This window comes from Rousettus aegyptiacus, unplaced genomic scaffold (genome assembly GCF_014176215.1).
Source record: "Rousettus aegyptiacus isolate mRouAeg1 unplaced genomic scaffold, mRouAeg1.p scaffold_m13_p_4, whole genome shotgun sequence".
NCBI lineage: Eukaryota > Metazoa > Chordata > Mammalia > Chiroptera > Pteropodidae > Rousettus > Rousettus aegyptiacus.
Genome location: NW_023416307.1, coordinates 39149946 through 39222034, shown reverse-complemented (window position 1 = coordinate 39222034; position 72089 = coordinate 39149946). Strand labels below are relative to the sequence as shown.

Here is a 72089-nt window from a genome sequence, read left to right as displayed (position 1 = left end):
AGGAAGATGGCCTATGGAGCCTCCTCTGTGGGTGTGGTTCCAGCTCAGCCATGTACCAGACATGAGAACTTAACAAGTCACTTTGTTTGTCTGGGTCCCAGTTTCCTCATTTGTAAAATACAGGTCTTGAACAAAAGTACTGCAAGGTCACTTTCAGCTCTAACATGCTAGGATTCCATGATTACAACAGCCCTTCTGAGTAGACTGCATTAGCATACGAACTTAAGAGAGGTTGCAGGCTTGCTACAGTACCATAAAGGACTTCTCGGTAAATCCAGAAAGCCTCAACTCTGCCCTAGTCACCTCCCTGCCCTTCAACAGACCTTCCTCTCTCATCCTTATGGTTGAGAACATGGCTCAAAAATTTTACCTCCAGTTCCACACATATGTTGATCAATTGCTTTACTCATCATACGATTATTCCATTTGTTCTCAGTTTCATATGTACAAAACTAAACTCTACACTAATGATGGGTAATATTCTTTTAACATGAAAAGCTGGTCATGCTGACTCCTGCTCAATCATCTACAACAGTTTTTCATCACTTACTGTAGCAAACACTATTGGATCCTAACTTGTCAAACATTTTTTCCCTTTCCTCTACTTTCTATCTGAAGCCCAGATCTGTTCCAGTATCTTCTACCTGGCCATATACTTCAGAAGAAGTGGGTCCACCCCACTCAGGGGATGAGTCAAGACTGGTCTGAGCCACTCATGGTGGTTGCATTCCCCTTGCCAGTGAATGATTTAAGATTGGGCATGTAATGCAGTTTTGGTCACTGAGGCATGAGGATGTCTGATGAGGGTGCTTATAAAAAAAAGTTTTCCTGGCTGATTAAAAAGACAAAAGTCAAGGCAGAAAAAAATATATATTTTTTCTTCCATCATCTTGAAATGACAAGAAGAGCAAGCTGAGGATAAACCATCATACCAAGGATGGCAGAGCAGAAAAGTGGAAAGAGCCTTGGTCCTTAATGACAGAATTGAGCCACTGAATTCAGTCATCTCAGACTTTCCCTATTATTATATTATAATTATATATGCTAATAAATTTTCTTAGTGTTTAAGCCAGTAGTGTTGAGGTTGAACACATACTACTAATACATCTACAGTGTAAAACTAACATATATATTTTTTTGACACGCAAAGCTCTTCATGTTCTAACTGCCTCATCTCGATCACCACACACCAGGCTCTAGCCACCCTAGCCTTTACTCAGACTTCAATTGGTAACCACCACTATTTAACCTTCAATTTCCAACTAAAGTATCTCATTCCTTTTAAAACTTTGCCCAATCCTTCTCTGGCAGACTTCACTGCCATAAATTTCTACATGACACCATTATGTTGTAACCATTTGCATGCCTGTCAACTGCACTAGACTGTGAATTTCTTGAGAGCAGGGGCCACAAGGGCCTGTTTCTCTTATATCACCAGAGCCTGGGTGCATATGCCTGATTCATGGGCACACAATCAATATCTGCTGAATGAATGTAACACCTGACTTTATCACTTTAGGAATACTTTGGAAAATTTAATTCATTTTTATCTCAGTGTGGGCTTATGACTCAAATTCACAGAGTCTGAATAATTGAAGTGTCTGAGACAACATAACTAACTGAGACCTTCACAAACTTTGAGAGGTAGCTTTGGAGTTAATAAATAACTTGACGGTCTGACAATCAATCATGTTCTCATCGTTAAAAGAAATGAACAGTGAAGGGAAATGTGTCCCATCCATTCGGGCATTGTGACAATCTTGTTCTATAGCTCAGTTCCAAGTTGAAAAAATACTAAAGCGTACCTTGGCCACCCGGGTTGAGAATATCAATATAGGCTTAGTATCTAGAGCTACCAAAACTGTCAAAAAGGAAATGTGAAACAAGAGATTTCAGACCACAGATCCAAAATCTAAATCTGTTCAGTTCCAGCTCTCCTACACATTGAGAAACTGCTTAGCCAAACTCAGACATTATCTTCTGCACTTCGCTGCACTCTGCTGCTTCTCCCTGCCTCATCCAGAAAATGGGTTCAACTTCTATCTGTAAATATATGGAGCTTGTTCGGGTAGCTCTAGTGAGTGACCATTTAAAAGTCCACATCTGCCCAGGTGTGAAAGAAAAGACACACCCTTTGATGCAAACAATAGGCTGAGAAGAACAGAAACCCAGCAATTTTAGCAATTGACTATTCAGCCCCACACCCCCCCCCCAAAAAAAAAAACTCTTTTGGAAATGTAAATCATATTTAGTGCTTTAGTGTGACAGGGGGTGAACAATTACTCTAGGGTTGAGATGACTAGTTTAAATGGCACAATTCAAATATCTTATTCCTCTTGCAATATAATCAAGCTCCTGAGGGGTTGCTACACTCCCTGCAGGAAAGAAAAAAAAAAGTGACAAAAGGGGAAAAATGCAGAGAAATTACATGGCCCAGTCGGCAAGTACCAGAGGCTGAAGGAAATTAGGGTGAGCCGAGTACTTGTCTTCTACAACAGCGAACAGCCCCCATCAGCCTTCACAAAGCAAATAGGGAAATTCCCCTCTACTCTTCCCAGAGTCATGGGTTCCCACTGACTGCTTATTCTGTCTGCCTGAAAAACACATGAATGCTAGACTGGAGTTATTCCATCATCGAAATGTGCTGAGTACCTACTATATGCTAGAATTGGGAACGCAAAGGGATGGCAAAATTCCTCCCCCCCCCCCCCCAAAAAAAAAAGTATTCACAGTAGTAGGGAAGACACACAAAACAGTGTGACCAGTGCTAAAACAGAGATATATAAGAAAAGACACTTCCGTGGATACAGTGAATTCTATCTGAGAGTGTCAACACAGAACTGGTAGGACACATGTCTAAAATGCCTTGAAAGATGAATAGAATTCCCCAGATAAGTAAGGAAGGGAACCTTGGGCATACACAAGGCTCGGAAACAAGGCAACATGTCAAATGGTAGAGAGTTAAGAGTAGTCTTGGATGGTAGGTTGGAGGAATATGAGTTGGAGGATCAGCTTTTATATGTATGCCCAGCCTCGAGCTGCCTGTCCAGCCTTATTCCTCCCACTCTTTGCACTTGACTTAAACTCTGGACACATCCGTAAACACTCCTCCCACGGCTTTTCAGGCTAATTCCCTGAACATCTGCCCTGCCCTCTTCCCTGTTCCTCATCTCTACCTGGACATTTCATCTCTTTATCAAGCCCCCCACATCCTCAGGCAGACTGAAGAGCTTGCCTCTCTGTGCCTCCTATGTAGCCTTTTGATAGGATGGACTGTGCCTCTACTTCAAAAAGGCGTAGACACAATCCCTGCCTTCAAGGAGCTTGGGAACCCAAAGCCTAAAACACAAAGCAAGATGTACAAGCCATGAGTGTGATCCTTGGTGCCCAGATGATCACTGCAAGCTGAGCTTCCTCATACAACAAAGGGTCCAGGGACCGAGGGACACAGCCTTAAAAGAGCTTCTCTCCAGCTATGGCCCTCACTCTTCTCTTCCATTTCCAGTATCTCTCACGGCATTGTCTCAGTCTGTGACCCCAATTTTCTTTCATCTCTTTAATCTTTCATTGTGAGGATTGCTCCATTCTTTCCTTGCCCCACAACCAGTTGTCTTGGGAGACAACACGACAAGAGAGAGCACAAGCTTTGACATCAGGAAGAATCAGGCTTGGGTCCCAGCTGCAGCAACCTGATGAGTCGCTGCGAGGATTTAAGGGGATGACAACGTTGTTCTGTTCCAGGACACAGTAAGCACTCAATAAGCCACAATTCTTGTGGCTATTGGGTAGCCTTGGGGTCATCCACCCATCTCTGCACCTCTCTCCAAGCTTCATATCTATTGTCTGAGTTCCACCCATTTCCTCCCTTCCTTTTTCTTCCCACTCTGTCCCTTATCTCTCAGCATGAGTAACGGATCCTACGTAACCCTGGGACCTCACAAGCTTCATGAAGGAGGTGGCATTTGTGATAGATCTATAGATCTGGCAAGAAGAGGGCAAACCAACAAGTGAGAAATGGTGAGTAAAGGCGGAGGCAGGAAAGTATGTATTTTGTTCATGTAGGGGACTATTGGGTCTAATCCATTTGGCTGGATTTGGGGCCCATGCCAGAGATGTTAGAGGTCAGGATGAATAGAGTCTGCAACCATCTGTAGTTTTGGGGAAACCATAAGCATGGATTTGTGTGTATGGGGGCGGGGGAAGCACATTCTAAGGTAACTATATGCTAGATGCTTTAGGAAGGGAGGAGACCAAAGGCAGAGACCAGTCCTCAGAGGTGACTTTCTTGTCATACAAAGCACACTGATCACAAATTTAGAAGCCCTAGCCACCAATATCCGCAACCAATGAGGCAAGTGACCTTAGGACCTCAGCTAGCTTATCTGTAAAATGAGAGGCTTGACTTTCATGTGGAGTCACCCAAATTCAAATGCCAGCCAGACCATTTATCAGAACAATAAGACCTTAGGTAGGATACAGAGTCGTTTAGTGTCTTCATGTTCCTCATCTGTAGAATGGTGACGGGAACAAAAATACTTCCCTTGCAGTGCTGCTGCAAAGACACAGTGCCGACAAACACACTTGGCACGAGGTAGGAATTTAGAAAGAAAGAAGGAGAAAAATGATGCCCGTCAAAAGTCCTTTCAGATTTAAATAAATAAATACGTACATACATAAACACATAGATAGATAGATAGATAGATAGATAGATAGATAGATAGATAGATGATAGATAGATAGATGAATGAATGAATGAATGAGTAAAGATCAGTCTTTCCTACTGCAGAAATGAGCATTCAGGGAAAAAAAAAATCTGGAATCCAACTCGGGCTAGTCTGAGATACAACATAAAATTCTATCTGATCCATTTTTAAAAATAATTGATTTGAGTACATAATGATCTTTTCTAGGTACAAGTCTTCAGAAAATGTGATAGAAAAGCAATTGTGAAAGTCCTGAAAGCAATAAAACTCAAGGAAGCCTTTGATTGCTAACTCAGACTTCACCTGCTTTTCGAAGAGGAGGGGCTACCAGACAGATATGCAGGTGCACCCCGTGTTTCCTCGTGAGACTCATGGAGACTCCTGAAAGCAAACAGACCACAGAACAATAAATAAATGTTTGCCAAAGTCAACCCTTTCAATACACCTCACATTTACCTACCATTAGAAAAGTATTCATTGTGTTGCACTTGGGTTTCTGCATGTCTGTCTACTCCCAAGACTAAACATAAGGACATGTCTCCTTCACCTTTCTCTCCCCACGACCTCCTGTATGACAAACCTACTTCATGTTATCCTGCCATCCAGGGTAGCCTGATGCCAAAGTGTGTGTATTCTTGGGATTATACCTACTGTTTTATGAAGGAATGAAGAAATAATATCTGGAATAAATGGATGAATGAGTATTCACATCCCATGCCATTCTTTCTGCCCAGAATACCCTTTTCTCTCATTTGAGACTTCTCGAGTCTCCTCTGGAAGGCATTTCTTTGTCGGTCCCCACTTAATTCTGACTGTATCTTGCCACTGTGTCTTTCTTAGCTCTTATGAACTCAGCGTGTATTAGAGGAGTCATCACCTCTAACTGGGCAGCTTCTCTCTGGGCTCTGTCCTTTGGCTGTCCTGTCTGCTTGTCTACCCAGAAAGCTCCTGTTTCCCATGCCTCTGTCTCCCTTTCTCTGCAGCCAGCTAGATATCAAGTGTGCCTAAGAGAATGCATAAAAAACTAAACTTTAGCTTTTGACTATCTCTTTTGAAACCTTGAGTAGGGACACACACACACACACACACACACACACACACACACACTCTTCTATACTTCTCCCCTTCCATAATTAATTAGTTGCTACTTGTTCCATTTTCTGAGTAGAAAATACAGATATTTCATTCCATATGGTTTGGCTGGGCATCTCTTTCTTCCAGAAAAACATCCTTGACCCAGCCATGCATCTCCTCTCCTTTTCCTCCATGGACTCATGGCACTCACCTCCTTTGTAGCATCTCAGCATTTCTTAGGCAGAAATTTTCTCTCTCCTCTCAGATGACAGCTCCTTAGCAATTAGTCTCTTCTCGTAACATGCCCAGATTTCAGTGCATTTGTTGGCACACAGAAGTACAAGAAAAGTCTGTTGAGGCAGATTCCTGTCCCCACCTGACTGTAGCTGACATTCGTAGAGACCCCTACAGAAAGCAAAAGGGGGTGTATGTTAACTTGGTGCATAGTTTCCATATGGATGGCTGTGGGTTGGGGTGAGGTGGGGTGGGGTGAGGTGGGGTGGGGTGAGGTGGCGTTGAAGGCAGACTTTTCTCTAAAAGACACAATTTTTAGTAAAGAGTCTGCAGATACTTGAAAGAAATATGTTGTGCCCTAGTTCTAGAATCCTAGATAACTCATTTCGTCAGCAGCATGGCCCTTTGTTCTTTATTAACACTGCACAGGAAAAACCTTGCCATGCTATTGCTACTATTAAAAATGTGTAGGCCTTATCATCTTACAAATTGTATTATGAAGATTGAGTGCCAACACATGGGAAAACTGATAGTACAAAGCTCCCTCACTCTGTTGTTGATAAGGGAGCAGACTTCCTTCAACCTAAGCTAGCTTTCTTCTGGGCGTGTGAATAAACCTCCACCTCCTCAGCCCCTATCCCCTCAGCATACGCACCAATCAGAGGAATCAGTGAGGACCCTCTGCCAAGAGCTGCCTGGCCGTCCTGAAGAACTGGCTTCAGTCTGCACCATGGCTAGCAGTTTGCACTCAGAACACCGAGCGGGCCTTTCAGAAGACAGGGACACTTTCCAATCCATAGTTTTTTAGTTTTTATAAGGATATCTTCCCATAGTTTCCACTTCAGTCTTCCGAGCCACACTCGTAAATAGGGTGTTGTTTGTCCTCACTTCTGTGATCTTATCCTCATTCTGTGTGAACTATGAGTTTGTCTAAACAAAGAATGGACAGGGGGTGGTGATGGTGAGCTTCTCACTAGATTGGCCCGTCTTCAACCCTGGGGATGCCCAGGAACCTCCCCATACCCGCCCCCCCCCAAGGATTTAGCTCCCCTCTTCTGATTGCAGTTCTCCATGAGGGTGCAACATGCATTTGTGAGAAGGAGAAGGTTTCCATCTACAGTTCATGAAACCCAGTTTTATTTGTGCGCCCCAACCACTAGGAATTCGAGCATCGAATCCTGCAATCCATAGAAAGACCCTGAAGGGAATACCTCCTGAAGGCTTTCTTTTGCTCACAAAAATCAAATGAGGGCTGAAACCAATAAGGATCTGGTTTAACTTTCTAAAACAGCCTCTTATTCTTTCTGGGAAAACCCTGCCTGACGACCCAAGCCAGTTTTCCTCATTTCAAATGCAAATTGCACACACACACTCACACACACACACACACACACACACACACACACACACACACACGGTGTGGAGTTTTGTGAGGTAAACGGTGGCGTCGCAAACGTTCAAGTTCAGCACCACTTTTTAACTTTCCATCACCAGCCCTTATCTTTCCAGAAAACAGATGAAAAGGTTTGAGGGAGGGAGGTGATCACAGAGATGGGAAAGGCTTTTATTAAAAGAGTGTTTTCCCAGACCTTAACTAAACCTCATCCACTTTTGTCAGTCAGGGCCGACAGTTGAGAGCAATATTAGAGGAGGTAATTGCATGTATCAGTCAACAGCTTTTGTCCCACAGCCGCTGAGAATTACAGTAAAACGGGCACAGGAAAACAGCATACTGGATTAAAGGCAAAAAAGATCTTTCTCTAGTTTCTCCCTACTCACCAGCTGTTATGTTCAGCTGTAGAGACAGAAGCAGCAATAATATCTGAGGGAAATCTAGCCTACCACAGTCTGGGGTTTTTTTCCCCTTGTTTTCTCTCCTCCTTGAAGGTGATTAATCTTTGACTTTAAAGAGAAACTTTTTCAAAAAGCATTCTATCTCACCATAGCAACTAAGCTATTAACCATATAGGAATTTTTCTCTCATTAAAGTACATGAACACATATAAACCTGAAACTTCTACCATTTCTTAAACTGTCTATAAAACAACCACCTCAGAGCCTTTGATGTCACTTGGTAACAGGTCAGAGTAGTTGCTTAAGTAAACAGCTGGCACAACACAGATACACCTTATGTACATTTGATTGTAAATCATGCCAGCCAAACTCATGCTGATGAAGAGCTAGCACAGAGCTCTGAAATTCGCTCCAGGTAAGTGGGAGCTGGAGGAGGAAAAAGACGAGAGAAGGCCAGCCTTTCCCTGAGCACCTGGAACAAATTCCCACAAGGATAATTGTCCAGACACCAGACACTGGCCCCACAACCCCAATATTAAAGGAACTCCCTTTCTCTCTCATCTGTGAGGATATAAGTAAGACTGCCCAAAAGGCCTCCGGAGACTTTAGACACAAAAGAGGTCAAGGGCTGCAATCTTAAGGCTAAGTCAAATGTACCTTAGAGGGAGACACGGCCAAGCCAGAAGGGAGAGAGACCAACTCCAGAGAGATAGTGGGGACCAGAAAACAGGGCCTGAGTCACTTCTGAGTGAGTTAGTGAAACAAGGCACAGAGGTGAGCTTGGCCAGCTTGACTGTGTCTCCAGCAGATGCCAGAGGGGACATCAACGTGGTGGGCCACAAGAATGCTATTGTTATAAGTGAGTCTGATCTTTAAATACTTGAAATCCTATGGCCAAGGTCAACTTCATGAAGCAACAATAAACAGTTATTACTTCCATTTTACAGATCAAGAAACCAAGGTTTAGAAAGGTAAGGCAACTCAACCAAGTTAATATAGCCAATGAATAACATGGGCAGAACTCAAACTCAGCTCTGTCTCCTCCAAAGCCTTGCTCATGCTGCTACGGCCGTCTCACCCTGGGGCAGGTGCATTGATTGTGGACGCCAGGGATGGAGGGAGCTATAGGATGAACCTGTGGTATCTTCTGAGGATCAAATTTATTCACATATTAGTAGGTATCAAAAAAGAACAGGAGTAGGGTGGTATAGGATTAAGTAATTGCACTGATCACTGTTTCATAACATACTTTTTCACATGATGTTCAATGGCTATATTAGAGAGCAAGATGGAGTATTCACATTTTTAAATATGTTAAATAGGCAATGAATTAATGATTCAAAAGTCAAACACTACAAAAAGGTACAACTTAGAAAATTTCTTTCTCATTTACCTCCCAAACCCCAATTTTCAGTCCCCTCTCAATAGGCAAATTATTATCTATTTTATGCATTTGCCTACATGCAGTAGTATGAATATAGCCCTTTTTTCTTTTTTAAACACAATGAGTAGCCCATTAGACATGCTTTTCTGCACTTTGCGCTTTTTCATTAAACACGAAATCTTGGAGTTCATATCTGTAAACAAAGTACTCCCTCATTCTTCTTTGCAGCTGCTAGTATTTTATTAAATTGATGCATCATTATTTATTTAACCAATCCTATTAGTGGACTTTCAGGATGGTCTGAAAACTTTGCTACTACAAGCAATGCCTCAATAATAATCTTTTACATGGATCATTTCACACATTCGAGAGTATATATATGGAATACATTGCTACAAGGAGAGCTGCTAGGTCAAAGGCATATGCATTTTAAATTTTGATAGATATTAACAAATTTCTCTGTATAGAAGTTGTAACAATTGGCAGAGAGCCATTTCTCAGTGTTATTAAACTCTTTTACGTTTGCCAATCTGAGAGGTGAGAAATGAAATTTCGCTGTCATGGTAATTTGCATATCCCTTCTTATGAGTGGGGCTGAGTAGCTTTTCATGTGCTTATAAGAGCAATTTCTTTTTTTTTTTCCTGTGAACTGTCCATACCCTCCCCTCACTTTTTATAGGGTTTCAGGCTTTTTAAATGGGCTTTACAGAGTATAGAAACTACTTTGTCTGAGATGTGAGTTGCATGGTTTCTCCAGGCCTGAGAATCTGCCTTCTCTTTCCATGGAGAACGCCAGCCCCACAGTGTTGGCACTGGCTCTGGCAGCCTCACCATGTTTATCCATCCACACCTGCACTCTCCTGAAATCAAACTCCCTTCTACAGCCTGGGTTCATACTCCAGGGTCTGCTCTTCTCCACAGTATGGCTGAGGCCCCCCAATCTAACTATATCATCTCCAGGCTCCCCTGAGGAGGTGAAGTGGTGAGGGGAGAGGTGAGAAATTGAACATATTCTCAACAGCAAACCCCAACCCAGGATTCATACATGCCACACTTTTTCTCATTCGCTAAGCTCTCTCAATATTATGTAGCATGGCTTGATAATAATAATCAGTATTGTGAATTGAACATTTACTATGTGCTAAGCATCAGTCAAAGCACTTCATGCATAATAACTTATTTCATCTTCAAAATATCTCATGAGGATATTATTATCATCATCAACCCATTCCACAGGTGACAGCACAACTGACAGAGATATTAGATAATTTGCTAAGTGTTATAAAGGACAGGATTGAAAGTCAGGCAGTCTGGACTACATATCAGCCTAACCTGACCTTGACATTGCTGTAAACTTCAGCAGGTATCCTGGCCACCACTCAAGTCACATATATCTTACACATGTACACACACATACACACGCTACAATGAGAGCAATTTCACAAATATTTTATAAGATTCATAAAAACTTATTATTCTAGCACCAAAATGAGATGAGGTCCTATGGGGCTTATTAAACCATGATACTGTAAACAGAAGATGTTTTGAAACTTTACTTACCTAATTTTAACTGAAAGCCAAAAAAAGTAGCACGTAAGTCTGGAGAACAATCCATCAACTTTCAAAGAATCAAGGAAATAGTATCTAGGAAAAGATTGCTAGAGAAATGTGACAAGGGCTGGTCCCATGGGCCAGAAGTGAAACTCTATTACCTAAACTTACAGCACTCTCATATCCAAGGCAGAAATTCATTCCAAGCCTCAACACATACATACGATAAATCTTACTGCAATAAATAACCTAGGGATACCTACTTGTGCACTTATCTCAAAAGCCTAGGTCTATAAAAACAAACTTCCTTAATTCAAGGGGATATGGGTACATCTCGAAGCCAAATATCCTGAGCTGGAGACCAAAGTGACTCATTCAGCCGTGTTTCTGCCATGCCAGATGAGGCAAGTTCATATCTGTCCTCCATTCCTTTCTTGTTCTCTAGATGACCACAAAGCGGGTGGGGGGAGGTCAGCCTGCCTCTTCCTGTTCATCAACATCAACATAAGCCTAAACAGATGGCTTCTCTTCTGCACCATCTACCTTGGACAGCTGTGGCAAAAGAGGTTCGAAAGCCAGAATCAGTCTCTGCGGCTGAATGATTCTGTGCAGGGACTAGTAAAATGCAACTCTTGCACAAGTTTTTTTAAGGGATTCCAGCCAGCATATATTTTTAAGTATACAGTAAAATTTGGAATGGTCTGATAATCCAGATGTTGACACATCTCTATTTTTAGCTCCTTCCGTGCAATATTCCTTTCTGATACTGTTAGTTCTTCCCTTGGGCTGAAGGACAATCTATTAATTTATTACTCCAAAACATGTTCTGTGTCCCTATTGTACTATGGGCATTAAAAATAAAAAGACAAAGAGAGAGAGAGAAAGAGAGAGAGAGAGAGAGAGAGAGAGAGACTTTCTACCTAAATGAGATTATAGTCTATTAAGATATAAGAATCAAAAACAAAACAAGACTTTTAAGGGGAGTTGCAATGCTGAGGAACTTCTGCTTGGGTACTGAAAGTAGGCAAGATGGCAAAGGATACCGGGGAAATGGTGACTGATCTAAGGCATTGCCAGGTCTAGAGGCTGTGAGGAAAGTAATCCAAGTAGAGATGCACCATGAGCAGAGGTCTGAGGTGAGAAAGGATCACCCTTCTCTGAAGAGGCTGCAATTTTAAAAACTAAGGCTGAAAGAGAAGAAGTTCTAAAGATGAGCAGAGGCCAGGTTGTAAAAGCCTTTGCATGTGTCTTTGATGCTGAGAGTGGTAAGGACCACAACAATATATTATGCAAGAGAATGACATGACTAAATTTAGACTTTAGAGCGGTCTCCCTTATAACATCGTAGAGGTAGCTAAAATGATTAAATAGCTGACATTTGAATACTGTGCTCTCATCTCCCGTTTCAGTCTTTAACTTTCCATCTTCTCCCTAACTTCTTCTTCAGCAAAGCTACTTAGGGGAGTTAATAATTTATAACAGAGTGCAAACGATTGATAAGACTTAATTGATGCTTTGATAAGAGACAAAATCTGAAGTAAAGAAATGAATCCAAATTCAGAATTTGGAGAAATCAAATTAAATTGATGGAGTAAGAATCAGGGTGGGAGAAACACCAATGGCATTCCCAAAATCACACTAAATGATATCTACCACATGTCTCATTAACACGACCTTCCCCGCTTGCCCCGCCCCCCACCCCCGCCACACACACACACACACACACACACACACACACACACACACACACACACACTACTGCCTCAAGTAGGAAGTAGGTGGCAGGCACTTCGGACAATGCCATGGAACAAACAAACAAAAAAAAGGGGATAGATTTGGCTGATCTTCCCAACCAAGGAACATAAGCCCTTGAAAAAGTTCAGGCTCCCATCAAGGTACATATTTGTGTGTTGGAGGCATGGAGAAATAAACATTCAATTATTACGGTGAGAGCGTCAACTGATAAAACCTCTATAGAAGGCAATTTGACAATATCTATCAAAACTATAAATGCATATATGCCTTAACCCAAAAATTCTACTACTGAGAATTTTACACACACATACCCTACAAAATCATTTACACATAAGGTTCTTTATTAGAATATTCTTTATAACAACATAAGATTGAAAGCAACCTAAATATTTATCAATGAGGAACTGTTTAAATTATGGCATATACTCAAAATAGAATACCATGTAGCTATAAAAAGGCTGAGGAAACCCATTATATACAATGTAAAAAGAACTTCGAGATACAGTATGAAAAAATGCAGAGCCATGCATGTACTCCACTACTACTTTTCCACATAAGATATTGGGAGCAGGGAGCAAAAATATATGTGTATTTGTTTGTGTGTGCATAAAACTCTGAGGAGACACCAAAAAATGATATTTGGTTGCCAACAGAAAGGGGAACTGGGTGGCTGGGGAATTAGGTTTCACTATATTTCCTCTTGCACCTTTTGAATCGTGTAAGTTCATTACCTATTCAAAACTATTTCTGTCCCAGAATAGCTCAGAGCCATTAAAAATATCTAATAGGCTATAATACGAAGGAAAAAAAAGGGTTAAACAAATATTTTGTCCAGGGCCAGAGAAAATACAATTGAAACTTACTGTATTCTTCCTATTTCTGTGAACCAATGACTCTCCAGGCCCACCATACTGCAGGCATGTTTGGATCAGGACTTAGCACCCAGGGGTTCTTGATTTAGTCCCCTCCTTTTACAGATGCGGAAACTGAAGTGCAACAATGTGAAGGGACTTGCCTTAGACCTCATGGGTGGTTGGGTGTATCCCATGTCTGAACCCACCACAGTGTCCCTTCCGTTGGCAAATGTCAACACCACCACAAATGCGGTGACTTCAGCGGTGCTCTGGACTGGCTGCAACATAACTTTTGTCTACGGCGACTCATTCCCTCTTTGGGGGTCCTGAGCAACCTGCGCCTCCACACACCAGTTAGATGCCACCTCCTCCCACTGCAGCTGAGGCAAAGTCATCAAACTTGCCAGGGGAAGACAAAAATCAGCCTCTCCCCTCTGTGGAAGTGTTCAGCAGTAACTGAGTTCATTTGCCTTGCCACCACGTCAGACCAGGATCCAAATCTTGAAAATTTCAGTTTGGGTCTTGTGTATAAGAAAGAGCGTGGCCCTTCTGCACAGTTGACAAACTGAAATCTCAACATTTAGCTATTAATCTTACTTTAAAAGAAACAAAATAATGGTCAATCAACCTATCGTCCCGAAGCTTACTTTAGCCTTTAATTTCTCTTAAGCAATAAGAATGTTTTGTTCTCATTTGCAAATCTCCACATCTCCTGGCTCGCAGGAGTGAACATGGCCTTCAGTACCTCCTGGCTTCAGCAATAGAACAGGGCTTAGCCTGAAGCAGCTAAATTCCTTAGGGATTTTAGAGTTTTGACTTCCTCACATTTCTTTAGTTTTTCCACTGAACTGCTCTTCCTGTCCAGGACCTTTCATTCGCTCCCGCAACTCCACACAGTTAACCGTTGATCTCCCCTCTGCCCTCCTCATCAGCCTCTTTATTCTTCTTGCTCCTTCCTCTGCACTTGAGAGCTGCAGCCCTGTCCTAAAAATAGCTCCCTCCTTGATCCTGTGTGCTCTTTCATCTGCGGTGCTATTCCTTTTCCCTTTCACTCCTAGGTGCCTTCGGAATATGAGAGAAAAAAAATCTCACTTCAGCAAATTTAGTAATAAACCAGTAAGAACGTAAACAGCAAAAGTGGCAAATGTTTATTGAGCACTTATTTTGTGCCAGGCACTGAGCTATATACTTAACATGCACGACCCCAGAATAAAAAAAAAAAAAAAAAATTTGTTTGGCAGGTATTTTTGTCTCAAATAATGGTCAATGTAAGCACAGACTATGATTGATTCCATCATAGTTAACTCTCTAAGATGGCAATAATCGATTGTGCAACCATAGAACTGCTTTCAAGCAGCTTTTTAAGTGTGTGACAGCCACACTCTAGAATAAACTATCTGTATGATGCTTGTGCTGCAGCCAGAAATGGGAGGATAGATGACCAGCTCCCCTCCCACCCTGGAAAGCCAGGAGACAAAGTTGTCTCAGTTTTATTTTTACGCCACCAAAACTCAAATTTCAACGTCTCTCATCACAACCACATCCTGCTTGAAAATGCTACCTACACTTGAAGCTATTCAATACAACACAGTAGCAAGAGCAATACGTCTGAGGGTGAACTCTAAAACTCTTCCATTTCTACCTACAAAATTCTGAGAAAATTTAATTGCCGAGGATGGAACTTTTATTAACATCATTATGAGAAAATTCTACTAGAACTGATGATCTAGATAACTCATGGAGTTGGTAATACTAAATATTCTGTGTACTTCATTGTCACTTTTTTAAATGGCTAGGTGTCAAACTATAATGTACACCTGAAAATAATATAATTGTATTAACCAATGTTACCACGATGAACTTAATAAAAAATCATTAAAATAAAATAATAAACTAGCTAGGTTGCCGAATACTTATCTTATTATTCTAGTAATATAGCATCCAAACCTGGTCTCCCTTTCTCAAGTCTTTCTCCCCTCTAATCAGTCTTCCTTCCACATGCTTCCATAGTGGTATTTCTAATAAAAATATATGAACAGAATTAGTAAATAGATATATCATCACTTACCAATTTTGCCCACTGATATACCCCCAAATTAATAGGTGTTCAATAAATGTTTCTTAACAAATTTTAATTAGCAATTAAGAAAGGCGTATTAAAATAGGAAGTTTGTGTAACACTTTTTTGGTTTCTAGTTTTTGTTTTTTATTGATGCTTTCAAGTGCTGAAAGGACTGTGATAAATTGAGGACTCATATTCTTGACAAGAGGAAATTTGACAACATAGTTTTTCAAAGAACCTTCATACTCTCTCATTCCTAGAAATTAATCTAAATATGGACAGAAAAAAGGCTTATAAAAAATGTTTCCAAATTTTGAAAATCTTTAAAGTTCACCAATAATGAAATGTGAAGTAAATGGTGGTACAGTCATGAAATAGCATGTAGTTATCAAAAATGATGATTAAATTTATGTAACATTAACAAGTGAAAAAACTAAAAAACACACACTTTATGATCATACCTACGTAAAGCATTCAGAAACTATGCAAAAAATACTAACAAGGGGAACTGGATTTGAATTCTGTCTCCTCACTTCATAAATCATATAAATTTACGTGGGTTAATCTCTGTGGCCTAATATCCTCACATTAATCATAATGCGATGATAACGATAATAATAAAACAACTAATTTCTTAGGAGTATTGTAGGGAGGTAAATGAGTGCTAGGGCTGAAAGAGGGTAAATTTAATGTCGTGATTATTGTGAGGGTGATGGAACTAGAGTGTTCTGTCTTTGTTTTCTAAATCTTCAATGGTGTGCCTATTGTACATACATCGTGACAGTGGTTTCTTCATCTTCCTCTCCCTCCTCTGAGAGAAACACCTGGATCTGGATCCTATCACCCCATTGTGCTCTTGTTCTCTTCCTCCCAGGAAATCCTATAGTGCTCTCTGCTTGAAACAATTGCTCAGCATGTTTTTATGCTACCTAGAGTTCATCATTACCTTTGATAAGTACTGGTTCCCAACTCCCCCGACAAGAAAGGGGCTGTTAGGGTTCCTCTTCATGGGTCCCTCAGTACACAATTGAATGCACCGTAATATGTTAATCTCATTTTTAAAACACGCTGATTTGGCATTCTTACAGAGAGAAGCATGTAGAATGTTTAGAATTCAATGAACATAAGCTTTTTTTCAATTTCATCCTTAATTGTATTTTATTTCTATAGTCGCCTAGGAGCTAAAAAAACAAATAAATCCTATATTGATTCTCCTTCGTTTGTATTCTACATCCATTTAATTTTTCAACTCAGCAGAGTCTGCAGATAGACACACCCTTGTTTCCAAGATTAACTAATTCTGTATCTTTCCTGACAGAAATAAATAAAGTAAGTGAGATCAGTGGTGATTGATTCCCATAACAAAAGATGTATCGGTTGGAAAGCCAGAGCACAGGCTCTGTACAATTTCTGGGAAGAACCTCTAGAAGGTAGGACTCTCTTCAAATTCAATACAAATGATGCTGCCAATCCAAAGGCCAATGGTTCTGCTCAAAGTTTTGTGCCCACCATTTCCATAGAGCAGAAGCCCTGCAAGCAAATACCTTTAACTGCGCATGCTCCTTTTGTGTTTTTCACAATTAGCTTATCTCAAATTATATAAAAACTTACATGATGACCATCTTTGGATATGGAGGTATTACAGGGAAATAAAGGTTACTTTACTTTGAGAGTTGGTTTTAGGACAAACCAGATTTAAGCCTAAATGGATATACAAAAGAATAGGCTAATGCTATTATCTGCTTCCCTTAAATGATTTTATTAGAAGGAACATATTAATTATAATGAAAGCAAACTTGGACTCTGTGGGTTGCTAAAGAAAATTCCTTTGTAGTATCACGGTAGGATTTCCCACCATTTTCTCTTTCTGATGAAATTAACTCTCCATAGTTGGTCAGTAGGATAATTTAATTTTAACCAATCAGCTTGGGAGCCACCGTTGACCTCACAAAGGGAGAGAAAGGTATCTGCAGTCATAGCAACCACCCGCTCAGCTCCGATCATCTCTGGACCTTTCCGCCTAATGACAGACACTGGCTTGCTTCTTAGATGATTAATCTTTTCCCCTGTGAACCTTCTTGAATACATTAGCCAAACAAGTCTGATAAATTTGTTTATCCCAAGACAATCATTAGAAAATTACCTGCAAAAGTAATTCTCACTAGAGCAGTTTGTGAATGGAAAGCCATATGGCAGATGAGAACAGACATAAGCAATAAAATCTCTTGCTGTATGTCACAACAGGGTAGGAAAGTTTTCCCCTTTAAACTTTATTATTCTACATTAAATCATAAAAGCACACAGCCTAAAGGCCATTTCACAAGAGCAAAAGGACTTACCAACCAGTCACTATTTATTCCTCCAAGCAACACTGCAGGCCTACTATGTGTTAGGCTCTAGGGACGAACCACTAAATACGTCCTCTCTCAACTGTCCACAATCTCATAATCCAGTGGGAGGAGACAGGTGTGTAAATGGATAATTACAGCACACCATAAGGGCCGTAACAGAGACAAAAACAGCTCTGAGAGAGCGTTGTAAGGGTGTGGATAACTGTCTATTTTCCAGAGTCAACAAAAGAATGTCATTGCAGTGACATTCTAATTCGGTAAAAAAGAATGAGCAGAACTTATGAAAAAGGAGAATATTGTAGGAAAAGAGAACAGCATTGGAAAGGCATGGACTTTGGACAATTGTGATGGACTCTTGGGAAGCTAGTGTCTGGAGTAGCTGGATCCTGGCCACATCTTTCAGGAAAGGAGACTGGAAATGTGGGTGAGGACTAGGTTCACAGAACTTTGTAGGATGGCATGAATACATATTTAGGGCTTCAAGAAGACTAGACAATGGGATTAAACGGGAAGGGCCAATTTGGAAGCTCTTTCTGAGATCGAATCAAGAGAATGGAATTGTTGATGTAACCTTGGTGATGCTCCTCATTTGAGGGAAGAATGGGAAGACAATGAACATGTGCTGCAGCCACACGGCTTATACGGACCATTTCTGTATGCAGTCACTGGATCCACTAGTAAAGGGTCAGTGAGATGACTGGGAGACAAGGCAGGATCCCTGTGTGGTTGAGAGGTTTAAAATTAGAGAATGTATTTAAAGCCACTGGTGAGACAACTGTGTGGCCATAAATATGAGTGCAGCCTTCTTGACCCTACAGGCTTTTCGAACCAACGTGAGACAAACCTCCCCTAAACTGGGGGCCAGACACTGGAAGGCTGGACCAGCAGCCATAGCAGTCTGAGTCCAGATGTGGACTGAGACATCATAGGACAGTCAGGTCCATGCCAGATGTTCCAGAGAAATACTCTGGTCCCATTAAGACAGCTTCGGAAACACAGACTGGAATGAAAGCTGTCATGTAGCTGGACCCATATGGGTAATGTTCTCTCCAAATCGATTCAGGAACCCCAGAAAGAGGAATTGTGCTCTAAGCCCAGGCCTTTCGTCTGAGGATTTCCACATCTGTATGTCTGTCTGGGGGTCTTAGTCCTGGATCTCCGATTCTCTCATGTCTTCTAAGAGTGTTGCCCACCACAAACTTGCTCCACAAGAACCTCAGAAAGGAGCCACTCACTAAACCAAGGTATTTTTCTCTTAAGTATTCTTCTCTATTTTCCAAATATTTAACAGTGAACATGTTATCACTTCTATAATATAAAGATAGTTTTATGAAAATAGAAATTACCAAATAAATTATCCCAAACACTATATCTCTGTTATAGCAAACACACAACAAATTGGACATAATCATCGCAAGCATGTGTTAAGCACCTGCTCAGTACCAGGCCCATGCCAAGCCCTCCACAGACCCAGAGTTATTTAATCCTCACAGTGACCCCATAATAAAGGGGTTCTGTGAGTGTCTTCATTATCTTGATGGGGAAACAGACTTGGAAGTGTATATCTTTAAGAAACTTATAAATGCAATTATAGTTTCAGATAGCCTCTTTAAAAAAAAAAAAAAGAAAGAAACTTTGTTAAGAATCAAGATTTTAAAAGGAATATTGCCTTGAAGCTATTACTACCAAAAATTTTAAAAAGGAAATTCTATCCCATGACCATATTCCGAGAACCTGTGTACCAGGCTCTGGAATACGAGGAGAAAAGCAGGTGATCTGATGGGGCAGGCACATGGACAACTAAGTATAAGATGGTGTGACATGTGTGGGAAGAGGGGGCCGTGCAAAGTGGTGCAGGAGCACAGAGGAGGCGGGATCAGCCCATGAGCAAGAACCACCGCAGCATCGGCCTCCCTTCACTGAGTGTCAGGCTCCACACCAGACACTTGATAAACAGTATTTCATTTACACCACATGACAACTTCAAAGGCAGAACTATTTCCCCCAGACATTTTATAGAGGAGGAAGATAGAGCTCAGAGGTTAGGGAGCTTATCCAAAGTCTCATAATTATTTAAATGATAGCTCTAGGATTTAAGCCTGGGTCCATGTGATTCCAAGGTTCGGGTGCTTTCCATCTTATGGTAAATCACAAAAATACACTCTCTGCCCATTTCACAAGTGAGAGTTCCTTACTATTAGACAATTAACCTGCATTCGGAAACAAATTTCCAGTGAAAGTGTTTTCTCTGAATTTGCTCCACTTATTCCTCACTTTCCTTGTTTTCTTCATTCCCCCACACCAAGACACAGCATTTTCCAGAGGACTAGGAAATTGTGAAGAACAGAATGCTGCTTTATGAACGAAACCGTGTTTCAATTACAAAGACACAAGCTACATGTTTAATTTTTTTTTTTTTTGACTCTCCCTGGACCCTGGAGATTTGCTGAAGACATCATTCTTTCTCTGTTTTTCTCTTTTTGAATGCCGCAAGTCTGTACCGTTGTACAAAGGATTTCTCCACCAATAATGATTAGTCCTCTGTTCTTTCTCCCCTCTAAATCCCACATGATTAGAACTATTGACCTTAATCTTGCCTCTGTAAAGGTAACGCAATGTGTCTAAAACTCAAAGAGACAGGAGGCCCTATGTGTGGATAGAAGGGATTGTCACTTAACCCAGAACTGCTTTAAACCCTGAGGAGCATAAGTTCAAAAAAAAAAAAAAATTGTACTTCTCATGCAGATATTTTTCATTCATGTTATTACATTAGTAGTCAGTGGGAGATGACCTTGAAGACAACACTATCTAGGCAGAATGCCTGTGTGTCTTACTGGCAGATGTGCATCCCCACCCTCTTATTCCTCCAGAAGTGTCCATGGGGAAAATCACAAGGCCCATGAGGATATAGATACTCTAATGGAGCAGAGTCAACAAAATAAGGATAGTTTGATTCCAAGACAAAGTCCATCAGAATTAAACAAAGGATCTAACCAGTGGTTAGGAGATTCTGGACAGAGTTCGATCCCCTGGAACAAGAAGACTGGCTGATAGCCTCTGGCAAGCATGCTGAGGTCCAGAAAGGACAACCATTTCCAGCAATGAACTAGAGGAAAAACCAGGGGCCAGGACAGAAAACCTGACAGATCACACACTAGTATCTCTAGAACTATCTCCTGTCTGCTATTCTCTCAGCCTCCAAGGTTTCTCCTAAACCATGTTGCATACTATTGACAGAATTCTTTCACACCGCTGTGCAATAATCTACAATTGCTCCCTATCGCCTCCTGTTACTGAGGTGATTATACATATTGGTTTGCTAGACAGTCCTGGCTTACACTAGTTACCCCTGTGTAATTACTAATGTCATCTCTTATCCTCAATAGTGTTACAATTTGGATAATTAATTATATGTTCACCATATGGTCTACTTCCTTCCAACTCCTCTACTCAGTTTGACATCCTCTTTTATGCTCAGTAGTTCTCAAATCATTTTGTGTTCATGGTGACCCATTTAAGAGATGACATTGAATTCACCATTATTATTTGGTTTTCCCTTCAATACTGAGTAGGGATATTTACTGCCCTGACTGTGTTGAGCCATGGTTCGTAAACATTTCTGTAAGTTGCACATTTAGTAAGTTACGTGTTCTAGTATTCTGAAGCCGGAAATTAAACACATGTGTTAGCATCCTGGTTATGTGATTTAAAAACCATGTGGTCATGAGCAAATAACATCCTCTTTTGACTTGAGTTTCTGCATCGGTAAAGATAGAGATAATCATAAAAACTTAACTGATAGGGGTTAGACGCATAAGCTTTAGGTAAGAAGATGCAGGTTAAGTGCTTAACACGTACATGCTGGCTAATGGCAGAGGTAATCACACACTCCCACTGCCCGCCTAGCACAAGTCTGTCTGACAGTTTTACAACATAGTGTCCTCACTTGCAGCAGTGATCCACTATATACGTTGATGGTAACTTGGAGGTATATCAGGAATATTTGTGTCTTAGGTACGGTTTGATTTTTTGGGGGAGTGCTCGAGAGAGAGAGAGAGAGAGAGAGAGAGAGAGAGAGAGAGAGAGAGAGAAAGATGCAGGGTAGAGTAGATCAGGAAAAGAGAGGAGAAGCAAAACAAGAATGTGACCTCAGCTTTAGGTGAGCTTCAGTTTGATCCTAAGGAGATGCTCTGAAGAACAAAGGGCATAACAAAGTGAGTCCCAGTTTGAGCAAGGGGGGTGGCCTTTTGCACCCCATGTGTAATGGTCATTGGCCAAGATCTGGAGGGGTGTATCCTCCCAGGAAATGAATGCAGCTGAGGTTTGGGTCTACCAGCTGATAAAGCGGTTGTTGCTGTGGATACCAATGGCATCTGTAAATTTGCGATACCTATGTGATCCCACTATGCCTAGACAACTTCATGAAGGCTTTGGAGGTTTGTGCATTTAATACATGTGTCTGAAGACAAATTGCATCATTTCTCTAAACTTCACTTCCTTTATCTTCAAATGAAGTTGGTAATACCTAATACTGTAAGTTATTTTCAAGATTTAGTAATAACACATTCCTAATCCTGACAGTAAATAGGATGAAATTGCACATCTTTTTCTCACAGCCAGAACTCTCTATGTGCATTATGCATAGTATCTAACTTTGACTTACATGTCTTTGCTCAACACATATATGCTCAACACACACACACCCTTCCCCTCAAACTGGATCAACCCTAAAATAACCTCCAATGTATCTTCTACTTTAAGCTTCCCATTTCCAAATCCTTCTTACCTCCTCCCTCAGCCTCATCCATTTCCTCAAACTCACAATGTCCTTATCCTCCTCTGAAATCCTTTTTACTTAATTCCATATACTTTAACATTTCATTGATTTCTAATTGTTTAGTATTTATTTGATCCTTTCCAACCAGATTTTAAATTTCTACTCCTCAATTCCCCTCCAAAACTTAGGCATCTAGTGCAAACTCGATATGTCTTTTTGGTTCAATTAAGAATTATTTCTTGATCAGAAGAGCAATAAAATATCTCAGTTGACCATTTAAATTCTCAGGCTTCTCAAAGCTAGCAAAATCCTTTTCCGTGATCCAGAAGTGCTCGGCTGCCAACCTGGACCAATAGTGCATGTAAAATGAATGATAATAGCTTCCCCTGTAATTTAGCTCACAGATGAATCTTAGGTGAGATTTTTCCATTGGGTTCTAACAGTTTCTGAAAATTGGTGCCCTAGGAGGTGCAAAGTGGAATGCCCAACACAGCTCTGATTATCAACTGCAGCGTATGCATGCATTACAATAATGGCAGGCCTAGGCCACTCTCGGCATCCCAGAATCTTTTATTAACTCAAACTTTAAGCATTTAAGAAGTATGCAATATTTATGCAATCTGTATGTTTCTGAAGAGTTGATGCAAATTAATATTTGGGGGGAGAGGAAATCAAATTATATTTAAAATTCTCTCAGAGCATTCTGTAATTGATGGCATTATGCTATTGTGAATTTTTCCTGTAAATAATTATCCATTCATAGTTAGTTTTAATGTAGCATTTTTAGTATTTCCAAATAACCATATACCTGTATTTTCTTTCTCAGGCTTTTGGAAAAATAAAATCAAAAAGCTACTATTATTTAATATTATTTCTGTCATCTCTTCCCCCAATATAACATAGGCTATTTTCCCTGTTTATTTTAAAATAGCTCCTGTTTTTAGATCATAATCTCATTTTACAGATAAGAAAACAAAAATTCAGAAAGGTTAAATACAGTATATATTTTGCTAGGGCTGCCATCGCAAAGCACCACAGGCTGGGTGGCTTAAATTACAAAAATTTATTTTCTCACAGTTCAAGAAGCTGAGAAGTCTGAGATCAAGGTGTCAACAGAGTTGGCTTCTTCTAAGGCCTTTCTCCTTGGCAATAGATGGACTTCTTCTCCCTGTGTCTTGACGTGGTCTTTCTTTGTCCCTGTTAGTGTGCTAATTTCTTCTTCTAAGGATATCAGTCATATTGGAATGGGGCCCACCCAAATGACCTAATTTAACCTTAATTATCTCTTTAAAGGCCCTATCTCCAAATACAGTCACATACTGAGTTATTAGGGGTTAGTACTAAAATTTGAGGAGACATAATTCAGCCCATAAAATATAGTAAGTAAGTGAAGAGCCCAGACCAGAACCCAGCAAACCAAAGGCCTAATCCAAGGCTCTCTTCCACTGTACCATTCTCTCTGTTTATTCCTAAGAACGTGTTGTTTGTGGAATTATTTTAAGAGTAAGGTATGAAGTAAATATAAGAGTTAATTTATATCCCTATGTTTCATCTACAGCATTGCTGCTATAAAATATGTCTAACTGAAAACACACACACAAAACAAAAACCTTGTCTTCTGCAAAATTTCACATGAAAAATAACAGAGATCGTGAGGAAGATAGTGTTCAGCAGACCACTAAAGGTCTGCAGAACTTTGTAATACAGCACTAATAAAAACATTAACAGTTCTTTTAAAATCCTTGGTTATTAAATCTCTATTGGTATTGGCACCCAGCCTGAAATCTGTCTCCATTATTTGGGCTTCAAAGCCCAGAGCTTGGGTGTCATCTTCCTTCGAGATGTATGTATTGAATAGCACTTACTTCCAATAGAGACCACATCATCAAAACTTAAAAAATCTGATTCTAAGTACAGTCTTCATGAAGATGGCGCCTTTGTACTCTCCTTAATATTGTTTATAAGTACCTTGCTCCTAGGGACCAGTGAGGTTTGAAGGAGTCCTAATCTGCATGAACTGGTAAGATGACAATTATCATACTGATAATTACTATTTAACAAACACATACTAGGTGGCAAGGCCTGAGCTAAGTCTCTTACACATCTATAATCTTCATGACAACTCTGCAAAGGAGGGATTTTTATCCTCACTTTTCAGCCAAGGAAACGAGGCTCATAGATGTTATGAGACTTTTATAAATACACACATACCCATCAGTGTGGCCAGGATTGTTCCTGGATGTTACTAATTCCAAAATCTTTGCCCGTTCCACACTTCACAGACAAGCTGACCTGCTGAATTTATGTCCACCCATTTAACCGGCCACCAGTTTTAGTTAACTAAAAATCATCGCCATCCTCACTGCTTTCCTTCCATAAGTGCTTACTATCATAAAGTGTGATGAATTTTTACTTCTCATGAGATAGGAAATAAAGCAGCTGAGATGGTCATCAAATTTTCACATAAGCTGTTGCCATGCAGAGTCCCAACTTCTCCTGTAGGCTTTAATTTTATTTTTTTTCTAAATCTAGAATTTTATAGTAATCTCTGTTAATTTTTGTCATGTTAGTTTAAACTCATGATTCCAGAAATTGGCTATCTTTTTACATTTGTCATCTGTTCTATTAACTTTCTCTCACAATCTGGACTTCTCTACAAATTTGATGAATAGTATATGTGCCCTCACTTAAGTCATTAATAAAGATACTGAACAAAACAGGATCAAAGTTAAGACCCTTCTCTCTTTTAAAGAATGTCTCTCTGTAGTCACAGAGAGATGGATGCTATTTATCTATCCAACTATCCTGCCATCCAGGTTTTTATGAGAGGCCATTGTCTTGTTGAAAATAAGACAGAGCTTGCCAATGGATTCAGTTCTTCAACCAAGCCAATAACAACTAACAACCTTGTTTTTCTTCTAGGTACTTAGAAATCATTAGATTTATAATTTGTTTTTAGGTATTACTCAGGATCAGCATTAAAATTTAGTAGTCCAGCTGTTTCTCCTTTCATTAACAGCAATAGCACATGTTCAGGTCCTGTCTACCGGCTCCACTCACAGTGTCAGCAACATCTTGTTAAGTTTTATCAGCGGTGAATTCATGGTAACATCTGCTGACTCTGTAAACGAACTGAAAGTATCTTTCAGAAATGGAGGCATTGATTTATTTGAAGGCATGGGCTTATTTAAAGTTTATATTTTATCTTAATTGAATGTATCTTGTCTATAATATTTACCCTACATTTCAGAGTCTGAAGAACATACTCCTTATTAATAAAGAAGAAAGGGGTTAAATATATGTCTTTTTTCTACCTTCTATTCATATCATACTATTTTTCCCAAGTTGTACATCTTTTTCTCTTTGCTTCGAATGTCCTTTTTGTGGTCTGGTGTTTCATGATGTTTACTGCTTTTTAAAATTAACCCTTCTTACATCGTCTAAACAAAACAGCCATTCTTTTACATTTATCCCTCATTTATGTGGTCATTCTTCCATAGCTCTTTAAAGTTTGAGCTCATCAAAGAACTCCCTGGGCAATTACTTCTCTTTCATTGGCACTTACCTTGATGCTTTAAATGACTTCATCAAGATTCTGGAGTATAATCTTGTGTTGCTGTCTCAAATCACTTTGAATACAAAAGATATATTTGCTTCACAGGTTTATGAATGTTTGGGAAATATAGTAACATCTTAGAATTTGCATGTTTTCTTAATTTATGAAATAATTTACATAAAATCTGAATATTTTTGAAAAACATAAGATTTTATCAATAACTAAATTTTGATCTTATTTTAAAACATTTTTATATTATTACCACATTGCTTTATTTATGAGATACATATAATTAATCTATGAAATACATAATTCTTTATGGATGTTTAATACATATTAATTTAGTAAATCTAAGATATTAACTTTATTACCTTTACATAAAGATAGAATAATCAATTCAATTAAAATTCAAAAATTTATATTTTGTATTGTTTTAACAAACATTATACTAGTACATTAGTAGTTTCAATTACATTTTCAGCTCAAATAAATATTTCAAGCTCTTTCAAAATTGGGGGGCTTTGCAAAAGCCAAAACATATTTTGTTGATATCTAGCCTTTATTTTTAAACCCGTGAATTCAAAAAATGATTTCATTCATCTGTTTGTTATTAATTTATCCTGAACTCATTAAAATATAACTGGAAGAACTACTTGATGTTTCCAAAATTTAAATTTCTATGTCATTTTCTTCTAATTACAGTAAGTAGGAATCAACTCCCAAACACATAAAATTTATTTCAAAATGTATAATTTATAGGTGAAAACTTAATTAAAATTGCTTACTTAGAGATACTTGGTGAAGTTAAGAACTTTCAAATAAACAATGGGTCTGCTACTCTTTACTCTAGAAGGCTGAAGCAGTATTTGCTAAGAGAAGTACATGTATATAAACAAAAGAACCAACACATGCATCTGGCCACATCTTCTCCCTATTTAGTTGACATGGATGACATGGATAATGCAGAAGGCTGAGGCAAACTGGGCCTCAGGAATACAGCCCCATTAATGATAACACTAAGTGGCAGGAGTTGGTACACTGGGAATTAAAGCTGACCTTTTGCTTGGTAGATATTCTATACTTGGTCATTCGTGTGTTGTTGCTGGTCAATATGCTGGTCAGTTCATATTAGGCCTTCAGAAATATTCATTAAATAAATGTACTAATAAATGAATGAATGACTCTATGGCCCACTAGTTAATGGACTTGAGACTATCAGTAGACTTCTTGCTAAAGTCAGGAGGGTTTCTGTACCTAGGCGAGGCTGAGCTTACAGAAGATGGGTGTCATGGATGTTGTCATGAAGTTACAAGTGTCTATCAGAAGAAAGAAAACTGGTGGTGTGCTGGTAAATGTTTAAGAACCACTTCACCAGAAAAAAAAAAAATCCCTGATTTGCAACATTAGTCAATGTTCATAGTGTAAATATTCCCACTATGGTAAAAGCGATGTCACTGAATGTGGAGTTGGGAAGAATTGTACAGTCTGCAATTCCTAAAACATTATGAGTGTCTTAAGTGCACCAATGAGCGAGTCGGGACATCCACAGTATCTAATATTTACACACAGACTATAACTCCTTTTTCTTTGCATATATATATATATATATATATAAATTTTATTCGAATAAAAAATGAGATTAAATAACAATCTCAAACTATGCAGAAACACATTTAAATCAACATAATAGATGAAGACGTAGTGACATGGAAAGATAGTTCATATCAATATTTATTGATTAGGGGGATGTCAAAACAGTTAATATAGCACAGCACTTTTTTGAAAATATAAATACATCATCAAATCTACACCCAGAACAGTTCAAAATGAAACTGTGGGATATCAAAGAAAAAGTTCAAATATCAAAAACAATCAGGGAAAATAACATTGTATCTATAAAAGACTACATAGACTTATCACCAGTAGCAAAAGAGACCAAAAAAATCAATGAATATCTTTAGAGTTGAAAGAAAATAGCTATCAACCTAGAATTCTATAACTAAGTAAACTGTCATTCCAAAATGAAAGACCAAGAATTAGAGATCATAATATGCAGAAATCATCACTGAAAGAAATGTTAAGAACTACTAGAAAAAGAAATACAGATAGAACAAGCAAGATGCAAAAAAAGAAACTAAAACCACATAAATTAGTGCTAAAATTTTAAGAGTAACTACTAAAAATTTAGAAATAAATTTTAAAACTTTTAACCCAGTTAAGAATTTAGAAAATGTGTGTGTATATACATATACGTTTGTGTGTGTGTGTGTGTGTGTGTATGTGTGTGTGTGTGTGTGTGTGTGTGTGTGTTTGTGTGTATGCATGCTGTGTATGGTAAAGCTGAGATTTTCAGATAGTCTTCTTAACACAGAGCTTTTTGCCTTCTAGTAAGGATCGCCAAGCCATGTTTTTAAATGTTCTGGTCAGAATCTTTTCTTCAAGTAAGTGACAAGCTAAACTCATTTTTAGGGTCTGGAAGAAAATATGCACACTCATAAAGACAACCTGTAGCCACAAAACATTACTACTGAAAAGACCGGTATGATCTTCTAGAAGTTCTTTCGAAAATCACATATCCTTTGGAGAATCTGAATATTAAATTATGGAACCAGGAAAAAAATAATGTCAATAACCAGAATTAAGCACCTATCCTCTTGAAGCACACTAAGAGCTATAGATGAACACCCAGTTTACAAGCCTACATTGAAAAGATAAATAAAAAGAGTCACTAGAAAAAGTCGTTAAGTGTGTCTAAGGCTGCCTGACCAGGTTGCAGCAGAAGCAGGACACAGAGACAGGGCCTGCCTCCCTCAACCCCTCATTTAGCATTCTGTCCACCAATGCTCATTATACATTTCCCCACACTGTTAGTGGTATTCCCTGAAAGAGCACTTCTAATATAAATGGAAAGACCTGACAAAATACCAGGTGACAGCTCCTTTTATTTCTGCTATCTTCAGAGCTATTTTAAATAAAATTTTTAAGCCAAATGATTAGTTAGCTCAATGAATACAGAAGGTCATCTGGCCCGAATTATGATAAAAGAATCATCATAGTACATGTTATGTTTAGAGGCCTTGGAGGTATATCATGCCTTAAAAATCAGGCATGGGCATAAAGAGAAAACTTGGGAGCAATTAGAGTAAAGTAGGTTGGTCTTTTAAATTATAATCCTTTCTAATAAGGGCTCCCCAGGTGTTAGAAAATCATGTCTCTTAAAAGCACCATGAATGATTAGAAAAAATTACTTTATAAGTATATATCATTATTAATAATTACATGTAGATTTTTAACTGAGTGGAGATGGAAATGATGTTCTACTAATTCAGGTGAAGCTGGTCAAAAGAGTCTTCTAAGATTTTTTAGGGACATAGCTAGAGAGGTGGAAACAAGAAAATCTTTGATTTCAGAAACTGCGTTATGTTTCTTATCCTGCTTAAAAATTAAATTTTCTGTACTTCACTTTCATTATCATTGAGAAATATAATTGTTTGATAAAATGACCCAAACTTTTTATGAGAGCTGAGGTAAACAGGGAAATAATTTTATGTGTTAGCTATCACAGTATCCCACATTTTATGGAGTGTGTTAAAATAGGGAAAGAAATTAACATCTATGTTCCCCATAAATATGAAGGATGCTGTCTTGAGCTACTGCCTATTGGCTATCAACACTGATATCTGGACCTCAAAGCCTGTGCAAAAAAGAGATACTACATTTGGGAACTCTATGATTGACTGCATACAGAGACAAATACAAATTCTAATATTGCTACTCCTAGCCAAATTTCTGAACTTTCTATATGAGAAGAGTGAATCTAAAACATGTAAGGTTGACTCAAATAGTTTCCTTGATAGGGCCTGGGAAAAAATAGAAATAGAAAGTTAACTCTCTCCCACCGGACTGTAGACCCTAGGAGAGTTGGCCCCTTGACTTATTCACAGCCGTGTCCTTTGTGCTTAGCATGAAATCTGAGAAAATATTTATTGAACCAATAAATTAATGTAAAAATTTTCCTGATATACCTGTATTTTTTATTTGAAGTATCAAGTCTCCAGTATCTGGAAGAATTTATTTAAAGCTCTTTTTGTAAAAAGGTAGTCCCTGAGTAAATACAAGAGGAAAAGAGGATTCACATCAAATATGCTCTGAAAATCTGTTCGACATATAGTGACTGTCTACGTAATATAATTTATCTGCGTGATGATGTTTGGTTTCAAAATGTGCATGAGAGTTTTAGGATAACCTGGTTCAATATCTACCTAATCAAGTCACAGAATGAGAGAAGAGCCATGAACACAAAGCAAATCCGACTCAAGGGAAAGTCATGACCATCAACCACCTGTATTTCCCTTCTTGCCCAGCATTACTCTTCCACTTTTCTGACCCTTCACCAGCTCCTGTTACTCTCCCCTGTCATTTACTATCACACGAAAAGTGCCACACCTTGCTTGGTTTTTGGTCTCTGCATTTCTTTTTTCACCTCCCCTAGAACTTTTTGAACTCCACATGTCGGCATGGTTCCTTCCTCCTATTCCAGGGACCTTAGATGCAAGGAATTCTAGGATGCCTCTTCTCAATGGTCTATCTACAAGCCAACAGCAAGTTTTGATTGATTTTAAGACCATACAGTAGTGTTCTCATCTTTGTCTCTTTGGCCTGGGCATGTGCATGAGCACACATGCTAAGACACACACATACATATACAAAATATACATTTTGCATAACCACATAACAAAATCTGAAAACCCATTTCTCTGGTATTGAATATCTAAAGATCTTAAATGATCATTTTTTCATTGCACAGCATTATGATCATTATTATTCATATGGGCAAGACATTGCAAGACAGTAATATACTTTATAATATAGCAAAGATTAATCAGTTCTGAATCGTTTTAGTGGTTGGCGGATTTGAACCAAATGAAAGTTGGCAGTTCCTGCCTGAAGGATGTTTGCCTGGCTAACTACCTAGGCACAGGTGTGGCAACCAAATGTTCATTGGTTCCTGAGGACTGAAGTTTCTTTTCTCAATCGCACTTAAATGGGGTCTTAACTCATGCCTGAAATGAAAATATGAAAATAACCCCTTGTAAAATTAACTTAAGTTCTCATGTCTATCTGTTCATCTATTTCTTACATATCCATGTATGATTTATTGTATGTAAAGGTTTAGAACTGCCTGTCACACACCAAATGCTATGTAAGCGTTCACTATTATAACAAAATAGTGTCATAGGCAAAACTTACAATGTTCTTTGGATAATGTAGCTTTTGCCAAGATCTGGGTTTTCTCTTCCTCTTGTCCACCTATGTATCATCCAGCATTGTCTCTTTTTTTCTTTCCTTGTTACTTGATCTGTGCTAATCTTGTCTTCTGTATCCACAATGAAACGCTAACTGTAAAATCAAAAAGCACATAGCATTCTAGGCAAATACTCAAAATTTAATTACTAGAACTCAAAGATTTTTTAACCTTAATTATAAGAATTTATTCACTGGTTTTCTTTTCACTGTTATCAATGTTATGTAAATTTCTGCTCCCAGAATGAACTCATTTGAGACCTTGCAGCAATGGTTCCCCGAACTTCTCCTGAAGACTTCCTCAACACACTTTTGCAAGCCTGTAGTGAGTTCCCCACTGACAATGGAAGACACTACTCACAGACCTTCGCAGGTTTAAAAAGGAAAGAACTTCCTGGAAAAGTGCTTTTTCTATCTCTCTTACTGTCAAATTATCCAACTCAAAGATATAGTTTGCTATTAGCAAGAGGGGAGAGAGGAGAAAATGTTATTTTAACTGTTACGTATGTGCTATAAATCAAATGACTATTAACTCTTTTGTTGATTTATTTTTGCATCTCAATATAATAATAGCTTCCCAATAAATATTTATTTTATGAATAGAAGTCAGTAAAGCAGATTTCACTCACCAACACACCTAATCTTGTATCATTCCAACACAAATGCTTATTGCATGAACTGCAATTGCTGTATATTACTTACGAAGAGACAAACAAACATCATAAGGTATTCACCACCTGAAACAAATACATCTCTTAATATGTCCCTCATAGGATCAGTTATGGAACTGATTCGGTGCAGAGAGGATAGTCACCCTGGACTCCATTCTAGCATGATTTGAATTTACTGTTAAACATCATTTTACTCACACTTAAATCAAAGCTCCTCCTCCTTCCTCTACCTCCCAGAATGAATGAAGACCTCACCTTGTGGCATTTCATCATCATTTTTAGTTAACTGCTTCTTAGATAGATACTACCAAAAATAAATGATTTCCTTTCTTTAACTAAAACAATAGGCAAAATATGACTTTTGAAATTAGCAAATAAAACTATAATATATTTTCGTTGGAAAGAAAAACCCATAGGATATGATTTCTTAAGACAAAATCTATCCAGAAGAGTTGAAATGGAGAGTTCTGAGGAAATTAAACAATGTAGTAAGTCTAATTTTAGTCCTGCCTTCATTTTCTTCAAATATGAGTTTCTTCTTATTTCTTTGAAACTTAAAAAGGCTAAGCAGATTAAATGATGAGAAGAAATGTGTTCAACCTTGTGTGACATAGACCTCTAAGAAAAGTGGTAGAGTCTGGCTTTTACCTGAAATTCAGAGCTTGGAAACCTTTCAGTCAGAAGTCACAGACCATCAGCCTCGGGGTGAATCTGGCCCAGTGCCACAGGCAAACATGTATATATTAGATACCAACATTTAGACATCTTGGATTTCCTGTGAAAAGTTTAGAATTCTAGTTTCTCAAGAAAAAAAGTGGATTCTGGGTTCCTCTGATCTGGAGGTGTCCCCACTCTAGGTGGGAGATTGAAACCAGGGAAGCCAAGGCATCCCCAGGTATCCTCATTTGTATACATTTCCTTCAAGCGTCTGTGGAAGTAACTATGCTGAGTCTGACTTGTCATTCCTGCCAATCCCGAGACTTGGACCAGGAACAGACTAAAATCCAGATGCAAACAGATATAATTCTGCCATTTTTGAACTTCTGCTTGTTTATTCATTTTACAGTTGGTAGGAGTACCTGACAAATCTCTAATGCCAACAGCTGTTCTTAACATTCATGACCACACTCGTACTTGAACAATATTCTAACTGAAACATGGTTATTGCTTGTTAGAATTTCATCCGTTAGCAAACTCTAAGAGGTTTGTAAGTTCTTTGAGAGCACTGAGATCTTATGCCAGGCCCTCTTACACCATCACAGCCTTCCAGATTAATGAATACTTGAGAGTAAGGAAGGTGGTTTGAGTCTGTGAAGGGAAGAGTCAAAGTTGGAGTAAAACCACTTGTTACCTTCACTTTTGTATATAACTGACATGTCATGGCATTATTTAGGAACATACAAAAGAAGCGCAAAGCATTGAGGTCAGCTCTTAAAATATTTCAATTATATTGCTATTTCACAAAATAGGTTTCAGAGGCCAAGTTACCTCAGTAACTGCCTGCATTCATTTCACAGCCTGCATTACATCAACCATCAATTTATGGAAGAAATATTTAAACAGTAAGAATGAAATGTTTTTTTTTTTCCCATAATTGATTTTCCTTATTCTTTAAGAGGTTAAAATCACTGATACTTTTCATTTAGGGAAACAAAAGAGCCAACTTTCAGTGAGCATAAATGTTTTTAAGAATCAAAGCCCTTTAAATGTAAAACTGAAATTGCTTTAAAGTAATTCATGAAGACAGAAACAAAAATCATAAATAATCAAAATCAAAACCAAATTCATTTGTGAAGCAAAATGCACAGAATCAAATATTTTTCCATAGCAGTGAAATATAATTTTCCTTAGGGAGTTTGGAAAATTTCCTCCAAAGATCTAATTGATAAGCTTTAGAAGAGAAAGACTGTTTTTTGAGGTAGTAAATCGCCTACTGACATATTCTCCACAAAGCTTCAGTGTTTAATACCAAGCTGCTGGGATATGAGTACAAAGACATCAATTATCCCAAAATAGATTGGGGCAGAGTCCAGTTCACTTATTAGTTCTTTAAGCTATGTCCACAGGGGACAGGGAGAAGTAGAAATTTGGCAATCAGCTGGTTAATTTGATCACTGCAGACAACTGCACTGTATAATTTAGATCGGAAACGTACCCTGACCTGGTGTTCCTAATTTGGAACATTCATCAAATTAATCAAATAATCACCAATTCTCAATTTCACTATACACTGTAAACACAGTCCCTGTATCAATGATCAAGTTTTCACTTACAATTCTAAACAAAATGCAAGATTACATTATCTGAGCATCTGCATCATTTAGGTAGTGTCCCGTTTTCTTCACAGCCCAACCAAACTACCTTCATTCTCCCCAAATTATTGGCCTTATCCTACCCTGCCCGCCTAGATGATCTTGCCTCTTGGCATAGGAAGAAAAGGGAAGCCATCAGCTATGGACTCCTTCAGCTCCACCCCCCTTCCCCCACCACCCTCGCTCCAAACACATATGTAAACAGTCTTTGTAGCTTCAACCTCCTTCACTCTTGTCACAACAGGAGAGCTTTCTGAGCTTTCCGTTTTCTTCTCCAGATCTCACCTATACTACTTCTCAGGAACCTTGTTTCATCTTCTTTTTTTTATTATTCTTCCATTATAGTTGACATTTAATATTACTTTATTAACATTGACAAGACTGTGTTCTTGTACTGTGCTTTGTTTACAAAATAGAACTTCTTAAAATGAGAAAATTTACATTTGTTTAAGAAGTGAAATGAGAAAGAAATTTCAGTCATAAGCAAAGCTATATTATTTAAAAAGTAATAAATAAAACAAGGAAAATTAAGTCATAACCTTTACCTGAACCAGTTCCTTCACTTTTTTTGTTAACTTTATTCATCTATAATGGAAGAATAATATAATAAATAATATTTCAGGTATATAGCATAGTGGTTAGACATTTATATAATTTACAAAGTGATCCCCCCAATTAGTCTAGTACCCACCTGACACTGTACATAGTTCTTATAATATTACTGACTATATTTCTTATGCTATACTTTACATTCCTGTGCCTATTTTGTTAACTACCAATTTGTACTTTTTAATCCCTTCACCTTTTTCACCCTGCCCTGCCAATTCCTCTCCCATCTGGCAATTATCAGTTTGGTCTCTATATCTATGAGTCTGTTTCTGTTTTGTTTATTTTGTTCTTTAGATTCCACATGCAATTGAAATCATATGGCATTCGTCTTTCTTTATTTGATTTATTTCACTTAGCAGAATACCCTCTATGTCCATCCATGTTGTCACAAATAGAAAGATTTCATTCTTTTTTATGGCTAAGTAATATTCCATTGTATATATGTAACACCTCTTCTTTATCCAGTTGTCTATTGATGGGCACTCAGGTTGCTTCTATATCCTGGCTATTATAAATAATGCTGGAATAAATACATAGATGCATATGTCTTTTTGAATTAGTGTTTTGGGTTTCTTCAGATAAATACCCAGAAGTGAATTAAGTCAGACAGAGAAAGACAAATATAATTTCACTTAAATGGGAATCTAAAAAATGAAATAAACAAACAAAACAGAAACAAACTAATAGATACAGAGAACATTTTGATGCTTACCAAATGGGAGGAGGTAGGTAAGATGAGTGAAGGGGAGAAGGTATTAAGAGGTACAAATTGGTAGTTACAAAATAGTAATGCAGATGTAAAGTATAGCGTAGGGAATATAGTCAATAATATTATAACTATGTATAACATCAGATGGTACTAGATTTACCAAAGTGATCACTTTGTGAGTTATATAAATATCTAATCACTATGTTGTTTACCTGAAACTAATATAAAATTGCATGTCAACTGTAATTAAAAATAAAAATATTATTTAAAAATTTTTTTAAAAAGAAAAGTTCAGATCTTTTGACCCAATAAATTTCTCTCATAGGAATCAGTTCTACGAAATAGTATGAACCAAGCTTAATTTCAAAGCTATTTGTGGCAGTGTTATTACGGGGGGTGGGGTGGGGAAGAAAAGAAAAATTATTTAACATCAGTCATTAAGAGTAACATTTCTGAAGAATTTTTAATGTTGGGAGAAATATCAAGTGAAACAGTTGCACGAATGAAATTTAAAGCTTTTCTCTAAAGTCTAGTGGATGAGTGTAATACCTGTATCCCATAAAATGAAGTAAAGTTCCCCTGCAAATGACACTATTTAAATGTCATGAGATAATGAGTGTCTGTCTACATCACTGTTTCATCCCTCAACAACTAACACAGTGCACGTGGTAGACAACTAATAAATATTTGTGGAATGAATAAAACGTTCTATCTCAAAAAAAAAAAGTTTTATCTCTGTCTAATTAAATAACTCCATATGGAGAAACACCTGGGGAGCAGTGAGGAACGAAAGGGGTCTAACCAATTAGATCAGCTCAATCCACCCTGGTAATTAAGGCAGGGATAGGTGCTAGAGCCAATCTTTTGTATGTGCAAAAGCAGAGTTTATAATCACTCATTTGGTCTCTTCTCAACTAGGTTAAAATTCATGGAAAATACTGGAATAGTGAAAAATAGAAGTATATTTGGATTTGAGTAGTAAAATTAAAGATGATCGTTTTGGCTTTTTATACCTCTTTTAGTACTTTTTAATTACTGCACCAATTTTCTATTATCTGAAAGAAAGTTAAAAAAATAAAACCCTGCATTGGTTCTACATACCCCAGTAGCTACATGTGCCTTTTCTCTTTACGAGCAAGCCTCTTGAAAGTGTCCTCTACTTACCTGGCCTCCCCTGTTTCACCCTCAATCACCTCTTGACCCATTACTGCACTAAAATTGGTATTGCCATGACCACCAAAGACCTCAGAGTTGTTAAACCCAATGGTCACTTCTCTGCCTTCATCTTGCTGGACATTCTGGTAGCAATTGACACTGTTGAGACCTACACCACCTGCTAGAAGCCCTTTCAATCTTCGGATCCCTGGACAACACTCCTATCTTTTTTCCTTCTCTCAGCTCTCTTCTCCCCTCTCTCACACATTAAATGACGGTCATCCCGGATTCTCTCTTTATCCCTCTTCTCACTATATATGATCTTCACGTGATCTTGGCACATCTTATGTGATAATGACTCTCTAAACTTACTTTTCTAGACCACTCTTAGTTTCAACTGACATATACATCCCACCAAATCATATATATAACCAAATGTATATCCCACAAAAACTTTAAGTTGCCAGGTCTAAAACAGAAAGCTTACAGTAAACAATGTGTTACTGAACATGTTACTTCACCTTCTTTGATCTCTTTCATTCTACCATCTGGCAAATATTAAATGCCTACTGTTTGCCAGACACTGTACAAGGTGCTAAAAATTTTTCAAATGAACAAGGTCAATATAATTCTTGAAAATCCCTGAAAATGCCTACAGTCTACTGAGGAAAACAGACATGAAGCCAAAATCAGCTATTTACAGATATGGTAAGCGACAGGAAGAAAAGATAGAAGGTAGTTCTGTAGCTGCTTGAGGCTAAGAACATAATGATTTTTTAACTGAATTGAACTTGAAAAATGTAAACATTTAATTGAGAAATTAAAGTGTAATCAGGTTACTATATATCTAAATAAATTTGTATTTCAGAAAATAACTCAGGACAAACAACAATTAATAAAATATGCCACATAGAGAAAAGAAAAACAGTTTTCAGTTGAAGGAAATCATGAATATCATTCACTTTTGCCAAGAGTGTCAATCCTTCTGATTGATCATTCTTCTACATTACTACATAAACTCGGCTAAAAGTTTTATTGAAGCCTGAACGTTTTTGTTAACACAGCAATACTCAGGTGCTCTGTTGCTTGGGAGCAGCTTAAGTTCTCTCAGCTCCTTCACTGGTTGAGTTAAACATTAGTGGTATATTTTCCCCCATGACTTTTGACCCTTTAAGCTAATCCAGACACACACACTTGTCCACTTACCTGCCCGGTATCCTACACACAGGTGAGTAATGCTTGGTGTCTCAGTGTTTTAGACCCCCCACAACCTGCCATTCTCTCTCCTGGCCTTTGGCTCTGACTTGCTTCTGGACCATCATGGGGTGTCCCCAACACCTTCACAGCCTCCTCAAAACCCAACCACCAGATTCAAATGTTGCTGAAATATTTTAAAGCAGAGGGTGAAACTTCTGAAGGTTTGCTGGTTTGTGAACAATCAGGGGCTCCTGTCCAAGCTAATAAGCTCAGTATGTCAGAACACAAGACTAATAAGACTGAGGTCACAGAATTTTTCCTAAACAAGTCAGTCAGCTTTGACCTTGCCTAAGGGACTAAACCTTTAAGTTTTTCTATATCTTCTCTTTGATCCCGATTTGAGGGAAATTTACATTGGGAGATATGAAATGTCCTTCCAGGAGCCAGGTGACTAGAGGAAAGGGTGGATTTTTTTTTTTTTTTACTGTGGGATCTTTTAATTGTCAAACCATGGGAATCCATTACTTATTCTTTAAAAAAAAAAATCCACTTTTAAAAATTAAAAATGTGGACTCATAGAAACAGAGACCAAAAGAATGGTTATCAGAAGGGAGAAGGTAGAGGGATGCATGAAAAGGTAAAGGGTAGTAAATAATATTGTGATAAGTTTATATGGTGACAGATGATTACTAGAATTAGTGGGGAGATCATGTTGTAAGATATGAAAATGTCAAATCACTATATTGTATACCTGAAACCAATATACTTAACATAATCTTATATACAACTATACATACATTTAAATAAAAATATAAAATAATAATAAAGTCACAATAACATCATCCTGCATTTTAAACAATTGAAAATAAATAGCCTTTCCTGGCCAACTAATCTAAAAATAAATTTTAAAAATTAAAAATTTTTTTAAAAAGCTCAAAGTGAACTTGCTCACTTCAGTGTCAACATTAGAACTTGGAACCTTGGTGGTCAGGAGTTCTGAGTCAGGCCATTATTGGCCCTGCCTCCCACTCTCTCTATTCCCCACCTCTCATGTTTCTTTCCCTCCCCGGGTTCCCTTTCTGCTTTTGCTCACATGTCTACAGCTCTCCATAATACTGATAAATTCCTAGTGGCTAACACAGTTGTTTTGCACTTAAACTGCTTGTTTTCTTAATAAATTCTGGTCAACTGTTTTGGTCACAAAGCTGACAGTATAAGCATAGGAGAGCAGGGTGGCACAAATCATGAGATCATTAATTCTGGAACATGAAAGATACCAATTGTTCATTCGCTTAATAAACATTTACTAACCTCTCCCGTAGGCGCAATCATAAAGTTTGGGGACCTCTGTTTCATCTCCCTAGATTATATTTTACCGCCCCTTTAACAATATTGATTCATTAATTCAACGATGAATTAAATGTATTAATTTAACAACATTAATTAATTCAACAAGTAAAGGTCCTTTTTTATGGCAAGTACTGAGTTGACACTAGGGATGCAAAGTCAAACAGGACATGGTGCGTGTCAGGGTCAGGTTGTTTGAGGGGAATGGTAGGCCAATTATGTTTCTGGGCATCTATTTGCCTGAGGAGATGTGCACAGTGAATGTGTTTTTCTCTAAAGGAAAGAATGGTAGAACCTAGAAGGCCCCAGAGAGAAAAAATGGGGAGAAAACAGGCAGAGACCATGAAAAGTCAGCATATCAGTCTATCCCCTTCCTCACACAGCCTAAAGCACTGACTGAGATCCACCATAGTGAGGAAGATTATGGAGTGAGAATCTTAACGTTTTCTCATGAGAGTCGCTCATTGGGGGTACCCAAGGCACAATCAGGGCAGCCCAGAGGACAAAGTGCTCATAGAGCTAGAGAGAGCACCATTCCTCCCCCAACTCTGCCACAGACTCTGAGCTTCTTTTAAACCCTAAACATTCAGCAAAGGAACCCTGTGCTAATGAAGTGGTATTGTCACAGAGAGCTATAGCTGGGCCAAAGTCAAGGTGACATGACAGTTTACCAAACTGGGAAAACTCATGAATTTGTTCCCACTCTGGAATCTGGAAAAGATGTTAAAGGTAGTTGGTTTCTAATATTCATGTAAGGGGGCATAAAGGGTCATCATAATTTGGTCCAAAATTTTAATAAGACCTCATTTATACTTGAAGGCTGATAGAGTTTGGGTACCTTTGGGTTATATTTAAACTGTGCTAAAAGCTATCTCCATGTTTCATATCCAGAATATGACCTACTCAACTATAATCTCCTTGAGGACAAGGACTCTATCTCATTTGTTTTTAGATCTATAATTCTCATCCTAACTCTTGTGTTCAACAAACGTTGAATTATCTTAAATAACATCAGGTAGCATTAACTCCATAGAAAAAATGCAGCGTATCCACGTTTAAAAGTTAGCAAATAGCCATTCTTCATATGCAAAAGGATAACCTGTGTCTTAGTTTGGTTACACCTCTACTAATTGAGCTTTATTAGTAAAATTATGAAAATAAGGCAAAGTCAATGGATTTTACAAGCTGATAAGAATATTTACACACACAAAGAAGGACCATATAATAGTAAATAGAATGAGAAAACTCTCTGCTTTAGGAATGAAATCAATAAAGAACCTCTGTCCTAAATGTCAAGGTCCCCCCACTAGTGCTAAACTAACCACTGTTGTCATTCTGCCTTTACCATCATCTTTTTTGGGGGACCAGAGAACCGCAGAGTATCAAGAGTTAAAGGAAAAAGTTGAGATCATCTTATTCAATCTCATTTTACAGTGTCCAAAGTTCTTTAGAGCTTTAAATTCTAGGGCTCCGAAAATTTTTGATTCTCTAAAAAAATTGATTCCTATAAAGGTTTTTGCAGCATTTGCCTGAAAGGAACATTTTAATCAGTTTGGGCTACTATGATAAAATACCATAAACCGGTGTCTTATAGACAACAGAAATTTATTTCTCACAGTTTGAGAGACTAGAAGTCCAAGATCAGGGTGCCAGTGTGGGTTCTGGTATGAACCCTCTTTCAGGTTGCTGGTAGCTGACTTCTCATTGTATCCTCACATGGCAGAAAGAGTGAGAGAACTCTCTGCAGTTCCATTCATGAGGACTCCACCCTCATCCTCTACTTACCCCCCAAAGTCCCCACCTCCTAGTACCCCCACGCTGTTAGTGGATTTCAATATTTGAATTTTGGGGAAACACAAACATTCACTCCATTCCAGGAACTATTTAAATAAAAAGATTCTTGAGCTACTGAAACGCATATCTGAGCAAAATCTTTCAGGTCTCAAAATAATGTTAATTCCATAGTATCATGTAGCAGTAGAATTGCAGAATCAAAAGGTATAAACATTTAAATTTTAGTATAAATTGTCAAGAGCTCTCCAAAAGTGTTATAACAATTTACAAAATGGAAGACAAGCTTTTTTTATCTAACTTCTCCTATATATGACATTAAGTTAATAGCTAGCAAGCAAAATCAAAAGTATCAAATGGTAGAAGTATAAGCAACCCTCCTACTCTTTGTATATCCCCTGTCCTCACCCAAGATATACCCACATATCCAACAAAGACCAGTGCCCTAAATGACTTTTTAGATAAACAATAGAAGGACAGAGGAGAATGCTGAAATTTAGGCTCACTAAAAGCAATCGTAGAGAGTAAAACCTTCGAGATAAACCAAAAACCGTATACATTTTACTATTTATTCTATAAAAATACACATACACACAAAAAATACATAAATAAGAAAGGTCAATGAAGCATAATTTGTAATGCCTCCCAAAAAAGTACCTTCAAATTTTTCACTTAAAGGAAACTGATCAAATGCATTCATGGTAAGGCTCTGCAGCCATCAGAAGGACAGCAGTATAGTAGAAAGATGCCTCTGGTAAATTAAGAAAAACAAGTGACAATTTGAAGGAATAACCCCTTTGCTTACAGGCATGACTGTGCAAGTCTGTTTGTGCATGCACACATGTGGTACAAAGAAAAAGGTCCAAAGTGACACATACCAAATTACTATCAGTGGTGACCTCTTGAAGAGGGTGGCAGGAATGGGGTGGGAGAGTGGTAATGAGGGGCTTTTAAATCGTTACTCTATATACTTATATAAGCTTTGTATATAATTTACTTGTGTAAACACTTTATAGTGAGTATATATTGCTTCTGTAATTTCTCATAAAGTGCCATAGATAAATTACTAAGATGCCTCCCATTCATAAGGAAAGAACTTGCGGGTACCAACAAGGCTCTCCTCTTTCCCAGGAACATGGGCCAGAGGTTTCCACAGTGCTGTCAGGTCGGCTCCATAGTGCTCGGTGATTAAAACGTGCTTCTCAGCTGCCATTGACCATATAATCTAGCTCTCAATGGGTTTCAAATATATCACAGCTTGACTCAATTCCATTTTATAGGATATAATTTCACCCCAAGCCAGGAATCCAGGCTCCCTAGATAATGGATCTTTATGGGGCATCTGCCTCTGGGAACCTGTGCCATGAGCAGACAGAATTAGTGGGAGGTGAGGAAGCATTTTTTAAAGCATATATTGATTTCAAATGGCAAAATATCTTCCTCCCAGAAAACAATCTAAACTATAGCATGGTATACAGCATGGTATCTCTCTCTAAAATGTTCATTCAGAAAACTCTCTCAAGCTGAAAGCCTCACCAAAGCTCTCCAAAGTCTGTGTTTTCCCAGGTCTTCTGGAATGGGATAGCCACATATAGCAGCTCCAAATGAAGAAACCAGCATTGGTCAACTAAGGCAAAGGAACCCAACACACCACAATAAGCTACTGGTGTGTTGTGTTCCCAGGAAGGCAATATAAATTCACTAGCCCTTACTCTCAATTCAGAAATCCAAAAATGCTCTACATGGCTTTCTTATAAATCATTTGCCCCCCAAAACTAACCAGACCTGAATTCAAGTGGTAGAAAACCTGATCTGAACTAACTAAAGCTATTTACAGTTTTTATTTAATATGTTGTAAACATTCAGAATGTTTAAAAATATTAATATGTCCATATTATAAAATGCTAGTCATCTTAACTCCCTGGAGTTGTTATATTAATCCAGAATAGTCCCTGTACTATCTTTCTAAAATAAAAAATTTTTTTAAATGCATTTTAAAACATATCTAGCCCTAAGAATTTTAAATAAGAAATCAGGATATGCATATGCTATGAAAGTTTGAAAGAAACAAGATTCAAGTTCTCCAAATAATTAAGAGCAATGTAGCACTCGAGCATGCACGCGCACACGCACTCACACACACACATACAACACACACACACACACATTATTAAGGTCTAATAAATAATAGCCTTATTACCTAGAGAAACAAAGTGAGTTACTGGGAGTGAAGAGTAGCAAGTGGAACTAGGTCCATGTCAAAACCATTAGTAACAGGAAATGACTCTTTACTGATTTGGTTTTGAGAGCTATTTCCTACACTTACTAAATGATATAACACACAGAGTACATCTATTTATGGTATGGGAAATAAATATGACTTCCTCAAAGGAAACCTTTTCTGATCCTTCTAAATAAACACTATCTTGCATTTTTCCTTGGGAAAAAAATTTTGAGGAGTTACTAACAAAAGCCACTTTCATTGATTCTGTAGGTACATAATCTAGCTAACAGGTGAAAAGGTAGGAAAGGTAAGAAAGATCTGATCTGTGGATTTAACTCCATGAACCCACTGATTTAAGCCTAGGAAGGGCTTATAGAGAATATTAGCTTCACCTAGTCTTTGAAACAATTTATAAAATCACATTTTTTTTTAATAAAACTTCTAGAAGAAAACATAGGGAACATCTTTGTGACTTTGAGTGAAAAAGATTTCTTATACATGACACCTAAGGTATGATCCATAAAAGAAAAAAATGACAGATTCAGACTTTTTCAAAATTAAATGCTTTTGTTCAAAAGTCACCACTAAAAAAATGAAAACATAAACCACAAATGTGGAGAAAATATTTGCAAATAATGTATCTATATATAAATCATACGTATAAATATATATAGTATACATATATATATAAAAGGTTTGTATTCAGAATACATAAAAAACTATTACAATAGCCCAGTAAAAAAAAAAAAATGAACAAAAGGTTTGATTAAGCACTTTACCAGAGAACACATGAGTGGCCAATAAACACATGAAAAAGTGCCCAATATCATGTTACTAGGAGAATGCAAATTAAATGACAATGTAATATCACTACCTACTTACTAGAATAGGTATATAATTAAAAAGACTGACAATACCAAGTGTTGGTGAGAATGTGGAGAAGCTAGAACACTCATACATTGCTGGTAAGAAAGTAAAAAAAGCAACCACTTTAGAAAATTATTTGGTAGGTTTTGTTTGTTTGTTCATTTGTTTGTTTAGGTTAAACATATACTTATCATAAGCCCAGTAATTCTACTTCTAGGTATCCAAGAGAAATAAAAATACATGTGCATACAGCAAGTTGTATTCAAACATTTATAGTATCTTTATTCCTAGTAGGAAAAAAAACCTGAAAATAGACCCGAACTGGAAACAATCCAAGTGAATAAATGAAATGTCGTAATGGAACATCTATGTAATGGAACATTATTCAGCAATAACTTCTACATTCAACAACATGGTTAAATTTCAAAAAACATTTTGCTAAGGAAAAGAAGCCAGACACAAAGACTACATATTATTATTTCATTTTTATGAGATTTCTAGATGAGGCAAAACTTCAGAGAAAGAAATTATATCAGTGATTGCCTAGAGCTAGGGTGCATAGAGGAGTTAACCTCAAAGAGGTACCGAAGGGAATTTTGGGGGGTAATTGAAATATTCTAGAACTGGGTTGTGGTGAAAGTTGCGCAAGTATATAAATTTATTAGGAATCACCAAACTATAAAAGGCCTGCTACTTTGTTCATAGTTAATGCTATCTCTTTTGGGAGGCATATAATCAAGAAGAAACCTCAAGCAATAAAAAATTAGCATTGTTTACGTAAAAAAAAAAAAAAAACTTGAAATAACCTAATGCTCATCAATAGGGCAATGATTAAATAAGATAAAACTCATCCATCCATATTATTAAAGACTATGCAAATGCAGCTGTATAAAAAGAATGAAAAGATCCCCAAGATATAAGTGAAAAAAAGTGAAGTCATAAAATAACAAACAGTATAATTTAAATCTATCACACACACACACACACACACACACACACACACACACACAAACCATGTAAGGTTTACTTGCCCTCAGGGAAAGATTTAGACAATAAGGGTAGAAGGAAACTTTTATTTTTAGTATGCTCTTCTATAATATTTGAATTTTTCCATAAAAAGCATATACTACTTTTATAGTTTAAAAGTACTGTTTAAATGTTCTTAATGGCCCTTGACCAAATATCACTTCTCAGCAGTAACTGCTGCTAGGGAAGCCATATTTTTCATAAAAGGAAACTAAATTACTTAGAAAAAAGCCTAATAGAATTCTCTATCAGCCAGCAGTTTGATGTCTTGGTAGCTTAATAGTAATGATAATAATATTCTTCCTGCACATTGTTTTTAACTAGGATACGCCTATGATGTAATGTTGCCACCACTATTTGGGAGGTGACTCGGAAGCTCAACAGGTCAAGTCACCTATCCAAGGCCACCCAGGTAGACAGAGTGGGAGTGAGTCCTATAACTTAAAATCTGGTATTTTTATTCAGCTGCCTGGCTAATCAAGGGTGATAATAAACATAATGGTGACCCCGAGGCACTGCAGGATCCTAAAGGCCTTATGAATCATCAAAGAAAGATTTAGTTATATTTAGTGCAGTTTGGGTTGTACCCCTACTTTATTGTGATATAATCCCTGGAAAAGTGTTCAGCCGTGTATAACATACACTGTAACCCTTATTAAGAATATTTGAATTATCAGAACGCTCTGGTCAGGCTGAAACATGGAGGACTTATTCTAAGTTGATCCTCTTCTTGTTTTAAGAGTCTTTAATTTCCTCTGAAAGAGAAGATACCTTTCCACCCTGCGTCCCCTGAACCTTCACCTCAGAAAGCCCTCAGTCCTCTTTTCCCCTAAAACCAGATCAGTCCAGCCCTCCCACAGCCTGAGGGCAGAAATGTCAGAAGGAGGTGGCCTGAGAGGCCACCAGCAGGCGCCTCAATGTGCTACAGCCTCCCCTCGCAACTTCTTTCCAATGACTGAGGTGCTGATGACAAACTCCAAGTCACCACGCCCTCACTCTGGCTGGGCATTCCCATAGCCTGTGAATGGGAACACTCACAATGGAAGGGAAGTGGGTGGGTGAACAAAAGCAAGCCTGAGCTAAGGCTGAGGGCCTGCGGCCATATCGCTTTGAGGAAGAGCAAAGGTGGGCCTTTAACCTTGGGAGCAGACGTCATGACAACACAGACAGCCCCAGCTAAAGGAATGGAATTTGGTGCTGATCTGCTCAACTAACATAGGGTAAAACAACCTAAGTTTTAAATGGAGAGATCAGAGATAAAACTCTTAAGATTGGGAATCAGTAGCCTATGCTTGAAACAAAGAGTCAGAATTATGCATAATAAGAGTCCATTTTAGAACCAGACAAATATGAGTTCAAAACCTACCTTGAACTCTAGTTGAATGACTTGGGATAAACTACTTAATTTCTATGCCTCAATTTCCTCATCTACAAAATCAAGGTGGGGATAATACTTACTTTGATAGTGTGATTAAACATTAATCGACATAAAGTACCTACTACCATTCCTGGCACATGAATGCTTGTTAAAAGGTAGGTATTACAATCAAAATCTCATCCTGGTTCTGCCACAAAAATGTGAAAACAAAATAGGTGATTCCTCAAGATCCATTCTAGGTCTAAAACTTTATGATTCTGTTATTAAAATTAACAAGCTGGCAGCATAATTTCATTACTATGACAAATTCATGGGATTCCATAGGTTAGAAATTCTTTGGGGCGCTTTATTCCAGGGCCTATTTCCAAGTCTCCAAGACACTAGTGTTTCTGCTGCCCAAGGAGCACTAGAGCAAACCCCAGATTGCCACATCAGTAAATCATGACCCAGGTGCTAGGCCAGGTGTCCACTGTCGAAGTCATTAACCATAACAAGGAAACGAAAGAAGCACAATTCCTGCTCCTACATTATTTCTTCTTAAAGGGTTTTTTCTGTTTGTTTGTTTGTTTGTTTGTTTGTTTGTTTGTTTTGGCCCTCTATTGATAAAAATAACACATGCTTTTTGTGGGTTGGGAAGTGCAAAAAAAAAACAAAGAAGAAAACTATCAACTATAACCTCACGTGCAGCTGTGAATACTTCCATTTACTTCAGATCTTTTATCTGTACATATTTCTCTTTGTGAGTGAACTCATTACTACATGTTAAACTGCCTGTTTCACTTAACATTTTAACAGCCACAAATCCCCCAGGCCAATGGCTCTCTGTAGAGCTTGAAGCTCATGGCTGTAGGTTCCACACACACATTTATTCACTCCATCTTTTTAAAGCCCTGAGGGGAAAAGAGTTTCGGATAAATCAGTAGTCACCCCCATTAAACTCCTTGAACCCCATGATTTTCAGAGAGTCCAAGATTATTCTTAGGACACAGTTCTCCAACAGCTCTTGATGATCTCCCTGAGGAGGGGGATGTAGAGGGTAGAAGGGCCTAAATCCTCTCTGACCCCTGAAGTTCTGCGTCTGATCATCAGGCAATGGATGAAAAAGTTTGAAGGGTAGAAAGTGGAGGATGAAAAGTTATGTTCATGGAACAAATAGAATAGAAAAGCAAAGATCCTCCCAATACCTGCAGTTAACGTGGTGACCCACCTGAAATAGGACAGGGCCAGAATGTCCAGGTGACAGGCCACACATTTCTCTGAATACCTTATAGAGATGCATCCTCATATGGACCTTTTAGGAACAAACCCCACTCAGTCGAGCTGATCACAGAAGAATGTAGTCGTGAGTTTCCTGTGGATAGTAAAAAAAAGAGGGGTGGGAAGGAAGGAAAAGATATAGCTCATTCCCTTTAAGAACATAACTTCACACTAGATACATCTCTTAATTCAAATATTTAGACTTACCCTTCAACTTCAATTTTCAATTTGTTGTTGATGGCCTTTTGGGTTTCTCTCTTTTCTGAGGCCCAGTGGCAAGCCTCCTCAGGGGTGGCCATCTTGAAGAAAAGTGGTAATAAGGTAACTGTAATGGAGACAGGGGTTTTAGTAGGAGTCTCTCTACTAAGTTAAGGCCCCTCATAACGACTTCTAGAAAGCTGGAGAAGATGCCGAAAACCCCAAAGTAAGAGCTATGGTTAAATAGGCGAGACACCAAAAAACGTGCCCAAAGGTGCTAATAGAATCAAGGTATTTCTTAGCTCTTAGGAGGTTTTGTTGCTGCCGATGTTTCTCCCTCCAACAACCTAAATGTTACCTCTCTTTTAAGGCTTTCTGTTAAGGTTCCTCTAAGCCCCCTCTAATCGCCTTCTCAGAAATCTCTTCCTCCTCTGAATCACTAGTGCTCTTACTATTGGTACTATTTCAAACTGTCACTGCCCTGATATTTGTTGGTTATTATGTCCCTGTCTTTCCCATGGATTATTCTTTAAGAACTTTCTGTTGATTCTGAAAAATCCCCACAGCCCTCAGAGCAGTGCCCGATAACATGAAGCTCAGTATAACTCAGAGCCCCTCGGGGAGCACTGGGCCAGTCCTGACCTCCAGTGACTCTACTGTATCTGTTCGCACCCCTGCCTTTATTTCCTCATTAACTGCTTCCTAATCTCCAGTCTTAATACTTCTCTCCACCCAACTGGGAAATATTTTCCTTTCTAATGCTCAGCTCTCTCAACTGGCAGGGACCCCAAATGATATTTGTTCTGTTTTGTTCTTTCAGTTTTATTTCATGATTTTCTCACTTACAAGGTACAGAACCCTCTGAGGGGATGTGGTCCAGGTGGGTTCAAATGCCTGTTCTTAAAAACATTGCATCTTTCCAGTAACAATACCTGCTGCTAAATCTAGTCTATCATGCAAAACTCCTTACTTTGGGAAATTTTTCTCTCGGGAACGTGACTTCATCAGCAACACCCCAGCCCAGTCCATCAGTTACAGCCTTCGAAGTCTGAGTCTCAACTGCCAAGAGCATTCAAATTCTTTCCCATGGTCCTTCTGGGAATCCAATGGTGAGATGTCAGTTTTTTTGCCCTGAGCATTCTATGGCAGTTAGGAGGGTTTTTCCACCAAGACCACAGGGAGGACCCTTGGCAGGGAAGGGCATACTCCTTAGGCCAATGAATTGGAATATTGGTGCTGACATATTCCAAACCTTTCGACCAAGAAATGGAGAAATTCTTAGAAAATTAAGGTAGATAGGTATTCAGTGGGGGCTCCGAAAGTTATGGGCAACTCTTGACAGAACACTTTTTAAAGAGGTTTGTTTCCTTTAAAATTTGTGGCTTAATAGTAGAGAGGTTTGTTGAGAAGGTGTATTAACCAATTCTTATAAGCATTTTTGGTGACAGTGTCAAACTCTCGCAACATATGTGCATTTGTGGTCACCCACCCCTCACGGATTGCCTTAAATGGCTTGGTTTCTCCCCGATGATGGGCTGTGAGCACTAACAATAACCAGTCTCCCATATTATATTGCTGAATAATTCCTTCCTGGCTGCTTAATAATAATAATATTTCTAAAAGAATCTGTATTGTTCTGTTTGGCTCTTTTGAGATTCCTAGTATCTCATTACGTCAGGGGAGTCTTTGTTTCCTCAAGGTAAAGAAACAAAAAACAGAAACCCACATATTACTGGCCTTTTTATTTAGCTGTCACAATACCAGCAGTACTGAGAGTCACTATGTAGAGAAAACAATAGTAACATGGATCACTTCGCATTAAAATGTGGCACCTAATTATTGTTTTTAGGGGCAGTTAATGAGCGGTACTTGTAGGTGATTAAATACATTTGGGTTTGGAAGACCAATGCAGTGAGAAGCAAGCCACTCTGCTTAGTAACAATGTAGAGAGAGAGCGTTTGAGTACTACATCTGCCTCAAGAGTCCTACCCTACCCCACCCACAGTGCCTTCTCATGGGGTTTAACAAAGGGTTGAAGATGCCTGGGAAGCCACCCAGCCAATAGAAGCCATTCACAAAAGACGTCCTGAGTCTGCTGTGTATCATCACAGATTCAGCTTAGCAGCCAGTGAGAACAAAAAAGACTTAAGTGTATTTACAGCTAGTGAGGCTGAAAAGAAGGGCCCTGAAAATGTCAAAATTCAGGAGTCCCTACCTTGGATCATGTGTTATACCAGATACTGAGAATACAAAGTAAATAATAACCCTCCCCAGCCCTCAGGAAACTCCACCTTACAGCAAAGCTAGACCTGTATACACTGTTGTAGACTGGATATTTGTGCTCCTCCATAATTCATATGTTGAATCTTAAACCCCAAGCTGACTGTATGAGAAAATGGGGCAATTGGGAGGACATTAGGTCATGACAGTGGAATCCTCATGAATAGGATTAGTGCCCTTATAAAAGAGACTCCAGATAGTTACCTTCCTCCCTCATGCAGTGTGAGAATGCAACAAGAAGTTTGTAACCCAGAAAAAGGCCTTCACCTAGCCATGCTGGCACCCTGATCTAAGACTTCCAGCCTCCAGAACTATAAGAAATAAATGTTTGGTGTTTACAAGCTATCCAATCTATGGTATTTTGTAATATAGCCAGAAAAGACTAAGAGATACATTTAACCAAAAGAATAAAAAATAAAAAGATAATAATAATAATAATAATAATAATAATATGTTAAAAAAAGAAGTGCAAACGAAGCATTATGGGAACACAAAGATAAGAATGACTAATTCTAGCCAGTTTAGAGACACTGAAAGGGAAAAAGAAAAAGGTTTCATAGAAGAAGGGGCATTTGAGGTGAGCTTTCAAAGAGGAAGAGTTCAGCACGTGGAAGATGGACCCTCTGGCAGAGGAAACGCAGACAAAATAGCAATGAGATATTAAAGGGACTGATTAACAAAGCAATTTCAACCTGACCTGGACAACAGTGATGTGTTCGTGCTTTCTCACAGATGTCCCTTTCTTTATGGTTTAAATTGTTGTAAAGATAATATATGTTAAATGCCTTTCTCTCATCCAGCCAGAGCTTGAAAATCAAGTTTGTACTGCAAAGAAAACTACCTGTTCCCCACCTCTACTACCTCAGTCTTATGCTCAAAGAGTAGACATCAATTCAAAGAGCAACTTTGGAAAACTTGAATGATAAAGTGAAAAGAAAGTAGTTCAGAAATAAGATATGTTTCCTCACTGGACCCTACTATTTAGCAGGGATCCTCAGCCATCATTTCATTCACTCTACCTGCATAGTTTTAAGCACTAAGGCTACAAAGATTAGTTAGATGTGTGCTCTCCCTTCTAAGAGCCCACAAATAAGCAAACAAAAATAAAATGGCTGAAAAGCAAGATGTGGGGTTTTTGTTGTTGTTGATACCAAAGGGACTGGTTACTGATAATGTTATCACCAGTCTGGAGCAAAATAAGCAAACTTCAACTTTATCCTTCACATCCTCAACTCATCCTTAGTAATTGCTATGTACCATCTCACTACATAAGTCTACAGTTCTAGGATAGCATGAGGTTTCTACATCTCATCAAAGAATGTGTTTTAATTTTCATAAAAATAAACATATTTAAATTTTTACATTGAAATGTTGTTCTTTTTGTGATATGGTAGTAGGCATAGTTAGGTTATTTAAATGCTTTTACTCACATGTCAATTCCATAAGAATTCCCAAAAGATAACTTACCAGTTCTTAAAGTACAAAAAGTGAAAACTTTCAGTCTACACCACACCAAACCAAACATCTCGCTGATTATTTTTGAATTGTGCGTGCTAATCATTTTGCAAATACTTAAATTCAGCCATGAAAGTAGATCATTGGTGAACACAGGTTTAACTAACTAGTAATTAGTTATTAACAGGCTAAAAATATAATTACAAAAACTATAAAACCATGGTTTCTAATACTGATTACCAATTATAGTATCCACAAAGAGAAAAAAAGCAAATCATAAAACGTTATGTTTAAATATGTGTCTAATATATACTTTTCATGTATATTCATGAGAAAAAGAACTGAATGGAGAATATACATATCCCAAAAGGTAGAATTTTGGTTAGGTTTTATTTTAAAAGGAAAAAAATGGTATGTTGATTTCTTAAGAAAGCACTATAAATATATTCATCGAGAATCTTTTAAAAATTAAAATTTTAACCCAATAATTTCCCTTCTAAGACTCTATGCTAAGAAGATAAAAATCAGGATTAAAACAGAGAAGAATATAAGATTTACCGATTCAGTTAACATGTGCTGAGTGAGCACCTATTGTGTATCAGGCACTGCATGGAGCACAGGGACTTTGGCTGTGCACAAGTCCAGTCCTCAGGGAACTCAAGATCAGTGCCCTGCATCTCCACCAAGACTGCCTAGAGGGTCAGAATTTATTTATTTATTTATTTATTTTTCTCAAGAGCACCCCTCTCCCCTACTGCTCAGGATCCCCAGGGTGGAAGGCAGACATTTCTGGTTTGAAAGCTTTCCCCAAGTGATTCTGATGTTGTCAGCCTGGACTCACCTTCAGGGCACCGTGACTGAGGTGGTTCATTGTCCTGTCCTTCACAATACTGAAAAATTAGGAACCAATAACTATTCAATAATAAAAATTTTAATAAAGTAAGGGTAGTTCATATAATGAAATTTTATACAGATATTCAAAATCTTACTTTCAAATATTATTTAAAGTCTGGAGAAATTCTCATGATCAAACGGTACTTTTTTAAAAAGGGTCGGAAAGCTTTATATTCAGTATGATCACAATTTTATTACATTAAATAAATGTGGAGAGAAAAAAAATAAAAGAATTGAAGAAAATTGGCCAAAATAGGAACACCAATATTTATTATCTTATAGTAACATCTTTTATTTTCTGTTTTTAACTTCTCTAAATTTTTCCAAATTCTCTACCAAATAAGCATGTATTGCTTTAATAATTAGAAAAAAAAATACCTTTTGAAACACCAGACAAAGAATTTATCATTTCTCTCCAGTGGCAAAACTCACTGGAAAGCAGGATACTGGGGCAGCAGAAGCACAGGCCTTTCTCTCTAGCGTGTGGACTTAAAGTGTTTGCAATTCCTTGGTTTACGGGAGGCAGAGCTTTACGATATAGAGCTGATGATCCTCATTTAGCAGATAAAGAAAGGAAGGCTCAAAAATCTCCATTCACTTGTTATTCAAAAATTTCTTACAGAGCCCATGAGCCAGGCATTCACAGTGCACCAGGCCTCAGTCTCTCACCACCAGGATCCCACAGACTGGTAATTAATTCAACATTCAGAAATTTGCTCTGAGCTAGAGAAGAGTAAGAGAGCCAGAATGTGAATCCAGGTTTCTCTGGTTTCAAGACTCAGACTTTTTTCAATGAAGCACTGCTATTCCTAACATTGCGTTCAAGATTTATTAGACCATTTCGAGTCTCAGCTTGGGGCTCCCAAGTCAGGCATGAGAGGAATACGACCACATTATTTGACTTCCTTGTCTTCAGCTCACCCTTTGCAATCACTACTGCCATCACTGCACACAATTTAAAACCTAGAGTAACACAGGGTTTTCACCTCTCATCAGAGAATGAGGAAGAACTTATAAATAAACAGTAAAGGATTTTTCATAAATTTTCATCATGTCACTCCAATGTTCAAAAATTTTCAAGCGTTTCCCCATTGCCTACCAGCCTGGTCATTCAAGGTCCTTCATTACCTGACCCAACATTCTTCTCCATCCTTCCCACAATGCCTTCCCATCCTTGGGTGCCTTGCCCTTCAAGCAGTCCACTTACTGAGCTATGCACCTTTATTAGCTCCATGGCTTTAGTCAGTTAACTTAATATCATTACGGTCCATTTTATAATTTATAAAAAAGAAATAGTAGTATCAGAATCTATTGAGTTAAATTAAGTGTTTCCTATTGATTATTTAGCAAAGCCCCAAAATAGAGTTATCCGTAATGTTGACTTAATACTATTATTTTTGTTGTTATTATTATGAATTTTTTCCTTTTTATTTTTTATTCCATATCTTTATGCTTTTCCCCTTTCTGGGTTGCCTTTCATTTTCCTCTCTTCGAGCTCCTCACAACCTAAACCTAAACCTAAACCATTCAAATCCCAAATCTTTCCTGAAAGCCCTACTGGGCAATTCTAGCCCAGAGCTTACAACTCCCTCCTCTGAATCTTTTTTTTTTTTTTTTTTTTGTACTGGTAGCAATTCCATTTTGTACTGATAGCTGCAGGATAACCTAGTAGTTAAATGTTCAGGCTCATGTGTCCAAGTACCTGAAATCAAGCCACTGCTCCAATACTTACTAGCTACAGGCAAGTTACTTCACTCGGAATTGGTGTCCTGTCACACGGGGCTGTCCTAGAGAGGCCATCAGACTCATGCCTGCTACACCCACCCCAGAGTCTGCTGGGCAGAGTCCTGCCCCCACCCCCAAGCCTTGATGTAGGTCATCATGTACCTCAGTGGTTGTGCTGCCCTGATATATCAGGGATGGAAATCACAGACAAAAACAGACACCAGTTCTTTTAAATCTCATAGTCAAAAGTCAATCACAAACTTGCAGTACAAATACAGCACAGGGTCCTAAAAGAACAACTGCTATATTATAATGAAGCGGCCTCAGTCAGCTTTATGGCAAAGGCCTGCAGCCTATAATCACTGTAGAGGACATATCTGCAACCAAAGAAAGCAAGATTAGTTAAAGGGTAATTTTTGCCTGAAAAGGCCAAGTAGGAATCACTCATTTCCCCTACTGAGACATATGTGTCTGTCTCACCTAAAGCTCCATATACATAGTAGGTAAGAAATATATACTAGTAATTAGTTTACCAATTAAAATATGAGTTTTGTTGGAAAAAGATAGCAAAATTGACATCTTTGAGCCAAGAGTTCTACTTGTTAGAAATTTCAGCTAAAAATATTCACACTTCTGTAGGGGGAAAAAGTTGAAAATTTAACTGCAATAGAAAAAAAAAGAGGGACAACCTCAATGCCCATCAACAGAGGAATTAATTATGGTAACTATACACTAAGGAATGCTGTGCAGCCATTAAAAATACAGAGACTCAAATACGTACTGATTTGGAAAACTCTCTAAAACATTTTAAAGTAAAAAAAAAAGCAAGTTTCTAAAAAAGCAAACATATTTCTATTTATTTTTTAATTCTCAAAAAAATGTATATTTGTATGTAAATGTGGTGAAAGAAAAGTCAAAAGATACAGAGGAAACTTCTGACCGTAGCCACTTACCTCTAAGACGCAGGGATAAACAGAACGCATGATTGTTTCTGAAGGGGAAGGACTAGGAGGGTTGGAGATGGAAGTGTTCTTTAAATCTTTTACAATAATACTATATTTGTTATTACCTACATAATAAAAAGGACAAAAAAGACTGTCGAAGGAGGAATGAACAATTTAGTTTTGTTTATAGTCATTTAATAAATGATACCGGCAAAAAACATTTGCCAAAGTCTGACCACCAGATAAAAGAAATTGATTGTTTCAAATCTCATCTTTGCCTGTGTGTGTGTGTGTGTGTGTGTGTGTGTGTGTGTGAGTGTGTGTGAGTGTGGGGTTTAAAGGCTGCTTTTCTTTAGGTCATTATGTTTACACTGCCACTTCACTCTGCCTTATCTGAGAATAAATTCCTTTGCTAATGTATTTTTAAAAATTTGAAAGTTTCCTTACTTAAAAGCCAACTATCAGCAAGGTCGACTTTGTTAACAAGTGCGCTAAGCAAAATCTGAATTGGGTGGAATGGCAAGTTCAGGAAATGAAAAATTTACATCACACAGCATTTTAAAATGTGACACTAGTCACTTGATAGAGTTCCTTTATCTTTCCAAAGGAGAGCTTTTTAGGATAAAAGTTGCCTAATTGTTTCAGGACAACCAGGTGAAGCCAGGCTGCGCTCACCTGCTCCCTTCCTCATTGTTGTTCCCTTGAAGGCTTACCTGCCCACACCTCCGTAGTTACCTGCAGCAGCTTAGAGGGCCAGCCCTGGGGGCTGCTTCTCCTAGTCTGCGTGCTGCATCCTGCACTAAGACCCTGAAGAGGCTTTGTGGTATCACAACTTTCAGACAGACAAGCTGCTAAAGTAAACAGCTGGGGAGAGGAACGCCAGGCCACACACCTAACAGACACCTACATTTCAACCATTAGCACATGTCAGAATGGTTTAAGATTGATTAAAATAAATAGTCTCAATGCCGTCATAAGCCCCACTCTCCATCCCTAAATGAGTTTCTCTCTCTTTTTCCACTTCCTTAAAAACACCAATAATCAGATAGCAACTGTCTCAGAAATCTTGGAAAGACAGGGGCAATGGCCACGTTCCTGGACTAGAATGCTGCAGGACATCAAGGAGAAAATATGTCACCAAACTTAAAAACATTCAGCTGGCTCACAGAATATCTAGTGATAAAGATCAGGAAATGTATTTTGGATAGCAAAAGATAGTAACATGATCAAAATGATATTTGAGCAGTTTTTCATAGAAGCTAGTTTTAGACAATATTTTCATCTATCGGATAAATCCTAAATGCCAAAATATGGTTTCACTCAAGCCTAAAATTCAGAAAGAGGTTAGTGATATACACGATATAAGCATATGGCTGTGTCTCCAATAGAAGAGCAGGTTGGCAATTAACTACGTAACTCAAGTTTTAAAATCTGAGTAAGGCAGTCATACTGATTAATGGATTTTCAATTCAACCTGCTTTTAAATCTATGTCTTGGGTTTGATTTTTTCAGTGAGAGAGTATTTGCTTATTTGTGTACTATCTAAAAAAAAACCAGGAACACAGGTTAGAGTGAGTGTATTTTGTCTTTCCCTTCTCAGAATCTTTTCAGGACAAAGAAAACTGGCATGTAGCTTCTTCTGAATTTGGGGCTGTTTATTTGTGACTAATTTGGGGCTGTTTCTCAACATGCACTTTATTATTCATTGTTATTATTATTTATTATTATTATTTTAATGAGAAATGCTAAGAGAACATGCTGGTCTTTTCCTGAAACAACTCTCACACTAAACCTTACTTTTGAGTGTGGGATCTGGAATGAAACTGTAAATGTGAATATGAGAACATCAGGCTATTAGATTTCCATTTGGGTCTATTTCTGGCTTGATTTGATTAAAGTCCACTCACACTATACTTCCAGCGTCTTACTTTCTCATTCTTCTACCACAATTTAATCCTTAATTTCCTCTACTGCTGGAATGCTTCGTGCTGAATAATTGGCTTAAACTCACAGCACTTCAGGATGCACCTAAGTCAGCTTGGTGGTCAAAGACTCCTTTAATTGATAACTGGATTTTCAGCATTATTCAATATTAAATGTTGCCGCCTCCTTGCTTTCTTTAATTAATACAAACTATTTTTGAAGAAGACAGAATTTTAGAGAAGAGAGTCTATTTCTTTTTCAGGGAGGGAGATGGTGGGAAAACACAACTTACACTCACCTTTTATTTTATTATTTTTAATTTTTGCTTCAAAACAAACATCACATTTATTCATTGTCTTCAGCTTTCATGAACTTTTTGTCTTTTCTCTCTTTCAGATCTGTGTATGTTCACAACACCTGTCTCTCCAAGAAGCGCATATCCCGTTTCTTCAGCTCACCAGAAGTAGACATATATATATTATTTCCCTGAGGGTTAGAGAAAGCTATCAGAACTTGGCAACATATAAAGTAAATACCCACTAATTGCAATACATTCATTTAAATCAGGTTTTTATCCTCCTTAGGCATTGTAGTAGGTGGCTTCCTTTGAAGTATTGTTGAATTTGTCCAAAATTACCTTGCCCGAGGCAGACGGCTGTTTGGAACATTTGTTCTGAACATCCCCAAAGCAGTAAATCTTAGCGTTGGTAACGGCTCACATGCCACAAAGAGGAAATGTCCTGGGTAGGGCAGGGATCCAGACTTAGATCCTCCATTGTATGCAAAGAAAAGAAAGAGAGAGGGAGAGATAACTGCACAACTCTCAGGGATATAATGCTATTGTACAACTCTGATGATGTTATAAACCACAAACTCTGTACATTACTGAAACATATAACCAAAAGCCTCCCTGTGAATTTCTTGTCTCTTTTTCCTGATTCATCCATTCACACATACATGCACGCATCTCTCATTTAACAAGACTTTGTTAGTGTTGCTTGCTTGCTTGCTTACTTGCTTGCTTGCTTGCTTGCTTGCTTTAGAAACAAGTATCTTATACCCCTTCATTATTTTAAACTTATCCTGGAAATTTTATTTTACCTGCATGAGAATCCTATGCCATCGGCATCATGATATCATACCTGTCATAGACTCTCATCGTCCCCACAAATGCACTGATAATCTGATGCAATCACACTCTGAGATATTCAGAAGCATTCGAGGTTTTATTTTAGGCCGCATTTTATACTTCTGCCACACAAAATAGTTTTCAAGTCTTTTCAGTCTGTTGCAAGGCTTTGCTTCTATTATATCATAAACTTCTTCACGGTAATAGGCAAAGGAGCTATCTGAACCTGGAGCAAATGATTCTGTAGTTATTGTCATGGAGGCAGCCTTAAAACAGCCTCCTTGAGTAAGGACAGACTCTGAATCAGGTTATGAAGCATTTATACATTATGCAATTTAAGAGCCATGTGAAAATACATAATGGGATACGTTGGGCAATAACAAGTTAACGGAATGATGCTCTAGTGACATCCCTCTTTGGGTGATGGTAGAAGAAGCAGAGTGAAGAAGAGTTATTAACTTCATCACTGTATCAAGCTAAAGGAGTTAACTAGGATTTATCAAAATAAGAGAGTAAAGCAAGGTGAGAGGGGAACCAGCAAGCAGGTGATTTTATTCAATAAAAAGGAGGAAATTCTCAGGATGATGGTGAAGGGAGATTGTAAAGGGTGGGATGGCAGAAGTGCAATAGGCCAGGGGAGTTATCCATCCATATTATAGCACCCAGCAGACTCTGGGAGAATGAATCCAAGAAGATGAACTTGATGAAATACCAGATGTGCTTAAATACATTGAGAAAAGATTTAGACAACTGGAAAGTGTGTGAAAATAAATTGAGAGTGAATATCTAGAAAAATAAACTAAAAAAATAAGTAAATGGAAAGCAAGAACTTTTAACTTCAGAGAAAACAGAGTTTGGAAGATTCTATAGAAAGAAATGAAAGATGTCTTTACCTACAACTACTAACATATACGATCTCCATAATATGTTATTAAGTTACATACTTCAATTTCTCTGAGAATGCCCAATTAATTACATTAAAAATAAAACAAGCAAAAGGCGAATCATGAAATAAAAATTTTTAAAGATTACCTATAGGGCCAGGGATGTAATCGCTAGACATTTTCAAATATATATTGTTTTATAGATTTGGCTTTGGAACCAAGTTAACATTTTACATAATCACTAAATAAAATTGTATTTAAAAATACAATATCTAAAAAATCAAAAGTAAAAGGAAACAAACGAACCTCAGTGTAAAGCCAGTCAATGGTATAACCTGATAAAGAGGACTTATTCCAAATGACTTTTACAACAGTCACGTGACTGTATGTTCTTAGCAGGATATACTCTGCAGACAACTATTTTTGCTAATTATACCTGTTTTCAGAAATTAGTAATAGTAGTATTAGTATTGTTATTCTTAAACCTTCATATAATTATGTTGACGTATTTGAGGACTAGAATTTTCAGAGTAAAAGGCATAGATATGTGAGACCAGTGAGATTAAGAAAAACTTCTGAATTTGAATTGAATGTATCAGTATGAATTCATGTTTATCTTCTCATGCAACTACACACACACACACATATCTAGATCTATTCACTGAAAAGGCTTAGAGAAAATAATTAGCCCAGTAGCAATAAGCACCACTAGTGTCTGGACCGTGCTCTCTAAATACCATTTCCCACTGAAATGGAACAGTGCTCTTCGGGGAAATGTCCGATTCTAGGTCTGGGGCAGGAAACGTAGAAGATGATCCTCAAACATCTCGTCACACCAAAAAAAAAAAAAAAAATGAAGCTATCAAAGATTACTGAGTTTGTATCAAAAGGACTCAGGAGCCATCTTGAAGAGGCTTCCACTGGCCGAAGAAAGGATAATTTGAGCATCAATAAGGATAATAATGGCAATGACAGAAACATATCAAATATGACCTTGGCACAGTTCAATAAATGAAATTATTACTATAGTAGTTATTCAGAAGCTTCTCTCTCTCTCTCTCCCTTGACCTTCTGGGATGTCCACTGCCTATAGTATTCATTTGATCAGGAATAATAATATACCACCTTATTTATTTTCAATGTAGTCTTCCTCTTATGTGCTCTTTTGAAATTGACTTTTATCTTAAAATAGAATCAACATATGCACATATGCAATATATTAAAAAATCAGAACATGACAAAATATATATATAAGTAATTATTTACAATTTCTTAACCTCTCATAATTATCCCCAGTCTCCCATACTCATTTAAAAAAGAGTATGCTTATCTAAATATACACATATTCCTTTCTTAAAAATTCACAAGCTAATTCTATATCTATTTCTCTGTTTTCTTTAATCTTAAAACTATATCATGAGGCTCTTTACATACCAATACACATATAGCTACCTAATTCTTTTTTAATGGGTACATAGTATCCCATTATATAGATGTTCTATAATTTATTTACCTAGTTCCACATTGATGAATAACTAGACTTATTCCAATTTTAAGTTATTTTGTCTATTAGGTATTACTGTTTACCTTGATTGTGAACTCTTCATTAGGGCATGATGCTTACTGCTTGTTTCTTTACGTTATACACTGTAAGTACTAGAAAATAATGTGTACTCCATCAATAGTGTCTATTTTGCCCTCAATCTGATAAGCTCCTTAAAAAATGCCCAGAACCAGTTTTGGTACTGCAAATATTCAAAGATTTACTTTTCAGATCAGTGAATAGATGCTAATAATTCACCATTATTCCTAGCATAAGCAAAAAGCTCTTTACAAGCCTACAGACCATTTAGCACTTTATAAATCAGACCTAACACTTGAAATTACACTCAGAGGTGAGGAAACAGTCACTGTAGTGAAGGATAGCATGAGCTACTTTGTGCCTCGAAGATGTGGGTTGATTTTGTCTTTATGGGTCTTGTTTTTTCTTAGGGCCATTAGATTTTGTTTGAAGGTGGACGATATCATTGTGATTGAACAGCACGCCATGTACCAACAAAGAAGACAACTGTAGTCTCCCATGTTTCCCTCTTCTTCTCATTGGAGAGTGTCACTGCAGTAGCTTTAAGGGCTTAGTCAACCCTCTGTGACAAGCAAGGCCCCAAGTGTAGTGTATGGATCAGAGGTTGATATTCTCCAGCATGTTAGAGGCTAATTCCCAGGACATTAAGGTAGCAAACATTGCAAGAGACTACATTTTAGGAATGAAGCCATTTTACCAGGTAGAACAGATTCACTATTTTTGAAGTAAAGGTAGAAAAGCATTAAAGGTCAATTCAGAGGTCTTTAAAACTATATTTGCAAACAAAAATAAATATTGGTTTCAAATTCTGTGGTCAATTGTATGGTTATTTCTTTGAAATTTAAGTGGACTCCCCCCACATTCACTCCCACTCACACACACACTCTCTCTCTCTCACACACACACACACACACATGGGCAAACACACAGGTGTGAGAAGCCCAGTCACTCCTGGATTAGCTGTTCCTCAGAAAGCTCAGTAATGATCTGAAATCTAAGCCCTACTTGAACTTCTCTACTAATTCAGTAATTACTGCTGTGCCTGAAATTGGCCCCTTTCCTGCAATTACTGAACATGCACTTTCAGTCAAAGAGGTTAACACCTGAATTTAAATTCTAATTAGCACCTAAGGTAGAATTTTTTGTTTAAAGCTTATTAAAATGGGGACTTTTCCCAGCATAAGATTTCACTAGTCTACACAGGTAAATACATGTTTTATAGATCAATCTGTTTCTTGTTATCTTAAAAGCAACAGAGGTTAGAGGTGAAAGCAAGATCGACACATCATCATTTAAGATACTAACTTCAGGATAAATCAAATTCAATCAGTGTCTGAAGTTGTCGAGCTGGACAGATTCTCGATGTACCCAAAGGCCACTGTTTCTGAATCCCCATTTAAAGAAATAATTTCTCTCAGAGAAAATGTAAATAAATGGAGATTAAAAACAACATTGGTCTCACATTGGCATTCAGAGCTATATCTATTTCCTTCTCTCAGTTTTCCTAAGTACTAATAGATAAAAGCAAGACTAATAGCAAAAACTCAGAATTACGTGGGGTCAGGTGATCTTCAATTCCTCATGCAACAAGTGGTGTGAGTTGAATTTCAACCACCAGTGTGTTTTCAAGTTAACTATGTACCCTTCATCACATCCCTGAGAAGCAGTCACCCAATCATTGCTCGGACACATCTGGTAACAAGAAACGCACTGCTTTCTAAGACAGTTCATTTTCTTACTAGGATTCCTAAAAACAAGAATTTCACAAATGATATAACTTATAACTGCACTGGATTTGGGGACATTCTCATCATTCGGTTGGCTCTTAGTAAGCTTTCCATGCATACTGCTGGTTAACACTTTCTCTCCCACCTTGCACTTATGCAACTGACACTTTTAAATCCAAGTTCAAGAACTTCGATTTATCTCTTTCAAATTTTCCTCTACTTCAGTTCTGCTACTTGTTCAATCAAAATGGTTTGGGTTGACTGCTCTGCTTTCTTGTCATCTACAAATATAATAAGCATCCTTACTTTTTCCAATTCAAAGATAAACTTGAAAATATAGATACGTTCTCAGAGTATCAAACTTGACTCAGCTAACACTGCAACATGGAAATGAAACTTTTATGACTTGTCAACTGTTCTGAGAGTCACATCATATTCAGAACCAAATCAAGTTGATGTTATGTCTTCAAAAACAAAGATAAGAGGGTCAAAGGGTGGGAAGTGGTAAAGCAGTACTACCCAGTACCACAGACTGGGTAGCTTAAAATTTTTTTTTCTATTTTCTCACAATTCTGGAGGCAGCCTTCTCCCTTTGTCTTCATATGGTCTTTCCTCTGTCTGTACCACAATCTTCTCTTCTTATTAGGACACAAGTCATATTGGATTGGGGCCCATTCTATTGACCTAATTTTAACTTAATTATCTTTTTAAAGGCTCTATCTTCAAATGTCACATTCTAAAGTATTGGGAATTTAAGACTTCAACATACTAATTCTGGGGATCATAAGTCAGGCCATAACACCAATCAGACATTTTTCTCCATGTTCTGAGTTATAGATTGCCTATGACCCTTGAATGTTAGTTTCTCTGAATGCTCGTTTAATCTCACTAAATTTGCAATGTTATTTATTTAAAGTGCATGTGTTTTCACATGCATTTTTAGGGCCTTAGCTCTATCAAGAATCTGCCTTCAAATGTATTGAACCTGAATATGAATCTTAAAGTATTTAACCTCTTTAAATACTGCACTATTTCATAAAAGGTACCCTTTGCTGATGGGCTTATTTACTGCAATAAGTTGTATTTTAACCTAGGATTTAATGAGCATAAATACATAAATATACATAAATTTATGAAGTTACAGCATATTTACTTATATTCCTGCCACCACATTTAATCTTTGAAAGAATACAATATAAATATGAAGGGAGATAGCCTATTATCTTTAGACAGGTATAACTAAGGAAATTTGGTTATTTGACCCTCAGTGAAGTCAATTATATGCCATAGATGGGAGCTTTGGCCCAAATATTTATCTTCCTTTCTCCCTCAAATCCTTAATGTGCCTCTTCACCCTGGAACCCTATATCATATAAAAAAAAAAAAAAAAAGACAGCCAGAGGCCCATGGAAGTAATAGAATATCTTAGAATAATGGTTATTAGCCACATTTAGTCCCTAACTATGCCCTCTGAGTCCAAAAATTTTTAGGATCTATAAATAATTAGTATATAGTAGATATTGTATACATTCGTGAATGAATAAAGTGGTTTAAAAAAAATAGTATAATTCCCTTTTAACCATACTATAAACTGTAATGTTTCTTTATGGTCATTGTTTGCCTACAAGCACTTGGATAAAAACTCTTAAAATGATATAAAATTTCTTCAGTTATACCATGTAATCAAGATAATCATGTATTAAATAGAGCAAAAATCTGGATTGAAGACAGCCACTGGGCTTAAGAATTAGAATTAACATAAAATAAAATTATCTCTTTAAAAAATATTTTGCTATCTTTTCCCCAATAACAGAATAGAAAATTTACCCATATCTTTGATTAACCTCAACCCCAAGGAGGTAGGACAGTGGCTGAGGGAATGGATTCTGGAGCGAGGTGGCCCGGATGAAATTCTAGCCCTTTCACTTGCTCATTATTAGTATGGGAAAGTTACTTAAGCCTCACTAGCCTTAACTGTAACATGAAGATTATATTAGCATCCACTGCTTAGGAGTGTTGCAAAGATTAAATGAGTTAAGTCCTCAGGACAATGCCAATATGAAGTAAGTACTCTATAAATCTTAGCCATTATTAGTTTTCGTTAATGGCATTGATACAAAAACCTGTGAGGTGGTTATTATTATCTTTATTTATGCATGAGAAAACCCAAGACCTGCCAAGGTTAACAGGCTATTAAATGATGGCATTGAGATTTCTGCCTAACTCTTGTTTCTGCTGTAAATTCTGCTATATATATAATCTTATACAGAAATTGCTTGTCTCCCAGTGGCCACAGACACATAGCAGTGCTGGATTGGACTGTCCTTTAAATAATCCAGTCACTACACTGCTCTCTTCTTATGCTAATGCATGTGGCACATTCAGGCATAATTTGGTCAAACACCTGAAGTGAGGGTAGGCAGGACACTGAGGCAGAGTAGAGGCACCAGGCAGTTCCTGAAGTCAGACCATAAGTGGCATTTTGATTCTGAGCCATCTGTCCATGAACAGCTGGATGCCAGCAAGTGACATTTTAGTTTAGGGCAGTGGTCTTGAGGGCAGAGGCCTTGTCTTCTCCAACTCTGTGACATGCCCAGTAGAGCATAATAAATACTCAATAATAAGTGTTTGTTAAATTGAGTTGTCTTGAACTAAATTGAAGTGGCCAGCCATCTTTACTGGTATTACTTGAGAAGCATGAAAGACCTCACCCTTGCCTTCACATGCACACATGCCAGAATAACTTATTTATTCATTTGTTCCTAAGACATCGAGTCCTTTCCATGGACATACTCGCTAATAAGCAAGACAGGCAGAATTCTGCTATCGTCAAGCTTAAAGTCTGATGATGGAGGAAATGGATAATTAGGTAAGTAATTACATACAGTATAATGAGCGCTCTGAGGGAAATACGAGGTATCACAGGAGCACATAGCAGGGAGACGTAAATTAAATGGGGAGGGGGTATCACAGGATACAGGGCCCACAGAGGTGAGGCTGGAGGGCTAAGCAGGGCCTCGCAGACCTTGATAGAGAGTTTGCACTTTAGTGAGTGTAAACGGGTGGGGCCTTTTTCTGCTTTTAAATATTTTGAATCTGGGGAGTGACATGTTCCAACTTGCATTTTAGAAAGATCAGTCAGGCTCCATTATGGAGACTGGACTGGACAAGGTCAGTCTGGAAGGGGAAAATAATGCTCCTGCAGTAGTACAGGCAGGAGAAAACAGTGACCTAGGTTAGCAAAAGGAGAAAAGTGGAAAAATTGGAGAGAAATTTCAAAAGTGTAGAAAGGGTGTGGGAGTTGAGTGAGAGAACGAAGATGAGCTGAGAGTTCTATCTTGGGAAACTGGGATGACTGTGGTCGCATTCATTGTAAAGTAAGGAGAACACGAGTTCAGTTTTGAATTCACTGACTTTGTAACATCCATGGGCCATTCAAGTTAGCCACTGCGTATAAAAGCCTGAAGCACAAGAGGAGAAATAATTATGTGCCAATGTGTAATATGTGATAAAGTAGCCATTGATTGAATGAAACCAAAGGGAGACTTAGAAGTGACTATAGGGGAGGATTTTGAGGAATACTACTATTTAAGGTAGTGAATTCCAAACTTTAAAGTGACTCTGAATCATGGGGTAAATTGTTCAAGATACAAGGCCTTACTCTATGAGTTTAGAAAGTCTGACCCGAGGCCTGGGAGATTGCGTTTTGCTGGATGATTCCGATGCTGATAAGCCGTGGACCACATCCTTAGAAACACTGATTTTAGAGATGGGCAGGGGAAGAGAAACACTTAATGAAATCTAAGAAGCAACAGCTAGAGTGGAAGGAGGAGGACTAGAACACTGAGTCCTGGAGCCTAAGAAGACCTATTCAACAAGAGAGGAAGTAGTCAATCACACCATTCTCTCCACCAGCCTTCCTATCGGTCATTCCTGCGGTCATCCCTAAATGTTTCAGCACTGAAGGTCCTTGTCAAAATGGAAATATGTTACCTAAAATGAGTCACACTTTTTGTCCCTTACAGACCCATAGTCTTTTATCTAAAAATTTTGAGGCCATATGCTTCAAAATTCCAAATTTGGGAGGGATATCAGAAGGCTGCTTATATCATGTATTATTTAAATCTCCTGTGGGGTCTGAAATAACATCTAATTATCAAATGCAAAAATATTTCTGCAGCAAAATGTGTAAATATTTACACTAAGTGAAATATTTTTTTTTTTAAAAAATCACCTTTCAGTTGTTAGAGTTTTATGGATTTCAAAATTGTAAATAAAGGATCATGGATCTCTACCACATGGTTAAGCCTTGCTTTGAATGTGTTTGTCAGACTACAGTTAATTTCACAATAACACTTGTTCTACAAACATTAATTTATTCTGATACATTGGTATATTTGGTAATAATTTAAGTATAACTCAAATTTCACATTTGCTTATGCACAGTTTTATCTGAGAGAAACACTAGGCGAACACAGAAAACTGTATCCAACTAAACCAATAAAGGAAGCAATGTGCAAAACTCACACAGGTACACATCTTAAACCATCAGCTACCTCAATTCACCACATGTGTTTTCCTACAGGTTGTGTTTTGCTGTTCTTTCACACTTGTGACCTTTTCCATACCAAACACACACACACACACACACACACACACACTCATTTAGCATCCCAAACTTCACAATAACTCACAAGAAGCGACCCTTCCAGTGTCCAGTTCTGCAAGTAAGTATCAGCTCTTTTTCAAGATATAGTGCCATGTTTTTTGTAGTATTTATGTATTTCATACCATTTGACACTGGTACACTGTGTTGCCATTTTTATTAGGTTCCTATCTTGTTATGTGTCACTGAAAAAGTTTTTGAGTATTGTCCCTTTAATCTCATTTTCTTATAAGCAATGTGGTTTTTTAATGTGCAATTATGCAGAGCATGGATATTCTCAGGACTGTATATATCATGATATAACAGGACTAACTGTACCTCTAGAATTCAACAGGCTCTTATAGGAGTGCATTATAAAACAAATAAATCTTGATGGGGAAAAAGTTAAAAAATAATCTTAAGGGTCAACTATGATATCTCCACTCCTACTCAAAATGTGTGCAATGTATAAAATAGAAATAAAATAATTAGGAAGCATGATGGATAGAGAGTAACTTATTGCTTTATTCTTTACTGAACAGTCCATGTTTTCTGCAATTCATATCTACTATATTTATAAGCAAAATAATAATAATAATAATAATAATAATGATGATGATGATGATGATGATGCTGGCTTTGGTTGTTTGTTTTACTATTTTCTTGTTTCTTTTAAAATCTGAATTCAAACCGAAAAATCTAGGCTCAGGTATGAAGCGACAGTTGTGGTACTCCCACTGGAAGTTACTGGATGCCTGGGTTGAGGGTAGAAGTGCATCTGTAAATCAAGCTTTCCCTTCTCCACAATATTGTCCTGAATCAACATTTAACCTTCAAGCCTATCCAGGCTCCCATGGTCCTCTCCTCAAGTGGATGAAAGTTGGCTAGACTCCCTTTCCAGATGTACTGCCAACAATTGGACCAATCGCTAAAAGAGTATTGTATACGTCAAAACCAAATACCAATCTTCAGGTCTTAGATCCTATCCTTTTTCTTAGAAAATCCAACCTTAATCCAGTTTGCATTTTTCCGCAAAAGCAGCTTATTCACTAATGGAATAGTCAGATTCCTCCACTTGTTCATTTGTTCACACAGAAAAAGCTGCCTGGGAGACCACCTGTATCGGAAGGGCAGCTGACTAAAGGGTTGTTTTTTCTTAAAACAGATTTTCAAGGTAATTCTCAGGATTTCGCACATCTCAGAGTCTCACTTATCCATCTAACAACAGGTGGTTTCCACAAGGTCGCTCTCTGGTATTCTATAAAAGTCCCATCAAATGGAGTACAGAAATAAAATATGTGTTAACATCTAAAGCTATAAGTTTTCACGTCCCCCTCTCCCACCTGACACCAAAACTTTTCACTCATTATCTAGAATTTGCCCATTCAGAAATCTGTGTCGGGCCCGATTCTAAAGTAGTTATTTTACACATAACTCCCAGTGATGTCAAAGGGAATGTGATCAAGTAAGGAACTACTAAATCATGCTGCAAAGACTAAAGATATAGGATAGTTAATTTACAAACTAGAATGGTTTCTGCAAAGTAGCTAAAGGCTTCATTTTTAGAAAGGTTAAAATTTTTAAATTACTGAATAATATTTAAGAGGCTTTACTTGATAATGTTTTCTTTTATCTCCTTTACTACCTTGTCAATATCTAACAGTGAAACTAAAAATAAGAAGCTGGTTTATAATATAAATGACAGAATATAAAAGATTTTTGATAGAAAAAGAAAAAGCTGGGAAAAATTCTTTCACCAGCTTCTCTACCTGGGACGTTCCTAGCTTAATTAAGTACTTGACCTGTTACTATAGACCATGCCCACATTATGACAAGTCAGTTTTTGTGTTGGAATGAATTGTAGTACTTGAAAATAAGTATCACTTTCTTTATATGGGAAGAAAGCCTGTCCAACAAGGTGTGTGAAAATGTTTGTTTCATAATGATGTGTTCTTCCATGCCTTTAAGGAGGTTTGAGGAAAACCCTGGTATACTCAGATATCGAAGAGCTCCTAGTCAGCCAACATAATCCTAGTGGAGGAGGGAGTAGCAGTGGGGGGAAGAAAGACAAGAGAGATTCATGATGTTACAGATACATGCATGGTGCACTTAGAAGTTCCACCTCTGTCTTTCAGATGCTCTTCATGTTTTTATCACTTGAGCATGTGGTATGACACATTTAAGAATATTAGGTTAATTTTACTTTCTTTGGTCTACTCTCTGGGGGTTGAGTTATTGTCTTGATTAAATTAGTTTATTCTTTCAAACAATTTATGTGACTAATCTGGTTTTTCATTGAATTAACAAATTTTGGAATTTTTGACCCATTGGAACAGTAAGCCTAAATACACTTAGCCTCTGAGCGGGTAACCATCACTATGCCATTAACGTCTCCCATATTATCTGTCTCACAGGAAGAATAGGAAGATAATCAAACCAATCCAAAGAACGTCCATATTTCTGAGGACTGCTTAGATCAGCCTTGATGAGCCCTTGCTCAGGCTTCTCTCAGTACTAGAAAGATGATTCAATAGGAATAAGATGATTCACCATTGTCTCACAAGCTATTATAAAAATACCACTGTGTGTGTGGTTAAAAAAGTTTTTGTAAGTTCAGAGGTCAGGCTGATGAAGTAAATTTCAAGTAGAATATTAATATAAGGCAGGGTTAGTTTTTAAGCCTCCTCTCATTGCTAAAATTTATTTAAAAGTCCACCTAATATAGCCTCTCCTACCATGAAGAGCTGGAACAGAGCCAGACATGTTTTAACAATTACTAACTTGTAGCAAATTTAAAAGTTAACACTAGGTAGAAAAAAAATCCTCTTCAGTGTACTTGTTATATAAGATCACTTGAGTTTCTTTTATTAAAATCGCAACTATTCCAAAACTGATTTTCAAATGTATAAATACTATTCTCAGTTTACTTCCCTTAGCTTAGTAAAAAAAAAAAAAAAAAAAAAAAAGAGTGTTTTCATCTTTTAGAAGCAAGCACAGTTTATAGTATTACAAGCTGCAAAAATTTTACAAAAGATTTTTGATATATCAGATTCTCAAACTCAGCAAGGAATCAAGGCAAGTATATGAACTTGAGTAGGGTCTTGGAATCTGTGAAATGTTTACAAATCCTCTGGGAAGTTTTTCCCAAACCTGGTCCAAGGGTTGGATTCTAAACAAAATACAAAGAAAATTAGTTAGACCAAGCTTTATCCCCCAGTTAGAAGAATTCCCCATAGCTCTATCAATGAAAATTGGTCCTTTGTCTTCAAATGCAGGCCTCCAAAGTCTAGATTATTGGTACAGAACCACTGAAGTTATTGAAAACCACATCTCATGGACTCTGAAAATGATTTCTTAGTAATGGCAAACTAATTATGTGATTACTAGGCTCTCTTCATGTACCATTAGTCATAGGAAGCTGGAAAATATGTCTGTTTTCAAGGCAAATTGTTCATTTTGAATTGTGCCTCAAAATGTAGATTCTCATCTGTAGGTCTAAACTGAAACATTCAAGCCAAATTTTCAATTAAAACTTCTAAACAGCCATGCCAGAAAATGGTCTGTGATGACTTGGGGAACCTCGTAAATTGGAACAGGAATGAAAAGACTGGAGTCTTCTGCATATTTTCTTCTTTTCCTACAAATACTTTAGGGGGATTAGAATCACAACCACTTTTTTCCCCATAACTCATAAAAACACAGACTATTTTTTTCCCCTGACAAATCCATGGTTCACCAAGTGTTTGGCTCCACTTCTCTGATGATGACAACTGGCCTCATTTTCAAACCCAGATTCACAGGCTCATGCTCCCAAAGCTGCCATGGCCCTAGAATTAGGAAGACTACAGCAGAGTTAGAGACAGGGCTGGGGAAAGTTTATTCACTGTAGATGGAAGAAAACCCACCCACGGGTGGTATAAAAAAGTAAAGAAACAACACCCCACCCCCAAAAAAGGAGGGAGGTAGAACATGGCTATAAAACAAGCAAGGGAGAATGATAGATTCCACAGCTTGCTGGATCAGGAACTCCTTAGGGAATAAACCATGTCCCATTCATTTTTGTAACCACAATACTTGGCACACAGTAAGAATGCAATGAATGTTTGGTAAATTCAATTTAATTGAAATGAGAAGAAACAGATTGACCCAATGTAGCTTGCAGTGTCTCTAAACATAATTAATCCTGGAGGTTCTCAAAATCATCTGAGAGTTGCTTATGGGCCCAGTAATAATTTTCAACTAATGACAGCTCCTCAGACTAGATACAAATTTCATTAAAAGATTCAATACACCAGCAGCTCAAATATGAGCAAAACATTAAAGATCTGTATAGCACCAGGGTCAGGGGAGAGAACAGGAGGTATGTTAATTACACTCTAGCAAGCTTTTGCTATATGGAATTTGTTTCTGAGAACAGGAGCAAATCTGTTTAGATCTGAATCTGTGAGATAAGTAGAATTTTCTAAGAGGCCTGAGCTGCTAACTGTTGGGACTGTCAGTTGTGGTCAGGCTGGGCTCTCCAGGCACACCCTGGACCAAGTAGCACAAAGCTGAATGTAGTAATAGGCTCACAAGAAATGTCAGCCAAATTAAAATTAATCGCTGAGGCTGGGCTTTGGTCCCCTTTAAAACAACTCTATGAGGTAGTCTCATTTCTACAGTGACTTTTGCTGTTTGAAGTTCCAAATAACACTCAAGTTTGATCTTGTTTCAGCACCTAACTTTTCATTGAGGTGTGGCCTCAGAAAGCTGATAACAGCT

At 37.7% G+C, this 72089-nt stretch overlaps 1 long non-coding RNA gene across 1 annotated transcript; it reads right to left on the bottom strand.

Annotated features, from left to right (window-relative positions):
• Nucleotides 1-31351: 31351 nt before the first annotated feature.
• On the bottom strand, nucleotides 31352-49542 carry LOC107507010. Its single transcript, XR_001596051.2, has 4 exons — nucleotides 49111-49542; nucleotides 48150-48267; nucleotides 47893-48036; nucleotides 31352-31495 (listed from the first exon to the last, which is right to left on the bottom strand). It is a non-coding gene; the product is annotated as an uncharacterized LOC107507010 (long non-coding RNA).
• Between the last annotated feature and the right edge of the window lie 22547 nt (nucleotides 49543-72089).